At 43.8% G+C, this 72,089-nt stretch overlaps 1 protein-coding gene across 5 annotated transcripts; it reads left to right on the top strand.

Annotated features, from left to right (window-relative positions):
* Positions 1-37,735: 37,735 nt before the first annotated feature.
* LOC147979218 (uncharacterized) lies at positions 37,736-42,563 on the top strand. Of its 5 annotated transcripts, none has more exons than XM_087546813.1 (7): positions 37,736-38,056; positions 38,168-38,302; positions 38,868-38,990; positions 39,082-39,261; positions 39,591-39,689; positions 41,173-41,415; positions 41,935-42,563. In XM_087546813.1, the coding sequence occupies exons 3-7, from the start codon at positions 38,916-38,918 to the stop codon at positions 42,244-42,246; spliced, it is 909 nt and encodes a 302-aa protein (XP_087402939.1). In that variant the 5' UTR covers positions 37,736-38,056; positions 38,168-38,302; positions 38,868-38,915; the 3' UTR covers positions 42,247-42,563. The 5 variants fall into 5 exon arrangements, with proteins under 5 accessions (XP_087402939.1, XP_087402940.1, XP_087402937.1 ...); XM_087546814.1 differs by having other exon boundaries at positions 38,168-38,315; XM_087546811.1 differs by having other exon boundaries at positions 38,150-38,302.
* The last annotated feature ends 29,526 nt before the right edge of the window (positions 42,564-72,089 follow it).

Here is a 72,089-nt window from a genome sequence, read left to right as displayed (position 1 = left end):
GTCTCGACCATTTAGAGACTCCTTGTCATGTCCGTGATCATATCCGGGACTCCGAACTACCTTTGGTACATCAAAACACAAAAACTCATAATACCGATCGTCACAGAACTTTAAGCGTGCGGACCCTACGGGTTCGAGAACTATGTAGACATGACTGAGACACGTCTCCGGCCAATAACCAATAGCGGAACCTGGATGCTCATATTGGTTCCTACATATTCTACAAAGATCTTTATCGGTCACACCGCATAACAATATACGTTGTTCCCTTTGTCATCGGTAAGTTACTTGCCTGAGATTCGATCGTCGGTATCTTAATACCTAGCTCAATCTCGTTACCGGCAAGTCTCTTTACTCGTTTTGTTGTGCATCATCCTGTAACTAACTCATTAGTCACATTGCTTGCAAGGCTTATAGTGATGTGCATTACCGACAGGGCCCAGAGATACCTCTCCGACAATCGGAGTGACAAATCCTATTCTTGATCTGTGCCAACTCAACAAACACCATCGGAGACACCTGTAGAGCACCTTTATAATCACCCAGTTACATTTTGATGTTTGGTAGCACACAAAGTGTTCTTCTGGTATTCGGGGGTTTCATAATCTCATAGTCATAGGAACATGTATAAGTCATGGAGAAAGCAATAGCAGTAAACTAAACGATCAAGTGCTAAGCTAACGAAATGGGTCAAGTCAATCACATCATTCTCCTAATGATGTGACCCCGTTAGTCAAATGACAACTCATGTCTATGGCTAGGAAACTCAACCATCTTTGATCAACAATCTAGTCAAGTAGAGGCATACTAGTGACACTATGTTTGTTTATGTATTCACACATGTATTATGTTTCCGGTTAATACAATTCTAGCATGAATAATAAACATTTATCATGATATGAGGAAATAAATAATAACTTTATTATTGCCTCTAGGGCATATTTCCTTCAGTCTCCCACTTGCACTAGAGTCAATAATCTAGATTACACAGTAATGATTCTAACACCCATGGAGTCTTGGTGCTGATCATGTTTGGCTCGTGGAAGAGGCTTAGTCAACGGTTCTGCAACATTTAGATCCATATGTATCTTGCAAATCTCTATGTCTCCCACCTGGACTTGATCCCGGATGGAATTGAAGCGTCTCTTGATGTGCTTGGTTCTCTTGTGAAATCTGGATTCCTTTGCCAAGGCAATTGCACCAGTACTATCACAACAGATTTTCATAGGACTCGATGCACTAGGTATGACACCTAGATCGGATATGAACTCCTTCATCCAGACTCCTTCATTTTCTGCTTCCGAAGCAGCTAGGTACTCCGCTTCACATGTAGATCCCGCCATGACGCTTTGTTTAGAATTGCACCAACTGACAGCTCCACCGTTCAATATAAACACGTATCCGGTTTGCGATTTAGAATCGTCCGGATCAGTGTCAAAGCTTACATTGACGTAACCATTTACGACGAGCTCTTTGTCACCTCCATAAACGAGAAACATATCCTTAGTCCTCTTTAGGTACTTCAGGATGTTCTTGACCGTTGTCCAGTGATCCACTCCTGGATTACTTTGGTACCTCCCTGCTAAACTAATAGCAAGGCACACATCAGGTCTGGTACACAGCATTGCATACATGATAGAGCCTATGGCTGAAGCATAGGGAACACTTTTCATTTTCTCTCTATCTTCTGCAGTGGTCAGGCATTGAGTCTGACTCAATTTCACGCCCTGTAACACAGGCAAGAACCCTTTCTTTGCTTGATCCATTTTGAACTTTTTCAAAACTTTGTCAAGGTATGTGCTTTGTGAAAGTCCAATTAAGCGTCTTGATCTATCTCTATAGATCTTGATACCCAATATGTAAGCAGCTTCACCGGGGTTTCTCATTGAAAAACTCTTATTCAAGTATCCTTTTATGCTATCCAGAAATTCTATATTATTTCCAATCAACAATATGTAATCCACATATAATATTAGAAATGCTACATAGCTCCCACTCACTTTCTTGTAAATACAGGCTTCTCCAAAAGTGTGTATAAAACCATATGCTTTGATCACACTATCAAATCATTTATTCCAACTCCGAGAGGCTTGCACCAGTCCGTAAATGGATCGCTGGAGCTTGCACACTTTGTTAGCTCCCTTTGGATCGACAAAACCTTCTGGTTGCATCATATACAACTCTTCTTCTAGAAATCCATTCAGGAATGCATTTTTGACATCCATTTGCCAAATTTAATAATCATAAAATGCGGCAATTGCTAACATGATTCGGACAGACTTAAGCATCGCTACGGGTGAGAAAGTCTCATCATAGTCAACCCCTTGAACTTGTCAAAAACCTTTCGCAACAACTCGAGCTTTGTAGACAGTAACATTACCGTCAGCGTTAGTCTTCTTATTGAAGATCCATTTATTTTCTATGGCTTGCCGATCATCGGGCAAGTCAACCAAAGTCCACACTTTGTTCTCATACATGGAACCCATCTCAGATTTCATGGCTTCAAGCCATTTTGTGAAATCTGGGCTCACCATCGCTTCTTCATAGTTCGTAGGTTCGCCTTGGTCAAGTAACATGACCTCCGGAATAGGATTACCGTACCACTCTGGAGCGGATCTTACTCTATTGACCTACGAGGTTTGGTAGTGAATTGATCTGAAGTTTCATGATCAATATCATTAGCTTCCTCACTAATTTGTGTAGGCGTCACAGGAACCGATTTCTGTGATGAACTACTTTCCAATAAGGGAGCAGGTACAGTTACCTCATCAAGTTCTACTTTCCTTCCACTCACTTCTTTCGAGACAAACTCCTTCTCTAGAAAGGATCCATTCTTAGCAACAAATGTCTTGCCTTCGGATCTGTGATAGAAGGTGTACCCAACAGTTTCCTTTGGGTATCCTATGAAGACACATTTCTTCGATTTGGATTCGAGCTTATCAGGTTGAAGCTTTTTCACATAAGCATCGCAGCCCCAAACTTTAAGAAACGACAACTTTGGTTTCTTGCCAAACCATAGTTCATAAGGCGTCATCTCAACGGATTTTGATGGTGCCCTATTTAACGTGAATGCAGCCGTCTCTAAAGCATAACCCCAAAACGATAGCGGTAAATCACTAAGAGACATCATAGATCGCACCATATCTAGTAAAGTACGATTACGACGTTCAGATACACCATTACGTTGTGGTGTTCCGGGTGGCGTGAGTTGCGAAACTATTCCGCATTGTTTCAAATGTAGAGCAAACTCGTAACTCAAATATTCTCCTCCACGATCAGATCATAGAAACTTTATTTTCTTGTTACGATGATTTTCCACTTCACTCTGAAATTCTTTGAACTTTTCAAATGTTTCAGATTTATTTCATTAAGTAGATATACCCATATCTGCTCAAATCATCTGTGAAGGTGAGAAAATAACGATACCCACCGCGAGCCTCAATATTCATCGGACCACATACATCAGTACGTATGATTTCCAATAAATCTGTTGCTCGCTCCATTGTTCCGGAGAACGGCGTTTTAGTCATCTTGCCCATGAGGCATGGTTCACAAGTACCAAGTGATTCATAATCAAGTGATTCCAGAAGTCCATTAGTATGGAGTTTCTTCATGCGCTTTACACCAATATGACCCAAACGGCAGTGCCACAAATAAGTTGCACTATCATTATCAACTCTGCATCTTTTGGCTTCAACATTATGAATATGTGTATCACTACTATCGAGATTCAACACAAATAGACCACTCTTCAAGGGTGCATGACCATAAAAGATATTACTCATATAAATAGAACAACCATTATTCTTAGATTTAAATGAATAACCATCTCGCATCAAACAAGATCCAGATATAATGTTCATGCTTAACGCTGGCACCAAATAACAATTATTCAGGTCTAAAACTAATCCTGAAGGTAGATGTAGAGGTAGCGTGCCGACGGCGATCACATCGACTTTGGAACCATTTCCCACGAGCATCGTCACCTCATCCTTAGCCAGTCTTCGCTTAATCTGTAGTCCCTATTTCCAGTTGCAAATATTAGGAACAGAACCAATATCAAATACCCAGGTGCTACTGTGAGCTCTAGTAAGGTACACATCAATAACATGTATATCACATATACCTTTGTTCACCTTGCCATCCTTCTTATCCATTAAATACTTGGGGCAGTTCCGCTTCCATTGACTAGTCTGTTTGCAGTAGAAGCACTCAGTCTCATGTTTAGGTCCAGACTTAGGTTTCTTCTCTTGAGCAGCAACTTGTTTGCCGTTCTTCTTGAAGTTCCCCTTCTTCTTCCCTTTAACCTTTTTCTTGAAACTGGTGGTCTTGTTGACCATCAACACTTGATGCTCCTTCTTGATTTCTACCTCCGCAGCCTTTAGCATTGCGAAGAGATCAGGAATTGTCTTATCCATCCCTTGCATATTATAGTTCATCACAAAGCTCTTGTAGCTTGGTGATAGTGATTGAAGAATTCTGTCAATGACACTATCATCCGGAAGATTAACTCCCAGTTGAATCAAGTGATTGTTATACCCAGACATTTTGAGTATATGTTCACTGACAAAATTATTCTCCTCCATCTTGCGGCTGTAGAACTTATTGGAGACTTCATATCTCTCAATCCGGGCATTTGCTTGAAATATTAACTTCAACTCCAGGAACATCTCATGCTCCATGACGTTCAAAACGTCGTTGAAGTCCCGGTTCTAAGCCGTAAAGCATGGCACACTGAACTATTGAGTAGTCATCAGCTTTGCTCTGCCAGATGTTCTTAACGTTGTCAATAGCATCTGCAGTAGGCCTGGCACCCAGCGGTGCTTCCAGGACGTAATTCTTCTGTGCAGCAATGAGGATAATCCTCAAGTTACGGACCCAGTCCGTGTAATTGCTACCATCATCTTTCAACTTTTCTTTCTCAAGGAACGCATTAAAATTCAACGGAACAACAGCATGGGCCATCTATCTACAATAACATAGACAAGCAAAATACTATCAGGTACTAAGTTCATGATAAATTTAAGTTCAATTAATCATACTACTTAAGAACTACCACTTAGATAGACATCCCTCTAATCATCTAAGTGATCACGTGATCCATATCAACTAAACCATAACCGGTCATCACGTGAGATGGAGTAGTTTTCAATGGTGAACATCTCTATGTTGATCATATCTACTATATTATTCACGCTCGACCTTTCGGTATCAGTGTTCCGAGGCCATACCTGCATATGCTAGGCTCGTCAAGTTTAACCCGAGTATTCTGCGTGTGCAAAATTGTCTTACACCCGTTGTAGATGAACGTTGAGCTTATCACACCCGATCATCACGTGGTGTCTCGGCACGACGAACTTTGGCAACGGTGCATACTCAGGGAGAACACTTTTACCTTGAAATTTAGTGAGGGGTCATCCTATAATGCTACCGTCAAACAAAGCAAAATAAGATGCATAAAGGATAAACATCACATGTAATCAATATAAGTGATATGATATGGCCATCATCATCTTGTGCCTTTGATCTCCATCTCCAAAGCACCATCATGATCACCATCGTCACCGGCGCGCCACCTTGATCTCCATCGTATCATCGATGTCGTCTCGCCAACTATTGCTTCTACGACTATCGTTACCGCTTAGTGATAAAGTAAAGCAATTATAGGCGATTGCATTGCATACAATAAAGTGACAACCATATGGCTCCTGCCAGTTGTTGATAACTCTGTTACAAAACATGACCATCTCATACAATAAATATAGCATCATGTCTTGACCATATCACATCACAACATGCCCTGCAAAAACAAGTTAGACGCCATCTACTTTGTTGTTGCAAGTTTTACGTGGCTGCTACGGGCTGAGCAAGAACCGTTCTTACCTACGCATCAAAACCACAACGATATTTCATCAAGTTAGTGTTGTTTTAACCTTCACAAGGACCGGGCGTAGCCACACTTGGTTCAACTAAAGTTGGAGAAACTGACACCCGCCAGCCACCTGTGTGCAAAGCACGTCGGTAGAATCAGTCTCGCGTAAGCGTACGCGTAATGTCGGTCCGGGCTGCTTCATCCAACAATACTGCCGAACCAAAGTATGACATGCTGGTAAGCAGTATGACTTGTATCGCCCACAACTCACTTGTGTTCTACTTGTGCACATCACATCTACGCATAAACCTGGCTCTGATACCACTGTTGGGGAACATAGTAATTTCAAAAAAATTCCTACACACACGCAAGATCATGATGATGCATAGCAACAAGAGGGGAGAGTGTTGTCTACGTACCCTCGTAGACCATAAGCGGAAGCATTATAACAACATGGTTGATGTAGTCATACGTCTTCATGATCGAATGATCCATGGCACCGAACGTACGACACCTCCGCTTTCAGCACACGTTCAGCTCGGTGACGTCTCGCGAGCTCACGATCCAGTAGAGCTTCCGGGAAGAGCTTCGTCAGCACGACGGCATGGTGACGGTGATGATGATGCTACCGATGCAGGGCTTCGCCTAAGCACCGCTATGATATGACTGAGGTGGATTATGGTGGAGGGGGGCACCGCACACGGCTAAGAGATCAATGATCAATTGTTGTGTCCATGGGGTGCCCCCTGCCCCTGTATATACAGGAGCTAGGGGGAGGCGGCCGGCCAAGGAGGAGGTCGCGCCAAGCGGGGAGTCCTACTCCCACCGGGAGTAGGACTCCTCCTTTCCTAGTAGGAGTAGGAGAAGGGAAGGAAGGGAGAGAGGAAGAGAAGGAAAGGGGGCACCCCCCCCTCCTTGTCCAATTCAGACTAGAGGGGGAGGGGGCGTGCGGCTGCCCTTGGCCGCCCCTCCTCTTCTCCCACTAGGGCCCATTAGGCCCAATATACTCCCCGGGGGGTTCCGGTAACCCCCCGATACTCCGGTATGTGCCTGAAACCTCCCGAAACACTTCCCGTGTCCGAACATAGTCGTACAATATATCAATTTTTATGTCTCGACCATTTAGAGACTCCTCGTCATGTCCGTGATCATATCTGGGACTCCGAACTACCTTCGGTACATCAAAACACAAAAACTCATAATACCGATCGTCACAGAACTTTAAGCGTGCGGACCCTACGGGTTCGAGAACTATGTAGACATGACTGAGACACGTCTCCGACCAATAACCAATAGCGGAACCTAGATGCTCATATTGGTTCCTAATTATTCTGCGAAGATCTTTATCAGTCAAACCACATTACAATATACGTTGTTCCCTTTGTCATCGGTAAGTTACTTGCCCAAGATTCGATCGTTAGTATCTTAATACCTAGCTCAATCTCGCTAACGGCAAGTCTCTTTACTCGTTCTGTTGTGCATCATCCTATAACTAACTCATTAGTCACATTGCTTGCAAGGCTTATAGTGATGTGCATTACCGAGAGGGCCTAGAGATACCTCTCCGACAATCAGAGTGACAAATCCTATTCTTGATCTATGACAACTCAACAAACGCCATCGGAGACACCTGTAGAGAACCTTTATAATCACCCAGTTACGTTGGGATGTTTGGTAGCACACAAAGTGTACTTCTGTTATTCGGGAGTTGCATAATCTCATAGTCATAGGAACATGTATAAGTCATGGAGAAAGCAATAGCAGTAAACTAAACGATCAAGTGCTAAGCTAACAAAATGGGTCAAGTCAATCACGTCATTCTCCTAATGATGTAATCCCTTTAGTCAAATGAAAACTCATGTCTATGGCTAGGAAACTCAACCATCTTTGATCAACGAGCTAGTCAAGTAGAGGCATACTAGTGACACTATGTTTGTCTATGTATTCACACATGTATTATGTTTCCGGTTAATACAATTCTAGCATGAATAATAAACATTTATCACGATATGAGGAAATAAATAATAACTTTATTATTGCCTCTAGGGTATATTTCCTTTAGTTAGGAAGGGAAATCATAGCTTTACCTTAATCCAAAAGGGCCGACTATTTATTTTCTGCTCTACAAGGAAGATTTCGGTTGTGATTAGTCCACTATTTCAAGGTTGCATCAGTCGAGGTAAAATCTCCGTATGCAAAAACAATTGTGCAAATATTCCTCTACTATGCTTCTAGATGATGTAGCTTTGGAGGATGTGTTTCTTTTGGTCCTTAAGATTTGCCAGCTGTGGTAATTATAGCTCGTGTTTACTCGTGAGAGCTTATTAGTAATTACCAGCCTTATAAGGGTGTGTTTTTCATTGCCGATTAATTCATCAACCTTGAAACTTGAAAGGTTCTTTTCTTGGTATCTTGCTCTAATTTTTGTTTACAACAACCATGGGAGGAATGGCAACAGAGGCTTCTTAGCTTCATGCTAAGCATTATGATTTTAATATAACTGAGTTCCTGTGAGTTATCTCTCTACGAGATTTTTCTTATCTTCACATTTGGAGGCTATATGAACATTTCTGTTTTGCTATATAGATTCCATATCCTAATTGCAATATGTAGGAACCAACATGAACAGATGATAGTGAGGAGTTTTTGGTTTCATAGAGCGTCCGAGGAGGTACAACTCTTTGAGCGAACAACAAATTCATGGCAAGTGATCTGAAGTCACATGTGCACATGTACAAGCTGAAGCCGTTTAATTCTGAACATATTGAAAACCGAGAAAATTCTCGAAGCCTGGATTGTCTATGATCTTATTATTTTTAACTTTTCATTCATACAAACTCGCTATAGAAACTTATCACGCATAAGTCTGGAGAGGCGGTAGATCCGCCCGTGGAGTCATGGTATGCTCAGTTTCGAATAGAAACATTTTAAACACCACGATAACATGTATGTATCATTAGTGTGACCCATTTGAACTGACAGTTTTATAAAATTGGAATATTTTTTAGCTTGAACAAAACATATATTTCTTTCCTTAATCTACATCACTGACGCAAGCAATTTTGGAAGAGATTTTCTGAAATCTAATGTCTATGTATTTTTAGGTAATTGTATTATTTAAATCTTCTATTTTTCTTTCGTTCTATGGATGGTGGCGGTGGCAGCGCCTCATCCAGCGGGGTGGCTGATCTGTGCGGAGATGGTGATGGCGGTGACTGTGGATCCAACGCGCCGATCGGATCCGCCGTGGGTTGGCCTTCCGCCGACCGGCGGCGCATGCAGGGACCGGGAAGGAGATGAAGGATCTCCACCAGATTACCGACGACGGCGTTCGTCTTCGTGGCGAGGATCCATTCGGTTAGCCAGCCGCGAGATCGGGACGACGTGGCTTCTGATGAAAATCGCGCCTGACTGCGGTCATGGCGGACGATGGCGGCGTCTCGGACATCATTCCCTTCTCGAAGCATCGACATTGCATGTCACGTCAACCTGATCGGGAGGTTCCGGGGGAAACCCTAGATCTGGGTCTACCAGATCGGACGATGGCAACATTTTTGATGTCATTCTCCCTCCTGGGGGCATCATTTTGGAGCAAGTGCTAGCTGAAGGGGACAAGAGGAGGAGCGGCATGGCATCTGACACGTTGACAACGGCGGGTCTCAGCGGCTTGGAGCAGCGGGGTCTCGCCGGTGGGCATGTGATGATGGACGGCAGCTAGACCGGGCAAGGTTGATGCAGCAGTACATCACTAAAGATGGATTGGTGGTAGGTGGCTGCGGTGGCCTCATACCCGGCAGGCATCCTGGTTGAGGAGTGCGCTGGACTGGTGGGTGCCCCAAACCCGGCAGGCGTCCTGGTTGGGACCTCAGGTCTTAGATGTTAGGTTTGGCTGCGAGGTCTGTTTGGCATTAGGCCCAGATTTTCAGAGCCCCTTCATCAACTGGATAGGAGTAGCGACAGATGTTGCCTAGATGGTGGCTTTAGTCTTACTATTGTATGACTTTGTAAGGCCTTGTGTGAATAATTCATAAAGTGGACGCATGCATCGTCCAGATGCAGAGGTCGGGGTCATCCTCCTTTTCTAAAAAAAATTGGACGGGCGCGACAACACGCGCTTTTTATGTTCTAGTATCTCGAGGTAGGAGTCCTAAGCTAGGTGTATTGGAGCGATGGTAACATGGACAAATGATTTTTACACAGGTTCGGGCTCTCTCGAAGAGATAATACCCCATGTCCTGCTTTTGATTGTATTGATATGGGGTATAGCACATAGTACAGGTATCTACCACGAGATTGTTGATCTAAGCTATAATGTCATAATCTGTTGACTAGTCTGGCCCATTAGTGAACCGCCATAGGGATCTTTGGCCCAACCCACTTAGTCGGGAGACGACGTGGTGAGTACCCCCTAGTCTAGGACACCTTCATATAAGAATAGGGTGTGCATGTCTGTATTCATAGGGATGAATATATGTGCATGTATGTGGGCATCTGTGATTGTTTAGTGTTAAAAAAGAATCCACCATGTGAAATACAACAGTGGGCATGCCCTTTAATTAGATTTTGTGACTATTTAATGTACATTCCTTCCTCGCAAAAAGAATGTACATTCATTTACCTTAAATTTTGCTTTGGATTTTCATTGTTTTTATTTTAGTTTTGAGAAATACACTATAGCAGACGTTCACAAAACACACATGCACACTCATCCGATGAAGGCACACATGCACAACCTACCTATGAAGGAAATATGACCTAAGGGCAATAATAAAGTGGTTATTATTATATTTCCTTATTCATGATAAAGGTTTATTATTCATGCTAGAATTGTATTGATCTGAAACTTAAATACATGTGTGGATACATAAATAAATATCGTGTCCCTAGTGAGCCTCTACTAAACTAGCTCGTTGATCAAAGATGGTTAAGGTTTCCTAACCATGGACATGAGTTGTTACTTGATAACAGGATCACATCATTAGGAGAATGATGTGATGGACAAGACCTATCCGTTAGCTTAGCATATGATCGTTCAGTTTATTGCTACCGCTTTCTTAATGTCAAATACATATTCCTTCAACTATGAGATCATGCAACTCCCGGATACCGGAGGAATACCTTGTGTACTATCAAATGTCACAACATAATTGGGCGATCATAAAGATGCTCTATAGGTGTCTCGGGAGGTGTCTGTTGAGTTGGCATGGATCGAGATTGGGATTTGTCACTCCGTGTATCATAGATGTATCTCTGGGCCCTCTCGGTAATACACATCACAAGAAGCTTGCAAGCAAAGTGACTAAGGAGTTAGTTACAAGATGATGTATTACGGAACGAGTAAAGAGACTTGCCAGTAACGATATTGAACTAGGTATGGAGTTACCGACGATCGAATCTCGGGCAAGTAACATATTGACAGACAAAGGGAATTACGTATATTGTCATAAAGGTTCGGCCGATAAAGATCTTTGTAGAATATGTAGGAACCAATATGGACATCCAGATCCCGCTATTGGTTATTGACCAGAGAGGCATCTCGGTCATGTCTACATCATTGTCGAACCCGTAGGGTCCGCACACTTAACATTCGTTGACGATATAGTATTATATGAGTTATGTGAGTTGGTGACCGAATGTTGTTCGGAGTCCCAGATGAGATCATAGACATGACGAGGAGCTCTGGAATGGTCCGGGGGTAAAGATTGATATATAGGACGATCCTATTTGGTCACAGGAAAGGTTTCAGAATGTACCAGGTAATCATCAGATCACTGGAAGGGGTTCCGGGAAGCCCCGCGAGGTTAATGGGCCATATGGGCACAACGAGGGGAGCACACCAGCCCACAAGGGGCTGGTGCACCCCTCCTCTTGCCACGACCCTTAGGGAGAAAAGGAAGGAGGGTAGTTGGCCTCCCCTTGCCTTCTGAAAGGATCAAGAAGAGGTGTCTAGAGGGGGGTGAATAGACACTTAGTAAGAAAAGTTGCAGTTTTTAATTTCTTTAAGTTGAAGTGGAGTTTTAGCACAAGTTTAAACATTCACAATACATATCAAGCAAGCATGACAAAAGTATATGAGCAGCGGAAAGTAAATCATGCAAGTCGCAAGAATGTAAGGGGATGGGATTTGAGTGTGCAAACGCAATTGGAGACACGGAGATTTTTGGCATGGTTCCGATAGGTGGTGCTATCGTACATCCACGTTGATGGAGACTTCAACCCACGAAGGGTAATGGTTGCGCGAGTCCATGGAGGGCTCCACCCACGAAGGGTCCACGAAGAAGCAACCTTGTCTATCCCACCATGGACATCGCCCACGAAGGAGTTGCCTCACTTGTTGGGAAACATAGTAATTTCAAAAAAAATCCTACGCACACGCAAGATCATGGTGATGCATAGCAACGAGAGGGAAGAGTATCATCCACGTACCCTCATAGACCGTAAGCGGAAGCGTTATGAGAACGCGGTTGATGTAGTCGAACGTCTTCACGATCCGACCAATCCAAGTACCGAACGCATGGCACCTCTGAGTTCAGCACATGTTCAGCTCGATGACGTCCCACGAACTCCGATCCAGCAAAGCTTCACGGGAGAGTTCCGTTAGCACGACGGCGTGATGACGGTGATGATGTTGCTACCGATGCAGGGCTTCGCCTAAGCACCGCTATGATATGATCAAGATGGATTATGGTGGAGGGGGCACCGCACACGGCTAAGGGATCAATGATCAACTTGTGTGTTCTAGGGTGCCCCCTGCCCCCGTATATAAAGGAGCAAGGGGGAGGCCGGCCGGCCCTCCTAGGGCGCGCCAGGATGAGGAGTCCTCCTTCTAGTAGGAGTAGGACTCCCCTTTCCTACTCCTGCTAAGAGGAGGAAAGGAAGGGGGAAGGGGAGAAGGAAGGAGAGGGAGGAAAGGGGGGCTGCCCCCCTAGTCCAATTCGGTTTGGGCTAGGGGGGCCGCGCGCCCTGCCTCCTCTCTTCCACCACTTGGCCCATGAGGCCCAATACTTCATCCCCGTATTCCCGTAACTCCCCGGTACTCCGAAAAATACCCGAATCACTCGGAACCTTTCCAATGTCCGAATATAGTCATCCAATATATCGATCTTTATGTCTCAACCATTTCGAGACTCCTCGTCATTTCCCCGATCTCATCCGGGACTCTGAACTACCTTCGTTACATCAAATCACATAAACTCATAATACCGATCGTCACCCAACGTTAAGCGTGCGGACCCTACGGGTTCAAGAACTATGTAGACATGACCAAGACACGTCTCCGGTCAATAACCAATAGTGGAACATGGATGTTCATATTGGCTCCTACATATTCTACGAAGATCTTTATCGGTCAAACCACATAACAACATACGTTGTTCCCTTTGTCATCGGTATGTTACTTGCCCGAGATTCGATCGTCGGCATCTCAATACCTAGTTCAATCTCATTACCGGCAAGTCTCTTTACTCGTTCCGTAATGCACTATACCGCAACTAACTCATTAGTTGCATTGCTTGCAAGGCTTATAGTGATGTGCATTACCGAGAGGGCCCAGAGATACCTCTCCGACAATCGGAGTGACAAATCATAATCTCTATTTATGCCAACTCAACAAGTACCATCAGAGACACCTGTAGATCACCTTTATAATCACCCAGTTACATTGTGACGTTTGGTAGCACACAAAGTGTTCCTCCGGTAATCGGGAGTTGCATAATCTCATAGTCGTAGGAACATGTATAAGTCATGAAGAAAGCAATAGTAGTAAACTAAAACGATCAAGTGCTAAGCTAACGGAATGGGTCAAGTCAATCACATCATTATCCTAATGATGTGATCCCTTTTATCAAATGACAACTCATGTCTATGGTTAGGAAACATAACCATCTTTGATTAACGAGCTAGTCAAGTAGAGGCATACTAGTGACACTCTGTTTGTCTATGTATTCACACATGTATTATGTTTTCGGTTAATACAATTCTATCATGAATAATAAACATTTATCATGATATAAGGAAATAAATAATAACTTTATTATTGCCTCTAGGGCATATTTCCTTCAGTCTCCCACTTGCACTAGATTCAATAATCTAGTTCACATCGTCATGTGATTTAACATCAATAGTTCACATCTTTATGTGATTAGTTGACATCTCCATGTGACTAACACCCAAAGGGTTTACTAGAGTCAATAATCTAGTTCACATTGCTATGTGATTAACACCCAAAGAGTGATCATGTTTTGCTTGTGAGAGAAATTTAGTCAACGGTTCTACCACATTCAGAGCCGTATGTACTTTGCAAATTTTCTATGTCTACAATGCTTTGCACAGAGCTACTCTAGCTAGTTGCTCCCAGTTTTGATATGTATCTAGATCAAGACTTAGAGTCATCCAGATCGGTGTCAAAGCTTGCATCGACATAACTCTTTACGACGAACTCTTTGTCACCTCCATAACTGAGAAACATTTCCTTATTCCATTAAGGATATTTTTGACCGTTGTCCAGTGATCCACTCCTGGATCTCTATTCTACCCTCTTGCCAAACTTATGGTGAGGTACACAATAGGTCTGTACACAACATAGCTGATGGGGAACGTTGCAGAAAACAAAAAATTTCCTACGGTTTCACCAAGAGCCATCTAGGAGTTCATCTAGCAACGAGTGATTGGATTGCATCTACATACCTTTGTAGATCACGCGCGGAAGCGTTCAAAGAACGGGGATGAGGAAGTCGTACTCGACGTGATCCAAATCACCGGAGATCCTAACGCCGAACGGACGGCACCTCCGCGTTTAACACACGTATGGTCAGCGTAACGTCTCCTCCTTCTTGATCCAGCAAGGGGGAAGGAGAGGTTGAGGAAGATGGCTCCAGCAGCAGCACGATGGCGTGGTGGTGATGGAGCTGCAGTACTCCGGCAGGGCTTCGCCAAGCACTATGGAGGAGGAGGATGTGTTGGAGAGGGAGAGGGAGACACCAAAGGCGTGGATTGAGAGGCCCTCCTTCCCCCACTATATATAGGGAGCCTAGGGGGGGCGCCGGCCCTAGGAGATCCAATCTCCTAGGGGGGCGGCGGCCAAGGGAGGAATCCCTCCTTCCCAAGGCACCTAGGAGGTGCCTTCCCCCTTTGGGACTCTTCCCTTCCTTATCTCTTGGCGCATGGGCCTCTTGGGGCTGGTGCCCTTGGCCCATATAGGCCAAGGCGCACCCCCTACAGCCCATGTGCCCCCCCCCGGGGCAGGTGGCCCCACCCGGTGGACCCCCGGGACCCTTCCGGTGGTCCCGGTACAATACCGGTGACCCCGAAACTTGTCCCGATAGCCGAAATAGCACTTCCTATATATAATTCTTTACCTATGGACCATTCTGGAACTCCTCGTGACGTCCGGGATCTCATCCGGGACTCCGAACAACATTCGGGTTACTGCATATACATATCCCTACAACCCTAGCGTCACCGAACCTTAAGTGTGTAGACCCTACGGGTTCGGGAGACATGCAGACATGACCGAGATCGCTCTTCGGTCAATAACCAACAGTGGGATCTGGATACCCATGTTGGCTCCCACATGCTCCTCGATGATCTCATCGGATGAACCACGATGTCGAGGATTCAAGCAACCCCGTATACAATTCCCTTTGTCAATCGGTATGTTACTTGCCCGAGATTCGATCGTCGGTATCCCAATACCTCGTTCAATCTCGTTACCGGCAAGTCACTTTACTCGTACCGTAATGCATGATCCCGTGACCAGACACTTGGTCACTTTGAGCTCATTATGATGATGCATTACTGAGTGGGCCCAGTGATACCTCTCCGTCATATGGAGTGACAAATCCCAGTCTTGATCCATGTCAACCCAACAGACACTTTCGGAGATACCCGTAGTATACCTTTATAGTCACCCAGTTACGTTGTGACGTTTGGTACACCCAAAGCACTCCTACGGTATCCGGGAGTTACACGATCTCATGGTCTAAGGAAAAGATACTTGACATTGGAAAACTCTAGCAAACGAACTATACGATCTTATGCTATGTTTAGGATTGGGTCTTGTCCATCACATCATTCTCCTAATGATGTGATCCTGTTATCAATGACATCCAATGTCCATAGTCAGGAAACCATGACTATCTGTTGATCAACGAGCTAGTCAACTAGAGGCTTACTAGGAACATGTTGGTGTCTATTATTCACACATGTATTACGATTTTCGGATAACACAATTATAGCATGAATAAAGACAATTATCATGAACAAGGAAATATAATAATAATGCTTTTATTATTGCCTCTAGGGCATATTTCCAACAGTCTCCCACTTGCACTAGAGTCAATAATCTAGTTACATTGTGATGAATCGAACACCCATGGAATTCTGGTGTTGATCATGTTTTGCTCTAGGGAGAGGTTTAGTCAACGGATCTGCTACATTCAGGTCCGTATGTACTTTACAAATATCTATGTCTCCATCTTGAACATTTTCACGAATGGAGTTGAAGCGACGCTTGATGTGCCTTGTCTTCTTGTGAAACCTGGGCTCCTTGGCAAGAGCAATAGCTCCAGTGTTGTCACAGAAGAGCTTGATCGGCCCCGACGCATTGGGTATGACTCCTAGGTCGGTGATGAACTCCTTCACCCAAATTGCTTCATGCGCTGCCTCCGAGGCTGCCATGTACTCTGCTTCACATGTAGATCCCGCCACGACGCTCTGCTTGCAACTGCACCAGCTTACTGCCCCACCATTCAAAATATACACGTATCCGGTTTGTGACTTAGAGTCATCCAGATCTGTGTCGAAGCTAGCGTCGACGTAACCCTTTATGACGAGCTCTTCGTCACCTCCAAAAACAAGAAACATTTCCTTAGTCCTTTTCAGGTACTTCAGGATATTCTTGACCACTGTCCAGTGTTCCTTGCCGGGATTACTTTCGTACCTTCCTACCAAACTCACAGCAAGGTTTACATCAGGTCTGGTACACAGCATGGCATACATAATAGAACCTATGGCTGAGGAATAGGGGATGACACTCATCTCTTCTATATCTTCTGCCGTGGTTGGACATTGAGCTGAGCTCAATTTCACACCTTGCAACACAAGCAAGAACCCCTTCTTAGACTGATCCATATTGAACTTCTTCAATATCTTATCAAGGTATGTGCTTTGTGAAAGACCTATGAGGCGTCTCGATCTATCTCTATAGATCTTGATGCCTAATATATAAGCAGCTTCTCCAAGGTCCTTCATTGAAAAACTCTTATTCAAGTAGGCATTAATGCTGTCCAAGAGTTCTATATCATTTCCCATCAAAAGTATGTCATCTACATATAATATGAGAAATGCTACAGAGCTCCCACTCACTTTCTTGTAAACGCAGGCTTCTCCATAAGTCTGTGTAAACCCAAACGCTTTGATCATCTCATCAAAGCGAGTGTTCCAACTCCGAGATGCTTGCACCAGCCCATAAATCGAGCGTTGGAGCTTGCACACCTTGTTAGCATTCTTAGGATGGACAAAACCTTCCGGCTGCATCATATACAATTCTTCCTTAAGGAAACCATTAAGGAATGCCGTTTTGACGTCCATTTGCCATATCTCATAATCGTAGAATGCGGCAATTGCTAACATGATTCGGACGGACTTCAGCTTCGCTACCGGTGAGAAAGTCTCATCGTAGTCAACCCATTGAACTTGTCGATAACCCTTAGCGACAAGCCGAGCTTTATAGATGGTCACATTACCATCCGCGTCTGTCTTCTTCTTAAAGATCCATTTATTTTCTATGGCTCGCCGCTCAACGGGCAAGTCAGTCAAAGTCCATACTTTGTTTTCATACATGGATCCTATCTCGGATTTCATGGCTTCTAGCCATTTGTCGGAATCCGGGCCCGCCAACGCTTCTTCATAGCTCGAAGGTTCACCGTTATCTAACAACATGATTTCCAAGACAGGGTTGCCGTACCACTCTGGTGCGGAACGTGTCCTTGTGGACCTTCGAATTTCAGTAGGAGCTTGATCAGAAGTATCTTGATCATCATCATTAACTTCCTCTCTAGTCGGTGTAGGCACGTCAGGAACATTTTCTTGAGCTGCGCCATTTTCCGGTTCAAGAGGTAATACTTCATCAAGTTCTACTTTCCTCCCACTTACTTCTTTCGAGAGAAACTCCTTCTCTAGAAAGGATCCATTCTTGGCAACAAAGATCTTGCCTTCGGATCTGAGGTAGAAGGTATACCCAATAGTTTCTTTAGGGTATCCTATGAAGACGCATTTTTCCGACTTGGGTTCGAGCTTTTCAGGTTGAAGTTTCTTGACATAAGCATCGCATCCCCAAACTTTTAGAAACGACAGCTTAGGTTTCTTCCCAAACCATAATTCATACGGTGTCGTCTCAACGGATTTCGACGGAGCCCTATTTAAAGTGAATGCGGCAGTCTCTAAAGCATAGCCCCAAAAAGATAGCGGTAAATCGGTAAGAGACATCATAGATCGCACCATATCTAATAGAGTGCGATTACGACATTCGGACACACCATTACGCTGAGGTGTTCCAGGCGGCGTGAGTTGTGAAACTATTCCACATTTTCTTAAGTGTGTGCCAAACTCATGACTCAAGTATTCTCCTCCACGATCTGATCGCAGGAACTTGATTTTCCTGTCACGTTGATTCTCAACGTCACTCTGAAATTCCTTGAACTTTTCAAAGGTCTCAGACTTGTGTTTCATTAAGTAGACATACCCATATCTACTCAAGTCATCAGTGATGGTGAGAACATAACGATAGCCACCATGAGCCTCAACACTCATTGGACCGCACACATCAGTATGTATGATTTCCAATAAGTTGGTTGCTCGCTCCATTGTTCCTGAGAACGGAGTCTTGGTCATTTTACCCATGAGGCATGGTTCGCACGTGTCAAATGATTCGTAATCAAGAGACTCTAAAAGTCCATCAGCATGGAGCTTCTTCATGCGTTTGACACCTATGTGACCAAGGCGGCAGTGCCACAAGTATGTGGGACTATCATTATCAATCTTACATCTTTTGGTATTCACACTATGAATATGTGTAGCATTACGCTCGAGATTCATTAAGAATAAACCATTCACCATCGGAGCATGACCATAAAACATATCTCTCATATAAATAGAACAACCATTATTCTTGGATTTAAATGAGTAGCCATCTCGAATTAAACGAGATCCTGATACAATGTTCATGCTCAAACTTGGCACTAAATAACAATTACTGAGGTTCAAAACTAATCCCGTAGGTAAATGTAGAGGTAGCGTGCCGACGGCGATCACATCGACCTTGGAACCATTCCCGACGCGCATCGTCACCTCGTCCTTCGCCAGTCTCCGCTTATTCCGCAGCTCCTGCTTTGAGTTACAAATGTGAGCAATTGCACCAGTATCAAATACCCAGGAGCTACTACGAGTACTGGTAAGGTACACATCAATTACATGTATATCACATATACCTTTTGTTTTGCCGGCCTTCTTGTCCGCTAAGTATTTGGGGCAGTTCCGCTTCCAGTGACCACTTTCCTTGCAATAAAAGCACTCAGTCTCGGGCTTGGGTCCATTCTTTGGCTTCTTCCCGGCAGCTTGCTTGTCGGGCGCGGCAACTCCCTTGCCGTCCTTCTTGAAGGTTTTCTTGCCCTTGCCTTTCTTGAACTTAGTGGTTTTATTCACCATCAACACTTGATGTTCCTTTTTGACTTCTACCTCTGCTGATTTCAGCATTGCAAATACTTCAGGAATGGTATTTTCCATCCCCTGCATATTGAAGTTCATCACAAAGCTCTTTTAGCTCGGTGGAAGCGACTGAAGGATTCTGTCAATGACCGCGTCATCCGGGAGATTAACTCCCAGCTGAGTCAAGCGGTTATGCAACCCAGACATAGTGAGTATGTGCTCACTGACAGAACTGTTTTCCTCCATCTTACAGCTGAAGAACTTGTCGGAGACTTCATATCTCTCGACCCGGGCATGAGCTTGGAAAACCATTTTCAGCTCTTCGAACATCTCATATGCTCCGTGTCTCTCAAAACGCTTTTGGAGCCCCGGCTCTAAGTTGTAAAGCATGCCGCACTGAACGAGGGAGTAGTCATCGGTACGTGCCTGCCAAGCGTTCATAACGTCTTGTTCTGCAGGGAGAACAGGTGCGTCACCCAGCGGTGCTTGTAGGACATAATCTTTCTTGGCAGCTATGAGGATGATCCTCAGGTTCCGGACCCAGTCCGTGTAGTTGCTGCCATCGTCTTTCAGCTTGGTTTTCTCTAGGAACGCGTTGAAGTTGAGGACTACGTTGGCCATTTGATCTACAAGACATATTGTAAATATTTTAGACTAAGTTCATGATAATTAAGTTCATCTAATCAAATTATTCAATGAACTCCCACTTAGATAGACATCCCTCCTGTAATCTAAGTATAACATGATCCGAATTAACTAGGCCGTGTCCGATCATCACGTGAGACGGACTAGTCAACATCGGTGAACATCTTCATGTTGATCGTATCTTCTATACGACTCATGCTCGACCTTTCGGTCTTCTGTGTTCCGAGGCCATGTCTATACATGCTAGGCTCGTCAAGTCAACCTAAGTGTTTGCATGTGTAAATCTGTCTTACACCCATTGTATGTGAACGTTAGAATCTATCACACCCGATCATCACGTGGTGCTTCGAAACAACGAACTGTCGCAACGGTGCACAGTTAGGGGGGACACTTTCTTGAAATTATTATGAGGGATCATCTTATTTACTACCGTCGTTCTAAGTAAACAAGATGCAAAAACATGATAAACATCACATGCAATCAAATAATAATAGTGACATGATATGGCCAATATCACATAGCTCCTTTGATCTCCATCTTGGGGCTCCATGATCATCTTGTCACCGGCATGACACCATGATCTCCATCATCATGATCTCCATCATCGTGTCTCCATGAAGTTGCTCGCCAACTATTACTTCTACTACTATGGCTAACGCGTTTAGCAATAAAGTAAAGTAATTTACATGGCGTTTCTCAATGACACGCAGGTCATACAAAAAATAAAGACAACTCCTATGGCTCCTGCCGGTTGTCATACTCATCGACATGCAAGTCGTGATTCCTATTACAATAGCATGAAAAACTCATACATCACATATACATCATTCATCATTCATCACAACTTTTGGCCATATCATATCACAAAGCACTTGCTGCAAAAACAAGTTAGACGTCCTCTAATTGTTGTTGCAAGTTTTACGTGGCTGAAATAGGGTTCTAGCAAGAACGTTTTCTTACCTACGTGAAAACCACAACGTGATTTGTCAACTTCTATTTACCCTTCATAAGGACCCTTTTCATCGAATCCGCTCCAACTAAAGTGGGAGAGACAGACACCCGCCAGCCACCTTATGCAACTAGTGCATGTTAGTCGGTGGAACCGGTCTCACGTAAGCGTACGTGTAAGGTTGGTCCAGGCCGCTTCATCCCACAATACCGTTGAAGCAAGATAAGACTAGTAGCGGCAAGAAATTTGACAACATCTACGCCCACAACAAATTGTGTTCTACTCGTGCAAGAGAACTACGCATAGACCTAGCTCATGATGCCACTCATGGGGAACGTTGCAGAAAACAAAAAATTTCCTACGGTTTCACCAAGATCCATCTAGGAGTTCATCTAGCAACGAGTGATTGGATTGCATCTACATACCTTTGTAGATCACGCGCGGAAGCGTTCAAAGAACGGGGATGAGGAAGTCGTACTCGACGTGATCCAAATCACCGGAGATCCTAGCGCCGAACGGACGGCACCTCCGCGTTCAACACACGTATGGTCAGCGTAACGTCTCCTCCTTCTTGATCCAGCAAGGGGGAAGGAGAGGTTGAGGAAGATGGCTCCAGCAGCAGCACGACGGCGTGGTGGTGATGGAGCTGCAGTACTCCGGCAGGGCTTCGCCAAGCACTATGGAGGAGGAGGATGTGTTGGAGAGGGAGAGGGAGGCACCAAAGGCGTGGATTGAGAGGCCCTCCTTCCCGCACTATATATAGGGAGCCTAGGGGGGCGCCGGCCCTAGGAGATCCAATCTCCTAGGGGGGCGGCGGCCAAGGGAGGAATCCCTCCTCCCCAAGGCACTTAGGAGGTGCCTTCCCCTTTGGGACTCTTCCCTTCCTTATCTCTTGGTGCATGGGCCTCTTGGGGCTGGTGCCCTTGGCCCATATAGGCCAAGGCGCACCCCCTACAGCCCATGTGGCCCCACCCGGTGGACCCCCGGGACCCTTTCGGTGGTCCCGGTACAATACCGGTGACCCCGAAACTTGTCCCGATAGCCGAAATAGCACTTCCTATATATAATTCTTTACCTCCGGACCATTCCGGAACTCCTCGTGACGTCCGGGATCTCATACGGGACTCCGAACAACATTCGGGTTACTGCATATACATATCCCTACAACCCTAACGTCACCGAACCTTAAGTGTGTAGACCCTACGGGTTCGGGAGACATGCAGACATGACCGAGATCGCTCTCCGGTCAATAACCAACAGCGGGATCTGGATACCCATGTTGGCTCCCACATGCTCCTCGATGATCTCATCGGATGAACCACGATGTCAAGGATTCAAGCAACCCCGTATACAATTCCCTTTGTCAATCGGTATGTTACTTGCCCGAGATTCGATCGTCGGTATCCCAATACCTCGTTCAATCTCGTTACCGGCAAGTCACTTTACTCGTACCGTAATGCATGATCCCGTGAACAGACACTTGGTCACTTTGAGCTCATTATGATGATGCATTACTGAGTGGGCCCAGTGATACCTCTCCGTCATATGGAGTGACAAATCCCAGTCTTGATCCATGTCAACCCAACAGACACTTTCGGAGATACCCGTAGTATACCTTTATAGTCACCCAGTTATGTTGTGACGTTTGGTACACCCAAAGCACTCCTACGGTATCCGGGAGTTACACGATCTCATGGTCTAAGGAAAAGATACTTGACATTGGAAAACTCTAGCAAACGAACTATACGATCTTATGCTATGTTTAGGATTGGGTCTTGTCCATCACATCATTCTCCTAATGATGTGATCCCGTTATCAATGACATCCAATGTCCATAGTCAGGAAACCATGACTATCTGTTGATCAACGAGCTAGTCAACTAGAGGCTTACTAGGAACATGTTGGTGTCTATTATTCACACATGTATTACGATTTTCGGATAACACAATTATAGCATGAATAAAGACAATTATCATGAACAAGGAAATATAATAATAATGCTTTTATTATTGCCTCTAGGGCATATTTCCAACAATAGCATACTTTATAGAACCTATGACTGAAGCATAGGGAATGACGTTTTCATTCTCTTTCTATTTTTCTGCCGTGGTCGGGTTTTGAGTCTTTACTCAACTTTACACCTTGCAACACAGGCAACGACTCCTTCTTTGACTTTTCCATTTTGAACTACTTCAAAATCTTGTCAAGGTATGTACTCATTGAAAATATATCAAGCATCTTGATCTATCTCTATAGATCTTGATGCTCAATATGTGAGTAGCTTCATCGAGGTCTTTCTTTGAAAAACTCTTTTCAAACACTCCTTTATGCTTTCCAGAAAATTTTACATTATTTCCGATCAACAATATGTCATTCACATATACTTATCAGAAATGATGTAGTGCTCCCACTCACTTTCTTGTAAATACAGGCTTCACCGCAAGTCTGTATAAAACCATATGCTTTGATCACTTTATCAAAGCATATATTCCAACTATGAGATGCTTGCACCAGTCCATAGATGGATCGCTGGAGCTTGCTCACTTTGTTAGCACCTTTTAGGATCGACAAAACCTTCTGGTTGCATCATATACAACTCTTCTTTAAGAAATCCATGAAGTAATACAGTTTTGACATCCATTTGCCAGATTTCATAAAATGCGGCAACTGCTAACATGATCCGGACAGACTTTTAAGCATCGATACGAGTGAGAAAACATTGAACTTGTCGAAAACATTTTGCGATAATTCAAGCTTTGTAGATAGTAACACTACTATCAGCGTCCGTCTTCCTCTTGAAGATCCATTTATTCTTAATGACTCACCGATCATCGGGCTAGTCAATCAAAGTCCATACTTTGTTCCCATACATGGATCCCATCTCAGATTTCATGGCCTCAAGCCATTTCACAGAATCTGAGCTCATCATCGCTTCCTCATAGTCCGTAGGTTCGTCATGGTCAAGTAACATGACATCCAGAACAGGATTACCATACCACTCTGGTGCGGATCTCACTCTGGTTGACCTACGAGGTTCGGTAGTAACTTGATCTGAAGTTTCATGATCGTCATCATTAGCTTCCTCACTAATTGGTGTAGGAGTCACACAAACAGATTTCTGTGATGAACTACTTTCCAATAAGGGAGCAGGTAAAGTTACCTCATCAAGTTCTACTTTCCTCCCACTCACTTCTTTTGAGAGAAACTCCTTCTCTAGAAAGGATCCATTCTTAGCAACGAATGTCTAGCCTTCGGATCTGTGATAGAAGGTGTACCCAACTGTCTCCTTTGGGTATCCTATGAAGACACATTTCTCCGATTTGGGTTTGAGCTTATCAGGATGAAACTTTTTCACATAAGTATCGCAACCCCAAACTTTAAGAAACGACAACTTTGGTTTCTTGCCAAACCACAGTTCATATGGCATCGTCTCAATGGATTTAGATGGTGCCCTATTTAACGTGAATGCAGCTATCTCTAATGCATAACCCCAAAATGATAGTGGTAAATCGGTAAGAGACATCATAGATTGCACCATATCTAATATAGTACGGTTACGATGTTCGGACACACCATTACGATGTGGTGTTCTAGGTGGCGTGAGTTGCGAAACTATTCCGCATTGTTTCAAATGAAGACCAAACTCGTAACTCAAATATTCTCCTCCATGATCAGATCGTAGAAACTTTATTTTCTTGTTATGATGATTTTCCACTTCACTCTGAAATTATTTGAACTTTTCAAATGTTTCAGATTTATGTTTCATTAAGAAGATATACCCATATCTTACTCAAATCATCTGTGAAGGTCAGAAAATAACGATACCTGCCGCGAGCCTCAACACTCATCGGACTGCATACATCAGTATGTATTATTTCCAACAAGTCTGTTGCTTGCTCCATTGTTCCGGAGAACGGAGTCTTAGTCATCTTGCCCATGAGGCATGGTTCGCAAGCATCAACTGATTCATAATCAAGTGATTCCAAAAGCCCATTAGCATGGATTTTCTTCATGTGCTTTACACCAGTATGACCTAAACGGCAGTGCCACAAATAAGTTGCACTATCATCTTTTGGCTTCAATATTATGAATATGTGTATCACTACGATCGAGATTCAATAAACCATTCACCTTGGGTGTATGACCATTGAAGGTTTTATTCATGTAAACAAAACAACAATTATTCTCTGACTTTAAATGAATAACAGTATTGTAATAAACATGATCAAATCATATTCATGCTTAACGCAAACACCAAATAACATTTATTTAGGTTCAAACTGATCCCGAAAGTATAGGGAGTGTGCGATGATGATCATATCAATCTTGGAACCACTTCCAACACACATCGTCACTTCACCCTTAACTAGTCTCTGTTCATTCTGCAACTCCCGTTTCGAGTTACTAATCTCAGCAACTGAACTAGTATCAAATACTGAGGGGTTGCTATAAACACTAGTAAAGTACACATCAATAACATGTATATCAAATATACCTTTGTTCACTTTGCCATCCTTCTCATCCGCCAAATACTTGGGGCAGTTCTGCTTCCAGTGACCAGTCCCTTTGCAGTAGAAGCACTTAGCTCAGGCTTAGGTCTAGACTTGGGCTTCTTCACTTGAGCAGCAACTTGCTTGTCGTTCTTCTTGAAGTTCCCCTTCTTCCCTATGCCCTTTTCTTGAAACTAGTGGTCTTGTCAACCATCAACACTTGATGCTTTTCTTGATTTCTACCTTCATCGATTTTAGCATCATGAAGAGCTTGGGAGTCGTTTTTGTTATCCCTTGCATATTATAGTTCATCACTAAGTTCTAGTAACTTGGTGATAGTGACTAGAGAACTTTGTCAATTACTATATTATCTGGAAGATTAACTCCCACTTGATTCAAGTAATTGCAGTACTCAGACAATCTAAGCACATGCTCACTGATTGAGCTATTCTCCTCCATCTTTGTAGGCAAAGTACTGTCAGAGGTCTCCTACCTCTCGACACGGGCATGAGTATGAAATACCAATTTCAACTCTTAGAACATCTTATATGTTCCGTGACATATCAAAACATTTTTGAAGTCCCGGTTCTAAGCCGTAAAGCATGATGCACTAAACTATCAAGTAGTCATCATACCAAGCTTTGCCAAACGTTCATAACGTATGCATCTGCTCCTGCAATAGGTCTGTCACCTAGCGGTGCATCAAGGATACAATTCTTCTGTGCAACAAGGATAATCCTCAGATCACGGACCTAGTCCGCATCATTGCTACTATCATCTTTCAACATAGTATCATAACGTATGCATCTGCTCCTGCAATAGGACCTCATCCGGGACTCCGAATTACCTTGGTACATCAAATCACATAAACTCATAATACTGACCACCACCAAACGTTAAGCGTGCGGGCCCTACGGGTTCGAGAACTATGTAGACATGATCGAGACACGTCTCCGGTCAATAACCAATAGCGGAACCTGGATGTTCATATTGGCTCCTACATATTCTACGAAGATCTTTGTCGGTCAAACCGCATAACAACATACGTTGTTCCCTTTGTCATCGGTATGTTACTTGCCCGAGATTCGATCATTGACATCTCAATACCTAGTTCAATCTCGTTACCGGCAAGTCTCTTTACTCGTTCCGTAATGCACTATCCCGCAACTAACTCATTAGTTGCATTGCTTGCAAGGCTTATAGTGATGTGCATTACCAAGAGGGCCCAGAGATACCTCTCCGACAATCAGAGTGACAAACCCTAATCTCGATTTATGCCAACTCAACAAGTACCATCGGAGACACCTGTAGAGCACCTTTATAATCACCCAGTTACGTTCTGACGTTTGGTAGCACACAAAGTGTTCCTCCGGTAATCGGGAGTTGTATAATCTCATAGTTATAGGAACATGTATAAGTCATGAAGAAAGCAATAGCAGTAAAATAAAACGATCAAGTGCTAAGCTAACGGAATGGGTCAAGTCAATCACATCATTCTCCTAATGATGTGATCCCGTTTATCAAATGACAACTCATGTCTATGGTTAGGAAACATAACCATCTTTGATTAACGAGCTAGTCAAGTAGAGGCATACTAGTGACACTCTGTTTGTCTATGTATTCACACATGTATCATGTTTCCGGTTAATACAATTCTAGCATGAATAATAAACATTTATCATGATATAAGGAAATAAATAATAACTTTATTATTGCCTCTAGGACATATTTCCTTCATTACTAGGGTAGATCTTCATGAAGTAGGTGATCTCCTTGCTCGTACAAACTCCTTGGTTCAACTCCACAATCTTGACGGAGGCTCCCAAGTGACACCTAACCAATCTAGGAGACGTCACTCTCCAAAACGTAATAGATGGTGTGTTGATGATGAACTCCTTGCTCTTGTGCTTCAAATGATAGTCTCCCCAACACTCAGCTCTCTCTCTCATAGGATTGGATTTGGTGGAAAGAGGGTTTGGGTGGAGAGCATCTTGGGGAAGGCCAGAGATCAAGATTTATGTGGTTGGGATGGAATATCTTGACCTCAACACAAGTGTAGGTGGTTCTCTCTCAGAAAATGTATGTTGGAAGTGTAGGAATGTTCTGATGGCTCTCTCCATGAATGAAGAGTGGGTGGATGGGTATATATAGCCTCCACACAAAATCTAACCATTACACACAAATCACCAAACTCAGTGGGACCGAATCAGACAACTCGGTCGGACCGATTTAGTTCATAATGTGACTGTTAGACATTTCGGTGGGACCGATATGATCAACTCGATGGGACCGAGGTGCTAGCGTTAGGGTAATACCTCGTCTCGGTTTGACCGATTACACAAACTCAGTGAGACCGATTTTGGTAATAGGCAAAATAGAGAGTTGGTCAGGCAAACTCGGTGGGACCGATTGCATATCTCGGTGGGACCGAAATTATTGCAATAGGTAACAGAGAGTTTGCAAGCCCATCTCGGTGAGACCGAGATCCCATCGGTGAGACCAATTTGACTAGGGTTTCTGGTAGTGGCTATGTCAAGTGAATTCGGTGGCGCCGGGTAGGAAATTTCGGTGGGGCCGAGTTTGACTTTTGGTTTGGGACATATGTGGATATGGGAAAGTGGTTGAGGTCTTTGGAGCATATCACTAAGCACTTTGAGCAAGCAAGCCATTAAGCAACACCGCATCCCCTTATAATAGTATTGGCTTTCCTATGGACTTAATGTGATCTTGGATTACTAAAAGCAAAATGTAGAGTCTTGAGCTTTAGAGCTTGAGCCAATCTTTTGTCCTTAGCATCTTGAAAGGGTTCCATATCCTCTTGTCCACGCCACTCCATCTGTTGAACTTGTCTGAAATATACTAGATGAAAACATTAGTCCAACAAGAGATATGTTGGCATTAATTACCAAAATCACCCAGGGAGCACTTTTGCTTTCAATCTCCCCCTTTTTGGTATTGATGACAACATACATCAAAGCTTTAGATAAAGATATAGAGAATAACAAGTAAAGCTTTGGAAAGATATGTAACATGCATGGGTTCCCCCTACATGTATGCATCCATGTCAATATGGAATGTAAGAGCATGTCAATGCATAATCATGATAGAGCAAGCAATGTGTTACACGTATCTTGGCTATATGCATCAGAGAAAATGATGTGAATATGAGAATTGTAACTTCATGTTCATGATTCCTCCTGCAAACAATATGTACATTAGCAAGAAATATTCATGCACATGAGTGTGATGCATATACTTACCTTGTGGTCTTGAGCTGGCCTAGGAAGAGATGAACCTGAGTAAAAAGGTTAGGTAACACAGATACATCTACTAGACAGAGCAAACAAAAGAAGCCACAAGAGTACCAAGATTGGGATGACATGTAGAGAGTGAGTATTGGGTACTCTATTGGATATAGACATGTCCCCAAAGGATAAAGATATGCAATGAATACAAGGATTTCCTTCCCTAGCAGTCTTTCTCCCCCTGAATCTTGTATTCGATAATGGGAGAACATAGGGAAACAAAATCAGAGCAAAACAGATCATGAACATAACATAACATAGACATGTATTTCCCCTCTTAAAGACATGTGACTTCTCTCCTCCTGAACACCAAGCATCTGGGGCCTTCTCTCGCCCTTTTTCTTTCTCTCCCCCTTTGAAGAGAATAAGCTTTGATGTGATCTCTCTCTCCCCCTTTGACGTCAATTTCCAAGAAGGGATCTTTTGGAGTGTGAGTCAAAATAGGTTTGGTCCTTGAGTCACAGAGCAAAGTAGCATATAGATTGTGATGCTGGTAGAGGACATGAATCATCGAGTGGAGCTGGAACAAAAGTGCAGGAACAAGTGGCAAATTGTTTTCTCTGTAGTGAAATCGGTGACACCGAGTTATATTTTTCAGTTGCACCGAAGTGGTTCGGCTTGACCGAAAGAGACGAATCAGTATGACCGAGTTCCAGACAGAGAGAACATTTGTCACCTCAGCTCACTAGGCAAATGAGATCTCACAAAGATTTGCAAGGAATTAACTAAAGGATTTGCAATGAATTGGATGCTGGGAATGCAGAACAAAAACAAGGCAAAAGAAAAGAAATCTAGATGAAGGGAAACAAATATGCAAGAGACAAATGCAATAACACATAGAAACACTAGAGAACTTCATCTAGAAATGGGTGGTGACAAAGTCACCTATGTTAGAGCATATTGACTGAGGAGTCAAGTGAGAACACTTGATCATAGGTCATACTCATCGTTTAAGCTCAAAATGGGGTTACCATTTTTCATTTACACTTTTGATGTATTCGCATCTTGTTGAGCTGCTTTGACCCATGACTTGGAGTAAAGCTTCTCTAAGATGGAATAGCATACCTTGGGTGGTGGTGTTGAACTTGATCATGTAGTTGAACTTGTGTGGGTTGCTCAAGGTTGATGTAGCTCATCAAGAGTTGGGAGCACCACTTGTAATTGAAGTTCATCTACCTACATAGGTTAGTATTGCAAGGAAGAGCACTTGTGTATCCAACGTGACAATCATGAAATTTGATATATGGAATTTGTCAAAGGATATGCGGAGGGGTTCCATGCTTCCTTGTCCTCAACCACCATTGTGTAGAGACTTGGAGATGTAGAGATTGCTCAAGATGTGAGTGAGTTGCAATCTCATGGATTTAGATTTATCCAAGTACCTACAAGGGTTAGATAGCATGCAAGGGTGCAAGAATATCCAAGACATATGATCATCATCATAAGGGAAGTATCAAGGCTTAATCATAGGCTCATGCCTTGCATGTATCCAAATGGAGTTCCTACTCCAATTTTAAAGCATCAATGATGTTCAATTCACCTCTCAAACGGCAAAAGACTTTCTCATCAAGCGTTTTGGTGAATATATCTGCCAATTGCTTATCGGGACGAACATGCTTAAGATCAATGTCCCCTTTAGTAACATGATCTCGAATGAAATGATGATGAACTTCAATATGATTAGTTCAAGAATGTTGCACGAGATTGTGAGCAATCTTAATAGCACTCTCATTGTCACAAAGCAATGGAACATGTTTCACGTTGATCCCATAATCTCTAAGAGTTTGGGTCATCCAAAGTAATTGAGCACAACATGAACCGGCGGCAATGTATTCCGCTTCAGCGGTGGATAAGGATACCGAGTTTTTTTCTTGGAGGAACAAGACACAAGTGATCTACCAAGAAATTGACAAGTACCCGAAGTGGACTTTCTATCAACCTTGTCTCCGGCATAGTCCGAGTCGGAATAGCCAACAAGATCAAAAGAGGACCTCTTAGGATACCAAATGCCAAAATTTGGTGTATGTATTAAGTATCTCACTATCCTTTTCACAGCCTTAAGATGACATTCTTTGGGGGGCGCTTGATATCATGCACACATGCACACACTTGGCATAATATTGGGACGGGAGGCACATAGATATAATAACGAACCAATCATAGAGCGATAAACCTTTTGGTCAACCGATTTGCCGTCCTTGGTCAAATCAAGATGTCCACTAGTTGGCATGGGAGTTTTCATACCTTTGATTTCTTGCATGTTGAACTTCTTGAATAAGTCCTTGGTGTACTTTGTTTGAGAAACAAAGGTGCCTTCCTTAGTTTGCTTATTTTGCAAACCAAGAAAGAACTTGAGTTCACTCATCATAGACATCTCAAACTTCTCTGACATTAGCTTCCCAAACTTTTCACTAAAATGAGGGTTAGTCGAACCAAATATGATGTCATCAACATAAATTTGGCATACAAATAATTCACCATTAAACTTTTTAGTGAAAAGAGTAGAATCTATCTTTCCAATCTCAAAGCCTTTCTCAATAAGGAACTTGGTCAAGCATTTATACCATCCTCTAGGAGCTTGTTTAAGACCATAAAGAGCTTTGTGAAGTTTGTAAATGTGATCGGGTTTCTTAGGATTGACAAAGTCGGGAGGTTGTTTAACATAAACTTCTTCCTCAATTTCACCATTTAGAAAAGCACTTTTAATGTCCATTTGGTATAAAGTGATATCATGGTGATTATCATAGGCAAGTAAGATGCGGATGGACTCAAGTCTAGCAACGGGGGCATATGTCTCACCGTAGTCCATACCTTCGACTTGAGTGTAGCCTTGGGTGATGAGACGAGCTTTGTTGTGGACGACTTGACCATCTTCGTCTTGCTTGTTGCGAAACACCCATTTGGTACCAATGATGTTGTGGTTGTTGTCGGGCTTCTCGACCAATGTCCACACTTGATTTCTCTCAAAGTTGTGTAGCTCTTCTTGCATGGCATTTATCCAATCTAGATCTTCCAATGCTTCTTCAACCTTCATAGGTTCAATGCTAGAGATGAATGAATAATGTTCACAAAAGTTAGCCAAACGAGTTTTAGAGCGAGTGATTCTCACAGTTTGAATATCATTGAAGATTTGTTCGACGGGATGGTCTCTTGAGACTCTTGCTCGAACTCGTGAAAGCTTTTGCTTGGGTCGGGGTGGAACATCTTCTTCATCATCTTGTCCTTCTTCTTGGCCTTCTTCATTATTGGCGTTGTTGTTCTCTTGTCTTGGTGGAGAAGGAGGTTGATGAGGTTCTTCTTGGTGTACTTCCTTGTTTTCTTCATCTTGGTGCGTCCCACTTGTGGATGCTTCCATATCAACTCTTGGTTCACCTTGTCGTGAGGTAGAAGCTTCCACTTGGACGGACGATATACTCTCCTTTACCTCTGTTGGATGAATCTTGCCAATAGACAAGTCTTGGATTGCTTCCGAAGGATCCTTATTTCCTACATCAATTGGCAATTGCTCTACTTGCGATCCGTTAGATTCATCAAACTTCACACCTACTGTCTCTTCAACTTTTCGGGTGAAATTGTTGTAGACACGGTAAGTGTGAGAGTTTGAGCCATAACCAAGTAGGAAACCTTCATGAGATTTAGGAGAAAATTTAGAATGACGATGCTTATCAAGAATGTAGCACTTTGAGCCGAATACTCAAAAGTATCCAACTTGGGGTTTGTTACCGGTGAGAAGCTCGTATGCCGTATTGCCGAGCAGCTTGTGGAGATACAAGCGATTTGTTGCGTGACAAGCTGCCTCAACCGCTTCCGCCCAAAAGTGTTTTGGAGTCTTGTACTCATCAAGCATCGTTCCTGCCATCTCAATAAGAGTTCGGTTCTTCCTCTCAACAACTCCATTTTGTTGAGGTGTGTACGTAACCAAGAACTCGTGTGAAATCCCTTCTTCGTCAAGAAAGATGTCCACATTTGTGTTCTTGAACTCCGTTCCATTGTCGCCACGAACCTTCTTGATCTTCACTTCAAATTGATTTTGCGCCTTCCTAGCGAAGCTCTTGAAGATCTTTTGGACCTGTGATTTATCATCAAGAAAGAACACCCACGTAAATCTTGAAAAATCATCAACTATGACTAGACCAAATGAGTTACCACCGAGACTGTTGTAAGCATTGGGACCAAAGAGATCCATATAAAGTAGCTCGAGCGGTCTTCTCGTGGTCATAATGTTCTTCACGGAGTGACTTCCTCCAACTTGTTTTCCTTCTTGACAAGCACTACAAAGTCTATCCTTGTCAAATATAACATCTTTTACTCCAAGGATATGATCACCTTTAATAAGCTTATCAAGATTTCGCATGCCCACATGACCTAACCTTCTATGCCACAACCAACCTTTTGAGGATTTAGCAATTAGGCAAGTTCTAGGTTGAGCCTTTTTAGTGAAATCAACAATGTAAAGATCACCTCTACGTGTACCGGTAAAGACCATTTTATGATTATATCTACGAAACACTTGGCAATCTACTTTAGTAAATAGGACATTGAAACCAAAGTCAGCAAGTCTAGATACGGAAAGTAAATTGTAGCCAAGAGATTCAACGAGCATAACATTTTGTATGGAGCTATCATGTGAGATGGCCACCTTACCAAGGCCAACCACCTTACCATTTGAGTTATCACCAAAAATGACATACTTTCGAGGGCCGTCGTTTTCAGCAAGCTCACGAAACATATCTTTCTCAGGTCATATGTTCGGTACACCCACTATCTAGAATCCATTCCTTTCCCTCAGCCATGTAGCCGCGAAGATTAGCCATAAGACCAAAGTGTCTCATTGCATCATCAAGATCATAGTCATTATCATCATCCTCATCATAGTATCCATGTTCAACATCGTCATGTGGTGTATAAATTCCTAGAGGGAGTGATTCATTAGAAGTATGACCGTAATAATGTTCATCTCTATGAATTCTAATGACTTCGAAAATGATATTGATAATGATTCCAACATCTCCTTTGGCACTCGTAAGATTAGTATGCTCAAATAAACAATCACCAAATTTGGGATCATTGGAACTCATCTTACTCAAGGCAATAGACTTATGAAGAATCTCATCTAAGTTTTTCAAGGAATAGTTTGGAAATCGTTCCTCAAGGAATCTCCATATGATGTAGGCACAATCAAGAGCAGGCAAGCTAGCAAGCAAGTTTCTGGGCAAACCTCTAGTGATTAAATTGATAGTTCTAAGATTACGGATCATGTCAATAGACTCATCAAGGGTAGGATGCAAAGGATCAACATGAGGTGCACAAGGGCTAGTAATGTACTTGTTCAAATGATATTCATTGAAAATCTCAAGCATCTCATTTTTCCACTCATGAAAGTACTCTCCATCAAGTATAGGCACTCTATGTCTAAGATTCCCCAACGTAGACTCATCCATCTTCCTCCAAAGGTGTTTAAACCAAAGCAATGGAGACCAAAGCTCTGATACCAATTGAAAGGATCGAGAAGAGGTGTCTAGAGGGGGGTGAATAGACAGTTAGTAAGAAAAGTTGCAGTTTTTAATTTCTTTAAGTTGAAGTGGAGTTTTAGCACAAGTTTAAACATTCACAATACATATCAAGTAAGCATGACAAGAGTATACGAGCAGCGGAAAGTAAATCATGCAAGTTGCAAGAATGTAAGGGGATGGGATTTGAGTGTGCAAACGCAATTGGAGATACAGAGATTTTTGGCGTGGTTCCGATAGGTGGTGCTATCGTACATCCACGTTGATGGAGACTTCAACCCATGAAGGGTAACGGTTGCGCGAGTCCACGGGGGCTCCACCCACAAAGGGTCCACGAAGAAGCAACCTTGTCTATCCCACCATGGCCATTGCCCACAAAGGACTTGTCTCACTAGGGTATATCTTCACGAAGTAGGCGATCTCCTTGCCCATACAAATTCCTTGGTTCAACTCCACAATCTTGACGGAGGCTCCCAAGTGACACCTAACCAATCTAAGAGACACCACTCTCCAAAAGGTAATAGATGGTGTGTTGATGACGAACTCCTTGCTCTTGTGCTTCAAATGATAGTCTCCCCAACACTCAACTCTCTCATAGGATTGGATTTGGTGGAAAGAGGGTTTGAGTGGAAAGCATCTTGGGGAAGGCTAGAGATCAAGATGTATGTGGTTGGAATGGAATATCTTGACCTCAACACAAGTGTAGGTGGTTCTCTCTCAGAAAATATATGTTGGAAGTGTAGGCATGTTCTGATGGCTCTCTCCATGAATGAAGAGTGGGTGGAGGGGTATATATAGCCTCCACACAAAATCTAACCGTTACACACAAATCACCAAACTCGGTGGGACCGAATCAGACAACCCGGTCGGACCGATTTAGTTCATAATGTGACCGTTAGACATTTCGATGGGACTGATATGATCAACTCGGTGGGACCGATGTGCTAGGGTTAGGGTAATACCTCGTCTCGGTTTGACCGATTATGCAAACTCGGTGAGACCGATTTTGGTAATAGGGAAAACAGAGAGTTGGCCAGGCAAACTTGGTGGGACCGATTGCATATCTCAGTGGGACCAAAATTATCGCAATAGGTAACAGAGAGTTTGCAAGCCCATCTCGGTGAGACCGAGATCCCATCGGTGAGACCGATTTGACTAGGGTTTTTGGCAGTGGCTATGCCAAGTGAACTCGGTGGCGCCGGGTAGGAAATTCCGGTGGGGCCGAGTTTGAATTTTGGTTTGGGACATATGTGGATATGGAAAAGTGGTTGAGGGCTTTGGAGCATATCACTAAGCACTTTGAGCAAGCAAGCCATTAAGCAACACCTCATCCCCTTTTAATAGTATTGGCTTTCCTATGGACTCAATGTGATCTTGGATCACTAAAAGCAAAATGTAGAGTCTTGAGCTTTAGAGCTTGAGCCAATCTTTTGTCCTTAGCATCTTGAAAGGGTTCCATATCCTCTTGTCCACGCCACTCCATCTATTGAACTTGTCTGAAATATACTAGATGAAAACATTAGTCCAACAAGAGATATGTTGGCATTAATTACCAAAATCACCCAGGGAGCACTTGTGATTTCACCTTCCCTCTCCTCCCCTTTCCTTCCCCCCGAGTGCAAATAAGGAAGGGGGGCGCGCCATAGGGCAGGCGCCCAAGGGGGCCGGCGGCCACCCTTGGGGTGCACCCTGGCGGCCTCCCCCCACCTATACATATATATATATGAGAGGGAGGGGGCGCCACACATCCCACGACAATCCACAAGCCGTGTGTGGCGCCCCTTTCCCCGGTTTCATCCTCCGTCTAGTTTTCTGCAGTGCACGGAGAAGCCCCGTGGAACAAGTTCACCACAACCGTCATCACGCCGTCGTGCTGCCAGAGCTCATCTACTACTTCGTTCGTCTTGCTGGATCAAGAAGGCGAGGACGTCATCGAGCTGAACGTGTGCTGAACGCGGAGGTCTCGTACGTTCGGTACTTGATCGGTTGGATTGTGAAGGTGTACGACTACATCAACCACGTTGATAAACGCTTCCGCTTTACGGTCCGCGAGGGTACGTAGACATACTCTCCCCTCTCGTAGCTATGCATATCCATCGATAGATCTTGCGTGTGCGTAGAATTTTTTTGTTTTCCATGCAACGTTCCCCTACAACCTCTGCGGGTACCTCTGAGACTGAGCCAACATATCTTTAAAGCAACGAAGTTACCACAGACGCTTCGTAGTTGACGGGCATATTATATACTCCCATCACTGAAATAGTAGCATAAGAAAAACAGATTTTATCACAAAGAATCTAACGATCTAAGCTTAGTTATCTTTTCCAAAATTGTTTATAAACACCGGTTCTGAATATTGACCGCACATCGATTGAGTCATGTCTGTATTGGGCACCAGGTGAAACCTTAGGCCCGGTTCGCTGGCCAGGTGGCAGTGCCGTCCCCACCTTGAAGGTGATGCCTGGGTGCCCATGGTAGCTACCAGGGTTGCAGCCGGAGGTGGTGGTCGCATTGGTATCTAGGAGAAGGATTTGGGCAATGTGTCTATGGTTATAGTTTTTCAGGGTGCAATTACTTCGTCGTTAGTATCTCTTGGATGACGTCTTCTCTGAGTCTGACTGATTCTACCGTTCATTCATCGACTTTTAGGCGCTAAGGATGGATGGCGCGTTGACCCAGCCTGGCTGAAGTCGAGGCGTGCTTTCAAGGTGTTCTGTTTTGGTGGTGATGTAGCCTTTAAGCTTCGAGTCTTGTTTGTTTTTAAGTTGCTTACCAAAGAGGCCATGTGGTTTTGAGCTCCGAGTTTTGCCTTTTCACCATATGTGGCTTGAGATTTGACTATGCGAATTATTTTATTGTTGTAATCATGCATGTCAAAATGCGTTGTATGAGTCACTTGACTTTTCTTCTATGATATTGATCTCTCTCTTTAATGTATCCTTGAAAAGAAATATTAGACGGGTCTTCAAAATCCTCTCTTTAATGCTTCTTTTTCAGATGATGGGCATATTACCGATACTTTGCGAAAGAAACATCAAGCGGATCTTTATAGGACAGGTGTGCGAGCATGCCTTTATAGGATGAGTATATTCTCTAAAAAAAATGAATATATGTGCGTATGTGAGCATCCAGTATGCAGCGTGTTAAAGAAAAGAGAAATATTATTTGACTTTCTTTTTGGACTTTTATACTACCTTGCACATCCTTCGCTAAAAAAAAAATCTGGAGGCGAGCACCTCCTAGTGAAACCGACGCGCGGCGCCTCCACGGCCGGTGCGGCAGACACCTGACGGCTGACGCGCCAACGCCTGGCTGGTGCTCCTGCCGCACGGTGGCGAGGCGACTTTCCGCCCCTCCGCCCGCCCGGTCTCGCACGCCACGCGTACGCCGCGAAGGACTCCTCCCCCTCCCCTCCACCGCTCCCCGCTTTATCCCTCCTCCGCCTACCCCACTAGGCCACTACCGCTCGGCTGCTTCTCACGGGGGATCCTTCCGAGAACTTGCGGTGCCTGGCGAGCGATCTCGCCCTGTGGTGTCGCCCGTCCTCGCCGGCGCCGAGAAGCGGGATCCCGATTCCCGAGGTGCGTGGCCGCCGCCTGCATCCCGGTCCCTCCTGTTTTACTGGTTCAGGCAGACACGTCAACTGTTGCTGTGTGCTCTTTGGTTTTTTATAGCGGCCGGTTCGATTGTAGATTTCTCGAGTTCTAGATCCCTCGTCGGCGCTTGTCTGGTGTTGTTTTGGACGACTGGACGTGAGGAAATTTGGTAGATTTCGATCTGCCCCCCTGGAATTCTAGCGATTTTTCCGCTGGTTACCCTCCTGGAAGGTAGGAACCGCAGGTAGTTTGTTCGCCTTGCTTGATCTCGACCTGTTTGTTCTTCAGCCCACGTAAAGCTGTGTGTAGCATCAGTAGATCCAGTTCTGCAGGGTGAAAGGGACAACTGATCGTATCTAAATATTCCAGTGTTAGCGCGTCTTGATCGTTAGGTGTTCCATCAGGCACCAGTATTATAATCGACGCTACAGTGGAATTAGTGCCTTGCGCTTATAGGTTCCTCTCCTTCCATTTCCTTTCGCCAAAAAGAAAGGTTCCTCCCATTTCAGAGGTTCCCATGGTTTGTGGCTCATCCTGTTAATTTCCTCTTTTTTTTTCAGCGGCTCTTGGAGCTGTGCGTTTTTTATTATGAATTTCTTAGTTTTTTTTTTGTTCTAGCTACAAACCAAAATTTGTTAGTTTTGTACTACGTTGTTACCTGAATTTTTAGTTATGTCACACTCTTCCATCACACTGGCTTACTGAGTTGTCATTCTGTTCCTTCGCCAGTTTTTTTTCCCATACGAAGATGGAGATAATTTATGCGCATTCATCCGTGTGATAATATTTTCTGCAGGTGTTTCAGTTACATATCTGATAGAGTCGTCCCCCTTCAGTTAGCAAAATGTCATTTCTATGGAAGTCAGGCAATGGTGGTACAACGGAGAAAACCTTGACCCTGGAAGAACAGCAAGAGAAAGTAAGATACTATTCTTCAACCTTAGAGCTCTATTTGTCTCAGCTGAAGTGCTTAATCTTAAGGCCATTTGGCTGTTCTATTTACTGAGCAGATAAATGAGGTACGAAAGCAACTTGAAGAACCCTCGTCCCTAGCAATACAGGGTTTCCTTTCGGATGCCTCGATACTGAGATTCCTTCGAGCTAGAAACTGGAATGTGCAGAAATCGAGTAAAATGCTGAAATCAGCTGTGAAGTGGCGGGCAGCATACAAGCCAGAAATGATTTCCTGGGTATGTCTGGTTTAACCAATTCTATGTTCATGTTCGATTGTAGATTCATATGTTTATTGGCAAAACAAAAGAGCAGTGTAATTTATACATCGACGAGAAATTGGAAGAGCAGGTAGTACTCAAAAAGCATGCAGAGTAAGTTTAGTATAAGAGGAATAAGCTTGTCAGTGACAGTAACACACCACTGTGCTGATTGAATGATATCAATATTACTGAACTGTTGGCTGAAAACATTATAATGCAAAAGAAGATTGTTGTTGATACTTCAGAGTTACTTGTATATCCTGGTTTTCAAGGTAATATAAGCTTTTCATCCTTTCAACATCCAGGAAGAAATTGCACATGAAGCAGAGACTGGAAAGATATATAGGGCTGACTACAAGGACAAACTTGGAAGAACTGTTCTTGTTCTGAGGCCAGGCTTAGAGGTTAGCTTATTCACTGCAGAGTAAATATCTGGAAATAATTTCATCATAAGATTCTTAAGATGTATATTTTGTATTTGCATAAAGAAACATGATTATATATATTCATATGCATATACCTCTCACATAATAATCTTTGGAATCATATTGGAGTTGCTTGATCTGAATAAATCGTAAAAGTGTGAAAGCGACATAGCAACTGTGAACCACAATTAGACCAACTCTAGCAGATCTGCTATATCCTCGCCGGCCTGTATAATTCCGGCGGTTTTACATTTTTTCCCATTTTTTGGCCTGAACACGCCCGCTAAAAGTCCACCGGCCCGTAATTTTTTTTACAGGCGGCCCGCAAATCCGCCCGTCCGCCGCTATATGTACAGGGTTGGGGGCTTTTTAGGGTTTGCGTCCTGGATAAGCTCCGTCGCAATCCGCGCCCTCTGCCGTCTCCTTTCCTTTCTCCGGCGAGCAATTAGCCACACGTTTCTTTTCCTTTCTCGCGGATCCATGGCCAGTGGTGCTCGCGCGCGTGGCAGCCATGGCGGGTTGCCGCCGCGCAAGCTCGCCCGACACAACGCTGAGGCTGGCAGCACCAGCCGGCCCGCCGTCAAGCTGTGGCGTTCCAAGCAGGCGCGCGAACGCGGCCGCCTTTCCCGTAGCGGTAGGTGGAGTGTGTGGGCCGGCTTCAACGAGCTCCACGAGGTGCTTTTTCCGCTCACCATGAGGTGCCGGAAGGCGGATGCGGAGCTCCTCGCTGCGGACTCCGCGGTGGCGGCCGGAGAAGAAGGCACATCCGACAGACTTGCCGCCGCAAAGGAGCTTGGCGCAAAGTCGGCGGAGACGTTCTACCCTGGGCCAGCCTTCCCTAGGTTTAATTTGTAGTTTGATCTATGTTTTAAGCTATGTATGAACTCCGGTTGTGTTGTGAAATTTGTAGCGCAAACTAGTTTTTGAATTTGCAGTATGGACTATAGCGGATCTGTTCTGCCGGGACCTTCGAGTTCCCGCAAAATCGTTTGAGGGGGAACCCTAAAACTATTTTGCAGCACCGATTTATACAGGATCTGCTAGAGTTGCTCTTGTGGAGCTATCATGTTAAGTTGTTAACCCTACTGGTATGAGCTCCAGAGTGATCTATCAACCTTTAAGAAGTTCAAAATTCATACTCAAATACTCGATCATTTTTAGGAGATGCTAAAGATAATTTCATGTTTGTTTGTGAATAATACATGTTTTCTTTCTTCGTAATATGCATGAATCTTGGGAAGCAATTTTTGTTTACCTTTTTTGTTTTTGTTTTATGCCTATTTACTTTATTGTGTAAATTACGGGGATGCCTCTGTATGTTCGATTTCTAGTTTTGTGTTGACTCTCAACCAACATCACTCTGGAAGTCTGGAGTCTGGACTACATAAGTCTGTGGTTCAAATGTGAAGTACTGTAGCTTTGTTTGTTCTAACCGTGCTTGCTTAATGTTGAAATATAACAGAATACTACCTCGGGGAAGGAACAAATTAAGTATCTTGTTTACTCTCTGGAGAAAGCGATTATGAATCTGACGGATGATCAGGAGAAGATGGTGTGGATGATAGACTTCCAGGGCTGGACCATGGGAAGCACACCGTTGAAGGTGACCCGGGAGACCGTGAGTGTCTTGCAAGACTGTTATCCCGAGAGATTGGGACTTGCAATCCTATACAATCCTCCTAGATTATTTGAGTCTTTCTATAAGGTGAGCAGTTGCACAACCTCAATCATTACTCTGTGAACAACATTTCTGCTTTTTGTTTTCCACATTCAAGAAGTGCTATTATGCCAGTATTCGACAATTCTTTGCTGTATTGCTAATTCTCTAGTCAGATCACAGCTTTTTAGCTATCCCACCAATTTGTCTTTTTTTCTTTTCTGAAATACCAATTTGTCTTTTCTAATTTATGTTAGCTGTATTGCTTCCTGATGTTTGGCGGTCTCCTCTAATATATCTTTTTTAGCGTGAATCAACCGTAAAAAATCCATTGTGGTGTGCTATGTTCCCTGATACAAAACCCAAACTCTGGAAGCACTTATAAACCCAAACATGGGCACGTTAGAAATATCATTAGTCAGATTTGTCGGTCTCATTTTCTCTTAGATAGATTGCAATGGTTATTCCAGGTGAAAAAGAACAACCGCACTGGTAATTGTTATGCTTTATTGAGCTACTATATTTGTTGTAAGATCAAACTGCCTAACTTACAAAAACCAATGGCAGATAGTGAAGCCATTCTTGGACCATGAGACTAGCAAGAAGGTGAAGTTTGTGTACTCCAACGATAAGGAGAGCCAGAAGATAATGGCAGAGGTCTTTGACATGGACAAGCTCGACTCGGCATTCGGAGGAAGGAATCTAGCCACCTTTGAATACAGCAGCTATGCGGAACAAATGAAAGAGGATGACAAGAAGATGCAATCTAATGATGCGAGCTCTGACGCCTCAAGCGAGGCTTCCTTCTACAGCGGAACAGATTCCCCGAAGCACGAAGATGGAGGGCACGGCGCAACGAAGAAGGCCTGCGCCACTTAAACTGCTAATAGTTGCTCTATTTGAAAGATGTGTAGTAAGAATATACACAATCATCTAGCTAGACCTTTTGCGCCAGTGTTTATCCTTTTGTCGGTCACATTTTCGGGTCCAAGACTTGGAATGTTCTCTGTCCGTGGTATCATAGAAGATCAGGAAGAGAAAGCTTGGGCCAGAACGTGTGATGCATTGACATCTAGTAGCAAGTAACATAAATGAGAAATATTACGAGGGCTGTCCTGTTGCAGGCGCTTCTATACGAAATAATTTGATGTTCAGCTCATGTGTTCCATGAGCAGACTAACCGATGCACTTTACTACTTGAGTGTTGTTCCGTTTTATGTTTGATGGCTGTTACTTTGTGGGGCTGATGACAAGTATGGAAATTAGCTACTCTGAATTAATTGATGTTGCTGTGTCAATTAATTAATTGGGATAGGAGGGAGTAGTTTCTTCCAAAGTGTAGAAACAGGTCATTTTTGGATATTTGAAGCGGCAGCCATTTTTGGATATTTGTAGCGGCAGGTATTTCTGATGATTTCTACAATCTGGCTTGCAAGCTCTCTCGAATTTATTTTGATCATTGTAATAGATTAGTAAATGCAGAGGTAGCTAGTATGGCTATAGAGGGTGGTTGATGCCCCGCTAGAGATTATCCCTCTCTTGTTGAATGATGAAACAGTTATCAAAGCTAATAAAGGGAGGGAGGTATTTAGAAAAAACATGCGTGGATATTTTAGATTTCATTTTTTTAGGGGTGGGTGGATATTTTAGGTGCATTTTCTCATACGATGGACTCTGAAAGTCACATTCCCAGTGGGCTGAGGAGCCAGCTCCTCTGACTTGCAGGAGTCCTGCAAAGGAAGGGAAGATGCAGTGGTTTTCTGTGTAAAATAACGGAGGGAAGTCAGAGAGTAAAGTAAGCACTGTAGACAAAATAACGTAGGCGATTACTGTAGCGAATTACTGCAGATAAGCATGTGTATGAATCACTCGTGCGTGCCTAGTGAAGCAATGTCAGCGAACTGTAGCTCCCTCTGACTTCCCTTGGGAGGATCTCGTTCCGTGGGCCGAGGCCATTGAGTTTTCAATGAGACTAACCTATCAGGCTCAAGCTTGACTTATCTGTAAACAATGTTAACAAAATTAAGAGGGCCTTCTTTGGGCCGGCAAAAAAGATTACGGGTGGGAAATACAGAGCACTAAGTTCAAAAAAAAAGCCCAAAAAGAAAGAAACCACAAGTTAGCTCCCCAATGGTCACTTTTACTTTTGTTTTTCTGTTCGATGCTTTTTTTTTTACTTTTTTTCTGCACACGTCTTTGAGTTTTAGATATTTTTTGGTGGGTGGGTGGGGAGGAGGGCTGTGTTCGGCTTTTCTATTTTTGCCTGTTTTTCCTTAGGTTTTGGAGGATTTTTTTTAAGTGAACATATCTGTGCTTTCACGAGTAGCACGGTTATGTTTCTTATGAAAGCACAAATTTATTAATTTATTTCCTCGAGAAGCACAACACATGCTTTCACAAGAGGCAAATCTTTTGGAAAAAGCACATATTTACTTTTACGAGAAGCACAAATCCTGAAAAAAGGGAACGATATACCTAGGAATGAGGGCACCTTCAAACAACAACATGGACTTACTGAAGGTAACAGTGATGCAGACTTTTTCACTAGCATACACTTTCTCTTCATAATGAGGAACCGACAACCCCAGGGCTTCGAGCAGTAAACCCAATATGGTTGCATAGGGAGTCCTCACGACCTTAGTGTAACACCCTGCCAATTTCAACAACATACAAAGAGACGTTAAAGAAAATCGTCAAGACAACCCGCAGGCAAAAACATATAAATCGTGTGTAGGGAGAAAGAAAACAACAAAGCATTCAACAACGATGAAAAATCCACATGTATTAAACAACAACGTCAAAACGCAAAACTAACCTCAGGTAGCCTGCTAAAGGAGGACCGAGACCCCGGAGATTGATTGTAGATGCCTCCATCATCAACCACCTCCATGCCCACAAAACCTAACCCTAATCCTAGATACAACAAGAAATTTAATGTCCCCTCCCTTTGCCGGAGCGCCACACGAAGAAGCCGGAATCCACGACCTCATCGGCGGAGGGAGGGAGCAGGACTTTAGGCATTCAATATCGCCTACCCCACTGGCAGTAGGGAACGAATTGGCTCCTTGAGAGTCCCATCAATGCTAGGTTGACCTAAAGACAAACATTCGTGAAAGTTGTGTTCAGTACTAGGAAAATCAGAGGAAAACCAAAGGAATCGTTGTTCCGGAGGAACCGACACCTTCGACCATGTTCGACATGTAGGAATCTCTCTTGACCAATCCTCGGGAAAGGTTCTCTAGCCTCCGTTTTTACAGGAAAATAAACATCCAGTCATAACTCATATTTTCGGGCAGTCCCGAGGAAGTGAAACAAAGAAAGCTGCGGAAGCATGCACGTCGGGACCCACGTATACAAGAACTGCCGCAAGTGTTGATCTGTTGTAACATTTAAAAATCACTAGGTGGGAGCTATTTGAGTTGCTTTCCTTTGCGTTTTTTTCCTATGTGCCGAACGTCAAATCTATAGAATAGTACAACATTTTCTTTCCTCTGTTTTGTATATATATTCCTTTCCTTTTCCTTTGTTTCTCTCCGTTCCTCCGATTTCCTGCCCTTTGATCTGAACATCTCCATTTCCTTTATTTCTCTCCATTCCTTTGGTTTCCTTAAAGGAAATGGAAAGGATTGGATGTGCAGAACAGAGGAAAGAAAAACGGTGTAAAACACTACAGAGTTGACGTTTGGTACACAGAAAAAATAACCAAAGGAAATCAACTCAAGTGGGACCCATCTGGTGATTTTTAAATGTTATAAAAGATCAACAGTTGCTTCCGTTCTTGTTTATGTGGGTCCTAAAGTGCATAGATTAATTCAGCATGAGTCCAACATGCATGCTTCAGCAGCTTTCTTTCTTTCACTGCCTCGGACATACGCGAAAACACAAGGAATGACTGGATGTTTTTACTTTCCTGTAAAAACGGAGGCGGGACAAACTTTCCAAAGGATAGGTTAAAACAGAATCCTACATGCCCAACAGGGTAGAAGGTGCCGATTCCTCAGGTCCTTCGATTTTCCTCTGTTTTTCCTGCGTACCAAACACGGCCTTAACTGGCATCAATGCCAGAAATGTACATACCCCTGTCGGTCAACCCTAGATTCTCCATTTAATTTATCCTTTTTTAGGCCAACTCCACCCCATGATCCCAAACGAATATCCGATTTGGCGGATTTCGTCTGTTTAGAGCGGCAATGGATTCGTATGTCCGCTGATGTCCGTTGGGTCGTGGGTGCGCTCAACGCGCGGCCGCACCTCAAATCATGTCCGGCGTGGACGTGATTAAAAAATAAAAAATAAAAAATAAAATAGAATGCCGAAAAAAGTAAATAAAAACATATAAAACATAAATTAACCATCACGACCACGAAACAACCCAGTTTCACGGTTCACATTGCCATAATTAACATTTAAAAAAGCCGCCCGCGCGCTCCTGTCGTGCCCGTCGATACCGTGGCCGTCGCCGTCTTCGGTGGCCGCCGGTGTCATCGTCGTCGCTGACGAGGTCGACGCAGTCCGGCGGCGTCCAGAGGTGGGCCGGCGGTCCGTGGTAGACGGGGCAGGCTGGAAGGCGGGAGGTGCCTGCATCACCTCCTCCCGTGACGACGCGTCCCGCTCCGGTGACCGCAACGGCGTGGGGCACCAGTTCACGCCCCCACGGCGACGTCCCGAGAAGGAGCCGGCCTCGCGGTCGTGCTTCCCCTTGCGGCCATGGTTCCAGAACCCCATGGCTGCAAGGCGGCCGGCCGGCGAGTTCGAGGACGAGGAGAGGCTAGGGTTTGGGGGTGTCGGGTTTCGAGGAGGCAGCGGGCTGGAGTGCGGAGTGTGGACTACGACCGATCCACGACCTCCCCATTTAAGAAGGTCGGCGACCGTTCGCGTGGGCGGATGACAGGTGGGGCCGGCCGCGCGTGCGCATTGATGTTTTTCAGGTGGAAGATAGGTGGTCGCCTGCCACGCGGCCCCGACACGGACAAGCATCGCGTCCGTTTGCTGTCCGCCGTGATCGAAACCCGACGCATGTTTGCGCTCGAAATGGGTCGATCCGGACACAAAACGAACCAGATTGGTTCAGGCCGTCGCGCGCTGGGCCGTCTGGTTTGTTCCTTTTATCTCAAACGGACGGGGCAGACGGGATAGGGTCATGTGGTGGAGTTGGCCTTAGTACAGTCCTCATTTGATTCACACCGAATGGAATTGGAATGCCGAAGTCCGAAGAACAACCACCATTCCCGCGAGTTCCAGGTAGACGGTCGCAGGGCATGGAGGCGCAGCATTTCTCAGCAACTCCGGCAAGCAACTCCCGGTGCGGCTCGCGTGGCACATGGGCGACCCATCCCTGGCGCTGCCTTTCAAGGAACAGCAACTGGCTGGAAGTGGAATGCTCGGAGAAGACAAGGGAGATCGGAACCGTTCGCGTCGCCGGGATTTAGATTTGGGGCTTGGTAGGAGGTGCTGCTGACAGGCGAGGCGGCTGTGCGTGGCGGCCGCGCGGCCACGTAGGTTGCAACTGTGCGCAAGCGCTTCGGCGTATGCTTGTGCTTTTGGTGCCATCCGGCGGGAGCAGCAGCAACTGGGATTGATTGATTGGTTCTCGTTGTTGTCGTGCGGCTCCTCCATACCTGGTACACGCTGGTCGTGACACTTGGTCACCTTATCCTGTGCTGGAACCCTGGAACACACTTGTCCTGATCGCAACTCCTAGGCAGGCCATGTACATGCAATGCACTGCCTAGGACGAAGCACCGGGGAATCCATTTATTGTGGCAAGCACATTGCATTGTACATGGTCTTACGTCTTAGGGCCGGACTATTTAGTTGTATAGTTTTGATTCATATACTCGGCTGGAATTTTTGCATATACGGGTCATCTGAAATTGCACATTTTTTTCAACAAGGGCAATATATGAAAGTCAAGATGATACCCGTGACACCCAACCTTTGCAACGATACAATATCAAGAACTAGTTGAAACATCGAGGATATGCACACAACCAAAAAAAAAATTAAAGAAGAAGAAGAAGAGGTAGAAGCAAAGAAGATGCACAACGAACAACTTGCAAAAGGCCGGCAGTAATTTAGTGGTCACATATGAGTAGAGGTGTTAGTTGTTAGATTTTGAAAACCACATGCAAATTATAATAGACAATCACCTGATTATATTGGCCATGCGTCTCTTTCCCAGTCGTCGGGCAGTGCCTGTCGCCGGCAGGTGAAGCCTCCGAGGCATGCGCCGCTGGTGAATGCTGCACACGATGTCTCATGCGGGGGAGTCAAGTCATGCCTGCTACTGGCACATGCTACACGGTGGCTCTGGCGGAGGTCTCATGTCTAGCCTGTTGCCGCTGGATCGAAGGTGGTGCAATAGTGGCGGGAGGCATGCGGTATGGGACGTCTGTCATCTGGTGTCTTCTCCAGAGGTATCCGGTTATCGAGGCGTCGATATCTGGATAAGGGATGATGTACATACGGCTTCAATGACGACTTTAAGCACTCCGGTGAAAAAACAAGATCTATGAGCAACCTACGCACTCCGGTGAACAATGCCCCCCTCCCGCGCGCCGCCGGCCGCCCCAGCCATGGTAGGGTCCCGCCCACCGGTCGCACGCGCCAGGTCCCGCACCCCTCTCCCCCTTCCCGGTATCGCCCTTGCGCCGCCTCCCCGGGAGGCGGCCGGGGCGGTGCGCGTCCCTCCCCTCTCGGCCTCCCCCCTCCCCCCGTCGCTGGCTCGGGTGGTGTCGGCGGCAGCGGGGCCTCCTATACCCGCGCGCGCGTCTTCCCTTCCCGTGGCAGGGGACGGCGGCGGTGATGCTCGGCTTGGCGGCGGCTCGGCGGCAGGCGAGGTGGCGGTGTTGCTTCTTGGTGGCGTGGTGGCATGGGGTGACCGGCGGCGTGCCCCGACCCAGATCTGGCCGCTCTAGGGCCCATCTGGGTCCTAGCGGGCCGGCTCCCGACATGGCTTCGACGTCTTCTGTGTGGTGAGGAGGAGGAGCAGATCGGACAGGGGGTGGCGGCGCCGACGCGTGCCTTCTGCAGCGCAACGGTGGGAGCTTTACGGGCATCTGAGGGGCCGATCGGGCCTATGGGCCCATGGGCCTGGTATGCTCCAGCTGTCGCGCCCAGTCGGTTACCGTCGTTGATGGTGGAGGTTGGGCCCTCCCGCGTGTCGACGATGCTGCTGCCCCTAGTCCTGGCTCCTCCTATTCGTTGTGCAGGGGCCCTTCGCGGTGCCGTGGTGAGACGGCGTGGGAAGCTTCAAGATCATGTTGGTGCAGGGTGGTGGACAATTTGGTGGTGAGCTTCGGAGCGCCCCAGGTGAAGGTTGGGATTGGGAAAATCTCTATCGGCCTAGCCGATACCGACGCGGTGGCGCCTGAGGGGGCCACCAGACCTTCTTGGAGGGCGTCGGGGGATACCCTTCCTCTCTCCTAGCCGCGTACCAGGGGAAACCCTTAGCAGCAACATTGTCATCGTCGCGTCCCTTCTTGGAGGCATTGATTGGTACCGGCGCTCTGGAGTCTAGGAGCTTGGTGGAAGATCCCCGGTGGGCGCAGCAGTCGCGAGGCTTCTTCATTTTTGTTGATCTGTCGTTGTCAGCATTTGTTTCTTTTGTATTTTCTCTTTCGTTTCTTTTGGGCGTGCCTGTGCTGCTTCCGCCCCAGCACCTATCGTTGTTTGTAGCGGTGATGGTTGCTTTCTAATACAAAGCGGGGAAACCCTATTTCGGCATGCTCAGGCTATGTCGACGCGCGTCTGTGTAATGTCCTTGTTGAAGGTGGTGGATTGAAGCTTGGCTTTAGGGATGAGAATCCGAAGTTCAACCTTGTGTTGGACTCGTCATCATCGGCACACGTGCATCGTTTTTCTCTTGAAGGCATAGCCTAGAAGTTGTGTATTTTTTTGTTTTTTTGTCGTCTTTAACATAGGGTTAGTGGTTATCTTATGTAGTTACTATCGCGAGAGGCATGCGGCCTCAAGTTTTCAATGTTGTTCAGCTGCTGGATTTTACATTCTAATATATGGCTATATGCATCCTGATGTAGAGGCCGAGGTTTATCTTCATTTTCCAAAAAAAACTATTATATTGGCCATTTGGTGTGATGCACACATATTTTCAATTTTCGTTTCCCAAAAAGTGTCACTGCCTTTCTTAACTTGGTCGTATTCCTCCTTATTGTGAGGAATTCACTGTTGCAAGACCAAGCTTGCCACAAACTAGAGCCTAAGATTGTGATCGTCTACATTAGTGGTCGACACGAGAATGATGTGGAATAAAGAGAATTAACATTGAGGCGATCTAACCTATTACGTGGGTGAAGGAGCGAGGAACATGAATCCAAAGCAGTAGTCGTGGCAATGGGTAAGAACTGGTTCTTCGAGGGAAAAAATACTTGACGTGCGTAAACTATTTCCTCCATTGCAAATAATTTAAGTTTTAGGTTTGTCCTAAACAAATGTCTTTAAGTTTGACCACATTGATAGAAAAATATGTCAACATGCACACAACCAAATTACTTCCTTTTTGTGGCAACAAATAGTTCTATTATAAACATATTTTTGTATATAACTATTTTTTTCATTTTGTATATTTTCCATAGTCAAGTTTTTTGCGAATGGAGATGGAGATATCTTTTATTTGAAGGGTGTAATCCGAACAGAGTTTAACAATATCCTTCTAACCCGAACGCAGCCAACCTTCCATACGGGGGAGGGGGAGGTGGGATCACCCTAGTCTAGATAGGCAATGGCTTACATTTCATCTCTTTCCTAACAACTTCTATCTTATGCTCCTTACCCGAATGAAGGAAGCGTTTGATTTCACTGAAGAGAGTGCGCAACGGGCATGCAGTTCATAGAAGTGTCTCGGATCATGTCGGCAATAACGGGCGATGCCTCCAAACACATAGAAACTTCACCTTTAAGAGCACTAGAGCATGTGATCGAGTACCAGTAGGAAGAGAAAATGGTGTGGCCCTCTTCATCTCGAAGTATCATTCCTGCACCCCACTGTCGTCATTCCACGAGAAATCTACATCGACATTTAGTTTCATTCACCTAGGTGGTGGGTAGCCACTTGGTTGGATGGTTAGGCTTCTCCTTCATATGTGATAATGGCCTCGGTGTTGCACCCAGGTGGATCGACATATTCCCTTTCCCGAAATCTCCTTGCAGGAATTGTTGAATGCCGAGAAGGGAGACGAAATAGCTCTAAAGGAATCATCGACATGCCTCAATGTGTGGTGTTGGATTCTCATGCATGACCTCATTGTGAACATGCCAGCACTGCTAGAGGAGCATTAGGAGGCATCGGTTTTCATTCTCCTGTATGACGGCGAGGACCCCCAATAGCCTCTCTAAGCTAGTGTTGACGATCTTGTTGACGTTGGGAAGCACCCAGACCTTTTCCATGGCATGCCAAAGCGCCCTAGCCGCCGGACACCTGCAAAAAGCATGGAATGTGTCCTCACGTTCGTTTGCACATATAGGACAAAAGTAGAACTCAAAGATGTTTGATAAATTTAGGATAAAACTTAGAGCTTCGGTTAGTTTGAAATGGAGGATCTGGTGCGTGTAAGGAGGATACTAAAGCATGTCTTCACAGTAGTGTGATTATGCATTTATGCTGCAGGGCAACGAGGAATGTGCAATTTGCTGTCGAGCATGGAATGTTTAGCCCTCTATCATGTAATAAGATAGCTCATGCCCTAGTTGGAATTTTCATAAGTTGGTGTTGTTGTTTGACCAAGTGGCTTGAAAAGCAAAAAAAATCCCAAAGGAGCATAGCCCCTTACACATGCAGTTATTACACGCTTGACAACGTATGCACGCCTGGTCGGATCGCCCTATATCTCGTGCTAGCAAAGATACTTTGTTCAAATCTATTATCTAGGCGATCCTGACTTATGTAAGAGCTGCTTTCAGTTCCCAATATCCACCTGTGAGCGATTTCGGCAGATTATTGTAGATCAGTGATGGTGGTGGTGGTGGGGGGGGGGGGAAGAAGAAGTTGCACTCGCGGTCTTGGGAGTGGATGGCAACTCCTAAGGCTCTCGGCGATATGGCGTTCCACGGCATGGCCTTGTTTAACCAGGCCATGCTCGGGCAGCAGGGCTGGCAGATTCTCTCTTTGTCTGACTGCCTATGTGCACGAGTTCTCAAGGGTAGATACTTCCCTCAAGGAGATTCCTCGCATGCCGAGGCCCCAAGATCAACTTCTTATACTTGGTGCGATATCTCGTTTGGCCAAGAGCTTATCAAACGTGGCGTCCAATGGGGCATTGGCGGCGGTATAAGGTTAGAATCATCGGTGACCACTAGACTCCCTCCATGCCGCCACACCTGCTCCAATCAGTATCCTTGATCCCGACGAATGCTATTGTTCGGTGCCTCCTATATGGTGATCTTGGCACCTAGAATGAGGGCACGGTTGGCGCTTTCTTCTTTCCATGTAGATATTTCTTATGAGATTATGTGGCTTCCTGTTAGCCAACATGGAGGTGATGATTATGCTATATTGCCTCACACCATGTTTGACGAGTACTCGGTTCGATCGGCCTACAATCTCGCTCGATCTTCCCGGTTCTAGCAAGCTCAGAGTGCTATTGGTCATGACATGGCATCAGACTGTGTTGTTGCAGAAGGAGCTGGAAGGCCATTTAGTCAATAAAGGCACCGAACAAGATGAAAGTGGTGATGTGGAGGCTTGCACATGATTGGTTTCCCTCGGGTGTCCAACTCTAGCGCTGCCATGTTTCCGCGTTGGACCTGTGTTGTTTCTACGGCGGGACTGAGAGTATCGAGCATTCCCTTTTGTTATGTCAGTTTGCTCGGGAGATCTGGGTGCAGGTGAAGCAATCCTTTGGTATTACGCTATGTCATTCGAAGTTTACTTCTCCAAGGGACTGGCTATTTGAATTCCTCTTGCAGGCCAACGATCTGAAGGCCACGATGATGACTGTGACTATCTGGCACATCCAGGAGGCGTGCAATTCAGCTAGTAATAATGAGGAGGAGCCTCATCCATGTCGTACAACCTTCAAGATCATGACTTATGTAGACCTGATTGTGCAACACCTCTTAAAACCGTTTCCTGAGCATAGACGTGAGACCCCGGCTTCAAACACTTCATGATCTCCGCCATCATCAGGTACCTTATATTTCATGTCTGATGTTGCCATTCTTCCCAATCTAGGCAAGCTAGGTGCAGGAGTTGTCGCACTGAATTAAGACAACAGTGTGTCGTGGCATGCTGTGAATCTTTCTCTAGGACACCTGCTCTGGAATGGCCCTTCGTCGTGCGGTGTATCTTGCACGGGATGAAGGTTGCAACTCGATGATCTTCGCTTCAGACCGCTTCTCATTGGTGCAACAACTAAATTCTTCTCCGTGATCGCTCGATGGTGGGATTAAGAGCTGAAGGAAATATGCCCTAGAGGCAATAATAAAGTTATTATTTATTTCCTTATTTCATGATAAATGTTTATTATTCATGCTAGAATTGTATTAACTGGAAACATAATGTATGTGTGAATACATAGACAAACATAGTGTCACTAGTATGCCTCTACTTGACTAGCTCATTGATCAAAGATGGTTAAGTTTCCTAGCCATAGACATGAGTTGTTATTTGATCAACGAGATCACATCATTAGGAGAATGATGTGATATACTTGACCCATTTCGTTAGCTTAGCACTTGATCGTTTAAGTTTACTGCTATTGCTTTCTTCATGACTTATACATGTTCCTATGACTATGAGATTACGCAACTCCCGAATACCGGAGGAACACTTTGTGTGCAACCAAACATCACAACGTAACTGGGTGATTATAAAGGTGCTCTACAGGTGTCTCCGATGGTGTTCGTGGAGTTGGCATAGATCAAGAATAGGATTTGTCACTCCGATTGTCGGAGAGGTATCTCTGGGCCCTCTCGGTAATGCACATCACTATAAGACTTGCAAACAATGTGACTAATGAGTTAGTTGCGGGATGTTGCATTACGGAACGAGTAAAGAGACTTGCCGGTAACGAGATTGAACTAGGTATTGAGATACCGACAATCAAATCTCGGGCAAGTAACATACCGATGACAAAGGGAACAACATATGTTGTTATGCGGTTTGACCGATAAAGATCTTCATAGAATATGTAGGAACCAATATGAGCATCCAGGTTCCGCTATTGGTTATTAACCGGAGATGTGTCTCAGTCGTGTCTACATAGTTCTCGAACCCGTAGGGTCCGCACGCTTAAAGTTCTGTGACGATCGGTATTATGAGTTTTTGTGTTTTGATGTACCAAAGGTAGTTCAGAGTCCCGGATATGATCACGGACATGACGAGGAGTCTCTAAATGGTCGAGACGTAAAGATCGATTGATACGTCTCCAACGTATCTATAATTTTTGATTGCTCCATGCTATATTATCTACTGTTTTGGATGTTTATGGGCTTTATTATACACTTTTATATCATTTTTGGGACTAACCTATTAACCTAGAGCCCAGTGCCAGTTTTTGTTTTTACCTTGTTTTAGGGTTTCGAAGAAAAGAAAAACCAAACGGAGTCCAATTGACCTGAAACTTCACGGAACCCATTTTGGAAGGAAAGAAGCCCAGAAGACTTGAAGTGCACGTAAGGGAAGCTTCGAGGAGGCCATGAGGTAGGGGGGCGCGCCCACCCACTAGGGCGTGCCCTCCACCCTCGTGGGCCCCTCGTGGCCCCCTGACGTACTTCTTCCGCCTATATATCTCCATATACCCTAAAAACATCCGAGAACACAATAGATCAAGAGTTCCGCCGCCAGAAGCCTCCTTATCCACCGAAAGCCAATCTAGACCCATTCCGGCACCCTGCCGGAGGGGGCAATCCCTCTCCGGTGGCCATCTTATCATCCCGGTGCTCTCCATGACGAGGAGGGAGTAGTTCTCCCTCGGGGCTGAGGGTATGTACCAGTAGCTATGTGTTTGATCTCTCTCTCTCTCTCTCTCTCTCGTGTTCTTGACGTGATACGATCTTGATGTATCGCGAGCTTTGCTATTATATTTGGATCCTATGATGTTTCTTCCCCCTCTACTCTCTTGTAATGAATTGAGTTTCCCCTTTGAAGTTATATTATTAGATTGAGTCTTTAAAGATTTGAGAACACTTGATGTATGTCTTGCCGTGCGTATCTGTGGTGACAATGGGATACCACGTGATTCACTTGATGTATGTTTTGGTGATCAACTTCCGGGTTCCGCCCATGAACCTATGCATAGGGGTTGGCACACATTTTCGTCGTGATTCTCCAGTAGAAACTTTGGGGCACTCTTTGAGGTTCTATGTGTTGGTTGAATAGATGAATCTGATATTGTGTGATGCATATCGTATAATCATACCCACGGATACTTGAGGTGACATTGGAGTATCTAGGTGACATTAGGGTTTTGGTTGATTTGTGTCTTAAGGTGTTATTCTAGTATGAACTCTAGGGCTGTTTGTGACACCTATAGGAATAGCCCAACGGATTGATTGGAAAGAATAACTTTGAGGTGGTTTCGTACCCTACCATAATCTCTTCGTTTGTTCTCTGCTATTAGTGACTTTGGAGTGACTCTTTGTTGCATGTTGAGGGATAGTTATGTGATCCAATTATGTTAGTATTGTTGAGGGAACTTGCACTAGTGAAAGTATGAACCCTAGGCCTTGTTTCCTAGCATTGCAATACCATTTATGCTCACTTTTATCATTAGTTACCTTGCTGTTTTTATATTTTCAGATTACAAAAACCTATATCTACTATCCATATACCACTTGTATCACCATCTCTTCGTCGAACTAGTGCACCTATACAACTTAACATTGTATTGGGTATGTTGGGGACACAAGAGACTCTTTGTTATTTGGTTGCAGGGTTGCTTGAGAGAGACCATCTTCATCCTACGCCTCCTACAGATTGATAAACCTTAGGTCATCCACTTGAGGGAAATTTGCTACTGTCCTACAAACCTCTGCACTTGGAGGCTCAACAACGTCTACAAGAAGAAGGTTGTGTAGTACACATCAAGCTCTTTTCTGGCGCCGCTGCCGGGGAGGTTAGCGCTTGAAGGTATATCTTTAGATCTTGCAATCGAGTCTTTTAGTTTCTTGTTTTATCACTAGTTTAGTTTATAAAAGAAAACTATAAAAAATGGAATTGAGTTTGTCTCATACGCTTCACCTTTTTAATATCTTTCGTAAGTATGATGGAAAGGAAAATTGTGCTCAAGTGCTAGAAGAAGAAATCTATAAAATGTTTGGCACTAAATATGTGAATGATGAGCATGATTGCAATGTTGTTAGTACGAATTCTTTGAATATCCATGATACTAATGATGATTGCACTAGTTATGATGAAAATGTATCCTATAAACATGTCAATTTTTGTGGAGTGCATTGGGTTTGTACGCACACACCAATTAGGGAAGATAGATATTGTAAGAGGCATAAGTACTTAGACACTAAATTGTTGCAAGAAAGGCTAGATGAATGTGCTGAAAATTTAAATTATATTGGCCATACTTGTGAGCTTTGCAATGAACATGATCATTTCAATACCCAATGCAAATTGTTTCATGATCGTATCGTGTCCAAAAATTGTGATGACTTGATTTACCTTGCACATCATAATGAACTTAGTTTGCTCTTGGGTTATGAAGAAATGAAACGTATAACTAAGGATATTCCAAAATTTGCCCTTGATAGAGTTCTTCATTTTGATCTAGAGGAAATTTATATGTATTGTGCGGTGAATTGTATTGAAAATCCTTATATTGCCAACTACATAAAGAAAACAAAACAAATAGAAGATGAAGAGAATACTAATGAAAGGGAAGAGGCTTCCCAATACCCTCCTATTATTTCTTATGATGAATCAGGTAACGAGGAGGAGCCTCCTATTCAACCAATCTCATTAATAAGGAGCTCCAAAAAGAGGATTGAACCCACACATGATGTGGTGAAGAAGAAGAAAAGAAAAATGAAGGGAGGTAAAAAGATATCTCTCCCAAATAGTGCTGCTCCTATTACTATTGTGCCTCATGAAAATATAATGGTGGAAGATAATGATACCTCTTATGATCTTGAAAATCTCTTTGGCACTTGCTTGGAAGAATATGATAATTGCTATACTATTGGTGCTATCCATACTATTAATTATGAGAGTGATTATGCTTATGATATGAAAAGGCCCAAGCTTGGGGATTCTATGTTTGATGAAGATGATGTTTTTGAGAATATATTTGCTGCAATTAATGTTTTTCCCAAGCTTGGGGATGCTACGTTTAATGAAGATGATATTTTTAGTCTCCCAAGTTTTGATATGCAAATATATAATGATAATAACATGCTTCCTACTTATGACAATTATTGTGATGATACATATGCTATAAAAAGTAGTGAGGATTATATTTATAAAACTTGTCATGATTATGGTAACCCCTTTTCTGAACATTACCCCTTTAATGTGGAAACAATTTATAGTATCCAAGTCTCTTATGATACTCCCACTATCCCGAATGAGAAGAATTTTGCTTATGTGGAGAGTAATAAAAATTCTATGCTTGTAGATCATGAAAAGAATGCTTTATGTGATAGTTATATTGTTGAATTCATTTATGATGCTACTGAAAATTATTCTGAGGGAGGAATATATTCTTGTAGGAATTGCAATAATATCAAGTTTCCTCTCTATGTGCTTAAAGTTTTGAAGTTATGCTTGTTTTACCCTCCTATGCTAGTTGATTGTTGTACCCACAAGTTGTTTGCTCACAAAATCCCTATGCATAGGAAGTGGGTTAGACTTAAATGTGCTAGTCATATTCTTCATGATGCTCTCTTTATGTTACAATTCTTATCTTTTATGTGAGCATCATTGAAATCATCATGCCTAGCTAGGGGCGTTAAACGATAGCGCTTGTTGGGAGGCAACCCAATCCTATTCTTGTTCTTTACTTTTTGTTCCTGTTTAGTAATAAATAATTCATATAGCCTCTGTTTAGATGTGGTTTTATGCTTTTAATTAGTGTTTGTGCCAAGTAGAACCTTTGGGAAGACTTAGGGAAAGTCTTGTTGATCATGCTGTCAAAAACAGAAACTTTAGCGCTCACGAGAATTGCTGTCATTTTTTATTGGAGAGTGATATTTAGTTAATTCTTTTTTAATATGATTAAATGATAAATTCCTCACGTCCAGAAATTTATTTTAGAATTTTTGGGGTTCCAGAAGTTTGCGTTAGTTACAGATTACTACAGACTGTTCTGTTTTTGACAGATTCTGTTTTTCATGTGTTGTTTACTTATTTTGATGAATCTATGGCTAGTAAAATAGTTTATAAACCATAGATAAGTTGGAATACACTAGGTTTAACACCAATATAAATAAATAATGAGTTCATTACAGTACCTTGAAGTGGTGATTTATTTTCTTATACTAACGGAGCTTACGAGTTTTCTGTTAAGTTTTGTGTTGTGAATTTTTCAAGTTTTGGGTAAGGATTCGATAGACTATGGAATAAGGAGTGGCAAGATACTAAGCTTGGGGATGCCCAAGTCACCCCAAGGTAATATTAAAGGATATCCAAGATCCTAAGCTTGGGGATGCCCCGGAAGGCATCCCCTCTTTCGTATTCGTTCATCGGTAACTTTACTTGGAGCTATATTTTTATTTACCACATGATATGTGTTTTGCTTGGAGAGTCATTTTATTTTCTTTAATTTTGCTTGCTGTTTGAATAAAATACCAAGATATGAAATTCTTAAATGTTAGAGAGTCTTCACATAGTTGCATAATTATCCAACTACTCATTGATCTTCACTTATATCTTTCGGAGTAGTTTGTCGATGCTCTAGTGCCTCACTTATATGTTTTAGAGCATGGTGGTAGTTTTATTTTGAAGAAATAGATGAACTCTCATGATTCACTTAGATTATTTTTGAGAGTCTTAAATAGCATGGTAATTTGCTTAAAATCCTAATATGCTAGGTATTCAAGATTAGTAAAATTTTCTTATGAGTGTTTTGAATACTAAGAGAAGTTTGATGCTTGATGATTGTTTTGACATATGGAGGTAATAATATCAAAGTCGTGCTAGTTGAGTAGTTGTGAATTTGAGAAATGCTTGTGTTGAAGTTTGCAAGTCCTGTAGCATGCACGTATGGTAAACGTTATGTAACAAATTTGAAACATGAGGTGTTATTTGATTGTCTTCCTTATGAGTGGCGGTCGGGGACGAGCGATGGTCTTTTTCTACCAATCTATCCCCCTAGGAGCATGCGCGTAGTGCCGAGGTTTTTGATGACTTGTATATTTTTTAAATAAGTATGTGAGTTCTTTATGACTAATGTTGAGTCCATGGATTATACGCACTCTTAACCTTCCATCCTTGCTAGCCTCTTCGGTACCGTGCATTGCCCTTTCTCACATTTAGAGTTGGTGCAAACTTCGCCGGTGCATCCAAACCCCGTGATATGATACACTCTTTCACACATAAACCTCCTTATATCTTCCTCAAAACAGCCACCATACCTACCTATTATGGCATTTCCATAGCCATTCCGAGATATATTGCCATGCAACTTTCCACCATTCAGTTCATCATGACACATTCATCATTGTCATATTGCTTAGCATGATCATGTAGTTGACATAGTATTTGTGGCAAAGCCACCATTCATAATTCTTTCATACATGTCACTCATGCATCATTGCACATCCCGGTACACCGTCGGAGGCATTCATATAGAGTCATATCTTGTTCTAAGTATCGAGTTGTAATTCTTGAGTTGTAAGTAAATAGAAGTGTGACAATCATCAATTTCTAGAGCATTGCCCCAAGTGAGGAATAAAAAAATAGAAAGGCCATAAAAAAGGAGAAGGCCCAAAAAAAGAGAGAGAAAGGCCATAAAAAAGGAAAAGGCCCAAATAAAAAATAAAAAATAAAAAAATTGAGAGAAAAAGAGAGAAGGGACAATGCTACTATCCTTTGCCACACTTGTGCTTCAAAGTAGCACCATAATCTTCATGATAGAGTCTCTTGTTTTGTCACTTTCATATATTAGTGGGAATTTTCATTATAGAACTTGTCTTGTATAGTCCAACAATGGGCCTCCTCAAGTGCCCTAGGTCTTCGTGAGCAAGCAAGTTGGATGCACACCCACTTAGTTTCTTTTGTTGAGCTTTCATACATTTATAGCTCTAGTGCATCTGTTGCATGGCAATCCCTACTCCTTGCATTAACATCAATTGATGGGCATCTCCATAGCCCATTTATTAGCCTCGTTGATGTGAGACTTTCTCCTTTTTTGTCTTCTCCACATAACCCCCATCATCATATTCTATTCCACCCATAGTGCTATATCCATGGCTCGCGCTCATGTATTGCGTGAAGGTTTATGAGTTTGAGATTACTAAAGTATGAAACAATTGCTTGGCTTGTCATCGGGGTTGTGCATGATGAGAGCATTCTTGTGTGACGAAAATGGAGCATGACTAAACTATATGATTTTGTAGGGATGAACTTTCTTTGGCCATGTTATTGTGAGAAGACATAATTGCTTAGTTGGTATGCTTGAAGTATTATCATTTTTATGTCAATATGAACTTTTGTCTTGAATCTTTTGGATCTGAATATTCATGCCACAATTAATAAGAATTACATTGAAATTATGCCAAGTAGCACTCCGCATCAAAAATTCTGTTTTTATCATTTACCTACTCGAGGACAAGCAGGAATTAAGCTTGGGGATGCTGATACGTCTCCAACGTATCTATAATTTTTGATTGCTCCATGCTATATTATCTACTGTTTTGGATGTTTATGGGCTTTATTATACACTTTTATATCATTTTTGGGACTAACCTATTAACCCAGAGCACAGTGCCAGTTTCGGTTTTTACCTTGTTTTAGGGTTTCGAAGAAAAGGAAAACCAAATGGAGTCCAATTGACCTAAAACTTCATGGAACCCATTTTTGGAAGGAAAGAAGCCCAGAAGACTTGAAGTGCACGTAAGGGAAGCTTCGAGGAGGCCACGAGGTAGGGAGCGCGCCCTCCACCCTCGTGGGCCCCTCGTGGCCCCCCTGACGTACTTCTTCCGCCTATATATCTCCATATACCCTAAAAACATCTAAGAACACAATAGATCGGGAGTTTTGCCACCAGAAGCCTCTGTAGCCACCGAAAGCCAATCTAGACCCATTCCGGCACCCTGCCGGAGGGGGGAATCCCTCTCCGGTGGCCATCTTCATCATCCCGGTGCTATCCATGACGAGGAGGGAGTAGTTCTCCCTCGGGGCTGAGGGTATGTACCAGTAGCTATGTGTTTGATCTCTCTCTCACGTGTTCTTGATTTGGCACGATCTTGATGTATCGCGAGCTTTGCTATTATAGTTGGATCTTATGTTTCTCCTCCCCCTCTACTCTCTTGTAATGGATTGAGTCTTTAAAGATTTGAGAACACTTGATGTATGTCTTGCCGTGCGTATTTGTGGTGACAATGGGATACCACATGATTCACTTGATGTATGTTTTGGTGATCAACTTGCGGGTTCCGCCCATGAACCTATGCATAGGGGTTGGCACACGTTTTCATCGTGATTCTCCGGTAGAAACTTTGGGGCACTCTTTGAGGTTCTATGTGTTGGTTGAATAGATGAATCTGAGATTGTGTGATGCATATCGTATAATCATACCCACAGATACTTGAGGTGACATTGGAGTATCTAGGTGAAATTAGGGTTTTGGTTCATTTGTGTCTTAAGGTGTTATTCTAGTACGAACTCTAGGGCTGTTTGTGACACCTATAGGAATAGCCCAACGGATTGATTGGAAAGAATAACTTTGAGGTGGTTTCGTACCCTACCATAATCTCTTCGTTTGTTCTCCGCTATTAGTGACTTTGGAGTGACTCTTTGTTGCATGTTGAGGGATAGTTATGTGATCCAATTATGTTAGTATTATTGAGGGAACTTGCACTAGTGAAAGTATGAACCCTAGGCCTTGTTTCCTAGCATTGCAATACCGTTTATGCTCATTTTTATCATTAGTTACCTTGCTGTTTTTATATTTTCAGATTACAAAAACCTATATCTACTATCCATATACCACTTGTATCACCATCTCTTCGCCGAACTAGTGCAGCTATAAAACTTACCCTTGTATTGGGTGTGTTGGGGACACAAGAGACTCTTTGTTATTTGGTTGCAGGGTTGCTTGAGAGAGACCATCTTCATCCTACGCCTCCTACGGATTGATAAACCTTAGGTCATCCACTTGAGGGAAATTCACTTGGAGGCCCAACAACGTCTACAAGAAGAAGGTTGTGTAGTAGACATCATCAATATATTGGAAGGTTATATTCGAACACCGGATGAGTTCCGGGGGTTATCAGATAAATACCGGAGAACCGAGAGGTTGTCGGAACCTCCCGGGGGGTTATTGGGCCTTATGGGCCCAAGTGGAGGAAGAGGAGAGGCGTCCAGCTAGGGGTGTGCGGCCCCCCTAGCTCAAACCGAATTAGACTAGGGGGCCGGCCCCCCTTTCCTTCTTCTTCTCCTCCCCTTCCTTCCCCTCTCCTACTAGGACTAGGAAAGAAGGGGAATCCTACTTGGAGTAGGATTGCCCCCCTTGGGCGCGCCTCCTCCTCCTTGGCCGCCCCCTCCTCCCCTCCCTCCTTTATATACGGGGAGGAGGGCACCCCTTGGACAGACAACAATTGATCTGTTGATCTCTTAGCCATGTGCGGTGCCCCCCTCCACCATAATCCACCTCGGTTATATCGTAGCGGTGCTTAGGCGAAGCCCTGCAACGGTAGCTTCATCAACATCGTCACTAAGCCGTCGTGCTGACGAAACTCTCCCTCGAGCTCTACTGGATCGTGAGTTTGCGGGACGTCACCGAGCTGAACATGTGCTGAACGCGGAGGTGTCATACGTTCGGTGCTGAGGATCGGTCGATCGTGAAGATATACGACTACATCAACCGCGTTGTTATAACACTTCCGCTTAACAGTCTACGAGGGTACGTGGACGACACTCTCCCCTCTCGTTGCTATGCATCACCATGATCTTGCGTGTGCGTAGATTTTTTTTGTTGAAATTACTACGTTCCCCAACAGTGGCATCCGAGCCAGGTTTATGCGTAGATGTTATATGCACGAGTAGAACACAAGTGAGTTGTGGGCGATACAAGTCATACTTCTTACCAGCATGTCATACTTTGGTTCAGCGGTATTGTTGGATGAAGCGTCCGGGACCGACATTACGCGTACGCTTACGCGAGACTGGTTCTACCGACGTGCTTTGCACACAGGTGGCTGGCGGTGTCGGTTTCTCCAACTTTAGTTGAACCGAGTGTGCCTACGACCGGTCCTTGAGAAGGTTAAAACATCACTAACTTGACAAACTATCGTTGTGGTTTTGATGCGTAGGTAAGAACGGTTCTTGCTCAGCCCGTAGAAGCCACGTAAAACTTGCAACAACAAAGTAGAGGACGTCTAACTTGTTTTTGCAGGGCATGTTGTGATGTGATATGGTCAAGACATGATGCTATATTTATTGTATGAGATGATCATGTTTTGTAACGGAGTTATCGGCAACTGGCAGGAGCCATATGGTTGTCGCTTTATTGTATGCAATGCAATCACCATGTAATTGCTTTATTTTATCACTAAGCGGTAGTGATAGTCATAGAAGCAATAGTTGGCGAGATGACAACGATGCTACGATGGAGATCAAGGTGTCGCGCCAGTGACGATGGTGATCATGACGGTGCTTTGGAGATGGAGATCAAAGGCACAAGATGATGATGGCCATATCATATCACTTATATTGATTGCATGTGATGTTTATCCTTTATGCATATTATTTTGCTTTGTTTGACGGTAGCATTATAAGATGATCTCTCACTAAATTCAAGGTAAAAGTGTTCTCCCTGAGTATGCACCGTTGCCAAAGTTCGTCGTGCCGAGACACCACGTGATGATCGGGTGTGATAAGCTCAACGTTCATCTACAACGGGTGTAAGACAGTTTTGCACACGCAGAATACTCAAGTTAAACTTGACGAGCCTAGAAAGGTCGAGCGTGAATCATATAGTAGATATGATCAACATAGTGATGTTCACCATTGAAAACTACTCCATTTCATGTGATGATCGATTATGGTTTAGTTGATATGGATCACGTGATCACTTAGATGATTAGAGGGATGTTTATCTAAGTGGGAGTTCTTAAGTAATATGATTAATTGAACTTAAATTTATCATGAACTTAGTACATGATAGTATCTTGCTTGTCTATGTTATTGTAGATAGATGGCACGTGCTGTTGTTCCGTTGAATTTTAATGTGTTCCTTGAGAAAGCAAAGTTGAAAGATGATGGTAGCAATTACACGGACTGGGTCCGTAACTTGAGGATTATCCTCATTGCCGCACAGAAGAATTACGTCCTGGAAGCACCGCTGGGTGCCAAACCCGCTGCAGGAGCAACGCCAGATGTTATGAAGGTCTGGCAGAGCAAAGCCGATAAATACTCAATAGTTCAGTGTGCCATGCTTTACGGCTTAGAACCGGGACTTCAACGACGTTTTGAACGTCATGGAGCATATGAGATGTTCCAGGAGTTGAAGTTAATATTTCAAGCAAATGCCCGGATTGAGAGATATGAAGTCTCCAATAAGTTCTACAGCTGCAAGATGGAGGAGAATAGTTCTGTCAGTGAACATATACTCAGAATGTCTGGATATCATAACCACTTAACTCAGTTGGGAGTTAATCTTCTAGTTGATAGTGCCATTGACAGAGTTCTTCAATCACTGCCACCAAGCTACAAGAGCTTTGTCATGAACTATAATATGCAAGGGATGGATGATACGTCTCCAACGTATCTATAATTTTTGATTGCTCCATGCTATATTATCTACTATTTTGAATGTTTATGGGCTTTATTATACACTTTTATATCATTTTTGGGACTAACCTATTAACCCAGAGCCCAGTGCCAGTTTCTGTTTTTACCTTGTTTTAGGGTTTCGAAGAAAAGGAAAACCAAATGGAGTCCAATTGACCTGAAACTTCACGGAACCCATTTTTGGAAGGAAAGAAGCCCAGAAGACTTGAAGTGCACGTAAGGGAAGCTTCGAGGAGGCCACGAGGTAGGGGGGCGCGTCCACCCCCCCTACGGCGTGCCCTCCACCCTCGTGGGCCCCTCATGGCCCCCTGACGTACTTCTTCCGCCTATATATCTCCATATACCCTAAAAACATCCGAGAACACAATAGATCGAGAGTTCCGCCGCCAGAAGCCTCCGTAGCCACCGAAAGCCAATCTAGACCCGTTCCGGCACCCTACCGGAGGGGGCAATCCCTCTCCGGTGGCCATCTTCATCATCCCGGTGCTCTCAATGACGAGGAGGGAGTAGCTCTCCCTCGGGGCTGAGGGTATGTACCAGTAGCTATGTGTTTGATCTCTCTCTCTCTCTCTCGTGTTCTTGAGGTGATACGATCTTGATGTATCGCGAGCTTTGCTATTATATTTGGATCCTATGATGTTTCTTCCCCCCTCTACTCTCTTGTAATGAATTGAGTTTCCCCTTTGAAGTTATATTATCGGATTGAGTCTTTAAAGATTTGAAAATACTTGATGTATGTCTTGCCGTGCGTATCTGTGGTGACAATGGGATACCACGTGATTCACTTGATGTATGTTTTGGTGATCAACTTGCGGGTTCCGCCCATGAACTTATGCATAGGGGTTGGCACACGTTTTCGTCGTGATTCTCCGGTAGAAACTTTGGGGCACTCTTTGAGGTCCTTTGTGTTGGTTGAATAGATGAATATGAGATTGTGTGACGCGTATCGTATAATCATACCCACGGATACTTGATGTGACATTGGAGTATCTAGGTGACATTAGGGTTTTGGTGATTTGTGTCTTAAGGTGTTATTCTAGTACGAACTCTAGGGTTGTTTGTGACACTTATAGGAATAGCTCAACGGATTGATTGGAAAGAATAACTTTGAGGTGGTTTCCTACCCTACCATAATCCCTTCGTTTGTTCTCCGCTATTAGTGACTTTGGAGTGACTCTTTGTTGCATGTTGAGGGATAGTTATGTGATCCAATTATGATATTATTGTTGAGAGGACTTGCACTAGTGAAAGTATGAACCCTAGGCCTTGTTTCAACACATTGCAATACCGTTTGTGCCCACTTTTATCATTAGTTACCTTGCTGTTTTTATAATTTCAGATTACAAAAGCTATTATCTACTATCCATATACCACTTGTATCACCATCTCTTCGCCGAACTAGTGCACCTATACAATTTATCATTGTATTGGGTGTGTTGGGGACACAAGAAACTCTTTGTTATTTGGTTGCAGGGTTGCTTGAAAGAGACCATCTTCATCCTACGCCTCCTACGGATTGATAAACCTTAGGTCATCCACTTGAGGGAAATTTGCTACGGTCCTACAAACCTATGCACTTGGAGGCCCAACAACATCTACAAGAAGAAGGTTGTGTAGTAGACATCAATGGATAAGACAATTCCCGAGCTCTTCACAATGCTAAAGGCTATGGAGGTAGAAATCAAGAAAGAGCATCAAGTGTTGATGGTCAACAAGACCACTAGTTTCAAGAAAAAGGGTAAAGGGAAGAAGAAAGGGAACTTCAAGAAGAACAGCAAACAAGTTGCTGCTCAAGATAAGAAACCCAAGTCTGGACCTAAACCTAAAACTGAGTGCTCCTACTGCAAAAGGACTGGTCACTGGAAGCGGATCTGCCCCAAGTATTTGACGGATAAGAAGGATGGCAAGGTGAACAAAGGTATATGTGATATACATGTTATTGATGTGTACCTTACTAGAGCTCGCAGTAGCACCTGGGTATTTGATACTGGTTCTGTTGCTAATATTTGCAACTCAAAACAGGGACTACGGATTAAGCGAAGACTAGCTAAGGATGAGGTGACGATGCGCGTAGGAAATGGTTCCAAAGTCGACGTGATCGCCAGCGGCACGCTACCTCCACATCTACCTTCGGGATTAGTTTTAGACATGAATAATTGTTATTTGGTGCCAGCGTTAAGCATTAACATTATATCTGGATCTTGTTTGATGCGAGACGGTTATTCATTTAAATCTGAGAATAATGGTTGTTCTATTTATATGAGTAATATCTTTTATGGGCATGCACCCTTGAAGAGTGGTCTATTTGTGTTGAATCTCGATAGTAGTGATACACATATTCCTAATGTTGAAGCCAAAAGATGCAGAGTTGATAATGATAGTGCAACTTATTTGTGGCACTACCGTTTGGGTCATATTGGTGTAAAGCGCATGAACAAACTCCATACTGATGGATTTCTGGAATCACTTGATTATGAATCACTTGGTACTTGCAAACCATGCCTCATGGGCAAGATGACTAAAACGCCGTTCTCCGGAACAATGGAGCGAGCAACAGACTTGTTGGAAATCATACATACTGATGTATGTGGTCTGATGGATATTGAGGCTCGCGGCGGGTATCGTTATTTTCTCACCTCCACAGATGATTTAAGCAGATATGGGTATATCTACTTAATGAAACATAAGTCTGAAATGTTTGAAAAGTTCAAAGAATTTCAGAGTGAAGTGGAAAATCATTGTAACAAGAAAATAAAGTTTCTACGATCTAATCGTGGAGGAGAATATTTGAGTTACGAGTTTGGTCTACATTTGAAACAACGTGGAATAGTTTCGCAACTCACGCCACAGGGAACACCACAGCGTAATGGTGTGTCCGAACGCCGTAATCGTACTTTACTAGATATGGTGCGATCTATGATGTCTCTTACTGATTTACCGCTATCGTTTTGGGTTATGCTTTAGAGACGGTTGCATTCACGTTAAATAGGGCACCATTGAAATCCATTGAGATGACACCTTATGAACTGTGGTTTGGAAAGAAACCAAAGTTGTCGTTTCTTAAAGTTTGGGGTTGCGATGCTTATGTGAAAAAGCTTCAACCTGATAAGCTTGAACCCAAATCGGAGAAATGGGTCTTCATAGGATACCCAAAGGAGACTGTTGGGTACACCTTCTATCACAGATCCGAAGGCAAGACATTTGTCGCTAAGAATGGATCCTTTCTAGAGAAGGAGTTTCTCTCGAAAGAAGTGAGTGAGAGGAAAGTAGAACTTGATGAGGTAACTGTACCTGCTCCCTTATTGGAGAGTACTTCATCACAGAAACCGGTTCCTGTGACACCTACACCAATTAGTGAGGAAGCTAATGATGATGATCATGAAACTTCAGATCAAGTTACTACTAAACCTCGTAGGTCAACTAGAGTAAGATCTGCACCAGAGTGGTATGGTAATCCTATTCTAGAGGTCATGTTACTTGACCATGACGAACCTACAAACTATGAGGAAGCGATGATGAGCCTAGATTCCACAAAATGGCTTGAAGCCATGAAATCTGAGATAGGATCCATGTATGAGAACGAAGTGTGGACTTTGGTTGACTTGCCCGATGATCGGCAAGCCATCGAGAATAAATGGATCTTCAAGAAGAAGACTGACGCTGATGGTAATGTTACTGTCTACAAAGCTCGACTTGTTGCAAAAGGTTTTCGACAAGTTCAAGGAGTTGACTATGATGAGACCTTCTCACCCGTAGCAATGCTTAAGTCCGTCCGAATCATGTTAGCAATTGCCACATTTTATGATTATGAAATTTGGCAAATGGATGTAAAGAATGCATTCCTGAATGGATTTCTGGAAGAAGAGTTGTATATGATGCAACCTGAAGGTTTTATCGATCCAAAGGCTACTAACAAAGTGTGCAAGCTCCAGCGATCCATTTATGGACTGGTGCAAGCCTCTTGGAGTTGGAATAAACGTTTTGATAGTGTGATCAAAGCATATGGTTTTATACAGACTTTTGGAGAAGCCTGTATTTACAAGAAAGTTAGTGGGAGCTCTGTAGCATTTCTAATATAATATGTGGATGACATATTGTTGATTGGAAAGAATTTCTGGATAGCATAAAAGGATACTTGAATAAGAGTTTTTCAATGAAAGACCTCGGTGAAGCTGCTTATATATTGGGCATCAAGATTTATAGAGATAGATCAAGACGCTTAATTGGACTTTCACAAAGCACATACCTTGATAAAGTTTTGAAGAAGTTCAAAATGGATCAAGCTAAGAAAGGAATCTTGCCTGTGTTACAAGGTGTGAAGTTGAGTAAGACTCAATGCCCGACCAGTGCAGAAGATAGAGAGAAAATGAAAAGTGTTCCCTATGCTTCAGCCATAGGCTCTATCATGTTTGCAATGTTGTGTACCAGACCTGATGTGTGTCTTGCTATTAGTTTAGTAGGGAGGTACCAAAGTAATCCAGGAGTGGATCACTGGACAGCGGTCAAGAACATCATGAAATACCTGAAAAGGACTAAGGATATGTTTCTCGTTTATGGAGGTGACAAAGAGCTTGTCGTAAATGGTTACGTCGATGCAAGCTTTGACACTGATCCAGGCGATTCTAAATCGCAAACCGGATACGTGTTTATATTGAATGATGGAGCTGTTAGTTGGAGCAGTTCTAAGCAAAGCGTCGTGGCAGGATCTACGTGTGAAGCGGAGTACATATCTGCTTCGGAAGCAGCAAATGAAGGAGTCTGGATGAAGGAGTTCATATCCGATCTAGGTGTCATACCTAGTGCATCGAGTCCAATGAAAATCTTTTGTGATAATACTAGTGCAATTGCCTTGGCAAAGGAATCCAGATTTCACAAGAGAACCAAGCACATCAAGAGACGCTTCAATTCCATCCGTGATCAAGTCCTGGTGGGAGACATAGAGATATGCAAGATACATACGAATCAGAATGTTGCAGGCCCGCTGACTAAGCCTCTTCCACGAGCAAAACATGATCAACACCAAGACTCCATGGGTGTTAGAATCATTATTGTGTAATCTAGATTATTGACTCTAGTTGAAAGGATCGAGATGGACCTAGAGGGGGGGGGGGTGAATAGGTACAACTACAAATTTTAATTGTTACTTAATAATTTTTAGGCAATAATGCGGAATGTGAAAGTGAGCCTAACAATTGCAAGTGAAGTACTAAGTACTAAGAAGGTAACACAAGTAGTAACTAGGCAAATACAAAGTGATGAAGTAAGTGCTAAGAGACAAGTAACCACAAGTAGAGAGTTAGGGTTAGGGATAACCGCAACTCCTGGAGACGAGGATGTATGCCGATGTTCACTTCCTTGGAGGGAAGCTACGTCACCGTTAGAGAGGTGGATGTTACCACGAAGGCACACCAACGCCACGAAGGCTCACCCTATTCTCCCTTTGAGACAACACCACGAAGGTGTTTCTCAACCACTAGTGGTAGACCTTGGGGTGGTCTCCAAACCCTCACAAACTTTTCGGGGGTAATCACAAAGATCGATTCCTCTCCGAAAGACTCCTACCGCCTAGGAGTCTCCAACCTCCAAGAGTAACAAGATCGATGGGGAAAAGCTCAAGACTTTCTCAAATCACAAATTCCTTTGGTGCAAAGATGGAGAAGGGGTGGATCTATCACTTGATTGGACAACTTCTCTCGAATGCTCTCAAATCCCTTGGGGATCTAAGATTTGGTGTGGAGGTGTAAGAGAGAGAGTGAGATGTGTTCTAGGGTTTGTTCAAGAGTGAATGGTCAACACTCTCCCGTGGAGAAGAGGGGCTATATATAGTGTGAGCTTGAATATGGCCGTTGCAGTGTAAGTGAGTGACCAGGCCGGACATTCGGGCTAGGGGTCGGATATCAGGCATGGTAAGCTACGAGAACAGAACAAAACAGAAGGAGAGAACAGAGGGGCCGGACATCCGGGGCCCAAGCCCGGACATCCGGCATAACAGGAAGGCCCGAACATTCGGCAGGTGGCCGGACATCCGGTGCGCAGCCCAGCATAAAAACATCCTCTGGACAGCTATGCCCGGATATCCGGCCGAGAAGCCCGGACATCCCGGGAGCACTGGGAGCCCGGACATCCGGCGTAGAGGGCCGGACATCTGGCAGCAGCACAACACAAAACTGCATACTGGAATGGCTAGGCCCGGATATCCGGCGTGAGGCCCGGACATCCGGCGTGATGCCCGGACATCCGGCCTTAAGCCCGGACATTCGGCAGCCCAGAAACAGAACCATGAAGATTTTATCATGAGCAAATATGGCAAGGATATTTTGTGGCAAGAGCAAGCTTTTTAACTATCCCAATCAATCCCCTCTTAATAGTGCGGGATCCTATACTCAAGAAAACAAAATATGTATTCAACTTTTATGCTTCATCCTTGAGTAAAATCACTCTGTATGCTCTTGATCCACACACTTCGATGAACCGGGGGCTAACACCTGAGATTTACTGGACAACCATTGTTAGACCCCCTACATGTACATTGTCATCAACATCAAAACATAATATAAGGACATGATTGCTCTTTCAATCTCCCCCTTTTTGTTTGTTGATGACAATCACACATGTAGTATCATAGATGTAATAAATAATCTTAGCATTTGACAAACATGAGAGCAAAAAGGTACAAAACATGTAGATGTTTCTATTTACTTTTAGCTCCCCCTCATTGTGAGCATGAGATGAATATGTTAGGGTACTCAATATAATACTTCGTATGGTAGCGTATGTAGCTCCAAGAGATATACATGTGAGAAATATGCACATATGAAACCATAATAACTCATAGACTAAAAACATTTCATAATCACAAGATAATTCATAGCCACAAGATAATAACATAGTACCAGAGGTAGCACATTAACACAAATAGCCAACACATAACATAGTTTCACATGATCAAGGTAGCACATTAACACAAATAGCATGACCATACTAAGATACTACTTCTCCCCCTTTGACATCAACAAGGAAAAAAGGGGTGAAGAAACAAACGGGCTGGGTCACTCCTGGCGGATGTCATCATCAGTAGCAAAGAACTCGGGGTAGTCAGCGTGAGACGGGAATCCAAAAGTGGAAGTGGATGGAGCCACGGGAATGGGATCATCCTCACTCACGGGGCTCCCACGGTCACGGAGACGCTGCTTGAGCTGATTCTTGGAGATGATGAGGCGCTTCTGAACATCATGATTCTGTTGACAGCTGAAGGTGATTGCCCTCATGATAGCAGACTGAGCCTTGCCGAAGAACGAGGCAAGGCGTCCACGAGGGGCAAACGAAGAAGATGGAATAGACGAACCAGTGGGCTGAGTAGGAGCAGCTGTCTGCCCACCAGCAGACCTCCTAGGCTGAGTAGAAGCAGTAGCCACTGCACACATATGAGGAGGAGGTTGTTGGAAATATGCCCTAGAGGCAATAATAAATTAGTTATTATTATATTTCCTTGTTCATGATAATCGTTTATTATCCATGCTATAATTGTATTGATAGGAAACTCAGATACATGTGTGGATACATAGACAACACCATGTCCCTAGTAAGCCTCTAGTTGACTAGCTCATTGATCAATAGATGGTTATGGTTTCCTAACCATGGACATTGGATGTCGTTGATAACGGGATCACATCATTAGGAGAATGATGTGATGGACAAGACCCAATCCTAAGCATAGCACTAGATCGTGTAGTTCGTATGCTAAAGCTTTTCTAATGTCAAGTATCATTTCCTTAGACCATGAGATTGTGCAACTCCCGGA

Source organism: Triticum urartu, chromosome 3A (genome assembly GCF_056163025.1).
Source record: "Triticum urartu cultivar PI428250 chromosome 3A, HENAU_Tu73, whole genome shotgun sequence".
Lineage (NCBI taxonomy): Eukaryota > Viridiplantae > Streptophyta > Magnoliopsida > Poales > Poaceae > Triticum > Triticum urartu.
This window is presented reverse-complemented; position numbering and strand designations above follow the sequence as displayed.

Excerpts from the sequence above, each read along its gene's own strand:
- LOC147979218 (XM_087546813.1), top strand. The coding sequence starts at position 38,916 with ATGTCATTTCTATGGAAGTCAGGCAATGGTGGTACAACGGAGAAAACC. Across the intron at positions 38,991-39,081 it reads TGGAAGAACAGCAAGAGAAA|ATAAATGAGGTACGAAAGCA; the intron begins GTAAGATACTAT and ends TTTACTGAGCAG. Across the intron at positions 39,690-41,172 it reads TTCTGAGGCCAGGCTTAGAG|AATACTACCTCGGGGAAGGA; the intron begins GTTAGCTTATTC and ends GAAATATAACAG.